General features: G+C 35.7%; 2 protein-coding genes and 1 long non-coding RNA gene across 7 annotated transcripts; all 3 read left to right on the forward strand.

The window, feature by feature from the left end:
• The first annotated feature begins 38,884 nt into the window (after nucleotides 1-38,884).
• Nucleotides 38,885-51,210, forward strand: LOC147487999 (thioredoxin-like protein AAED1, chloroplastic). Of its 3 annotated transcripts, none has more exons than XM_086570570.1 (9): nucleotides 38,885-39,118; nucleotides 39,201-39,342; nucleotides 39,422-39,467; nucleotides 41,892-41,951; nucleotides 43,757-43,793; nucleotides 49,389-49,468; nucleotides 49,938-50,029; nucleotides 50,636-50,696; nucleotides 50,997-51,210. In XM_086570570.1, the coding sequence occupies exons 1-9, from the start codon at nucleotides 38,938-38,940 to the stop codon at nucleotides 51,057-51,059; spliced, it is 762 nt and encodes a 253-aa protein (XP_086426696.1). In that variant the 5' UTR covers nucleotides 38,885-38,937; the 3' UTR covers nucleotides 51,060-51,210. The 3 variants fall into 3 exon arrangements, 2 of the variants coding, with proteins under 2 accessions (XP_086426696.1, XP_086426697.1); XM_086570571.1 differs by having other exon boundaries at nucleotides 39,228-39,342; XR_015201007.1 differs by having other exon boundaries at nucleotides 38,899-39,118; nucleotides 49,389-49,491; nucleotides 49,942-50,029.
• LOC147488000 (uncharacterized) lies at nucleotides 40,685-41,375 on the forward strand. The gene is made up of 2 exons (XR_015201008.1): nucleotides 40,685-40,803; nucleotides 41,157-41,375. It is a non-coding gene; the product is annotated as an uncharacterized LOC147488000 (long non-coding RNA).
• Nucleotides 51,211-52,008: 798 nt separating the features above from the next.
• Nucleotides 52,009-59,351, forward strand: RHL2 (Spo11/DNA topoisomerase VI, subunit A protein). 3 transcript variants are annotated; one of them, XR_015201176.1, is made up of 3 exons: nucleotides 52,009-53,333; nucleotides 58,030-58,271; nucleotides 59,004-59,351. XR_015201176.1 is itself a non-coding variant. In XM_086571023.1 (3 exons), exon 1 carries the CDS (start codon nucleotides 52,061-52,063, stop codon nucleotides 53,324-53,326), a length of 1,266 nt encoding a protein of 421 aa, XP_086427149.1. In that variant the 5' UTR covers nucleotides 52,009-52,060; the 3' UTR covers nucleotides 53,327-53,333; nucleotides 58,230-58,271; nucleotides 59,004-59,351. The 3 variants fall into 3 exon arrangements, 2 of the variants coding, with proteins under 2 accessions (XP_086427149.1, XP_086427148.1); XM_086571023.1 differs by having other exon boundaries at nucleotides 58,230-58,271; XM_086571022.1 differs by lacking the exon at nucleotides 58,030-58,271.
• The last annotated feature ends 1,597 nt before the right edge of the window (nucleotides 59,352-60,948 follow it).

Raw genomic sequence — 60,948 nt, forward strand, 5'->3', positions numbered from 1 at the left:
ATAGGAATGTCTCCTTTTAGACTTGTGTTTGGAAAACATTGTCACTTGCCCGTTAAATTGGAGCACCGTGCTATGTAGGCTATAAAAAGCCTAAACTTCAATATTGATGAGGCAAGTGTCAAGCGCAAATTGCAATTAAATGAGCTTGGAGAAATCCATAGCAATTCTTATAATCTCGCGAAAGATTATAAAGCTAGCATGAAACGTGTTCATGATAAACATATTTTGCGTAAAGAGTTTGTAGTTGGTTAAAATGTTCTACTTTACAACTCACGTTTGCATATTTTTCCAGGAAAATTAAAAACCCATTGATCTAGTCCTTTTCCCAAGCAATCACCTTGGTAAATCCCAAGGACAACAGTACTTTTCAAGTCAATGACCAATGTTTAAAACATTTTCACGAGTTAAGGTCCCCAGATGTGGAGAATGTCCTTTTACAGGACCCTGTCTATGAGGACTGACCTTTGATGTTTGGTGTGCTTCCTTTCATTTCCATATATATTGGCAAGTGCACCATTAAGGTAACCGGGCCCTCCCTTTGGAGTGTGTGGCTATAAGTACCGGATTTTCAGTCTACATGTAACGTAATTCACGCTTTCCACTCTTGCATGTTTTCTCATTTTTGAGTCGTGTTTCTCTATGGAGTGATTTACATCCTTTTTGCTTTACTGTTTTCTTTTATATTAAACCTTATTCATAAAATGTAAAAAAAAAATATTAAAACCCAATAAACAGTAGTCTAGTAAGTCTCGGGAATCTGACTTTAAAAGACCCACATTTTAAAACAAAATTTCTAAACTTTGTTTTCAAAAATTTGTTTGGGGGTGTGTTTGGTCTTTCCATTCTTGATCGCTCAACTTCTTATTCTTGTTGTTTATGCCGTTTAGTCGTGCTTTGATTCGGGTTAACACTATCTATGAATTTAGATTTCTTTCGATCACATAACTTATGTCGTTCATGCATTTCGACAAATTTTCCATCTCCTTATATGTCAACCACAGTTAGATTTGAGTTTTTATAAATTATTGAATTGCATTTTCTCTACTGATCATTTTCATAGCTCATTCGCAAAAATCATACCATTAACGAATCGGGAATTTTAGTTTTAAGTTATACGAAGTATAGGACAGGATGGGTATTGCGGATTTGTTTTGGGCTTGGGCCCGAAAATTAAAAACCCTACCAGGTCACGTGCCACGCACGTGACTCCCTATTTAAAAAACTCATGCGTTCTTTTTCCCTTCTCTTCCTCGCCTCCTGATAAGCACCCAAAACTGTATTATAAAACCCCGTAAAGACGTAACATTTTGGTTAATTTTGTGCTTAATAATCATAAAATAATCGTATTTTCATGCTTTTGTAGGTTGGAGCAACCAATATAAAAATGATGATAAAGCCAGTATTTAAGCACGGAATAGGGAGAATGCATAAAGCTTTCCGATTAAGCCATGTGAAGCCCAACAAATTCAGACTAAAGCCCAAAGACTCAAACATGACAGAATCAAGTCAGAAACGGGATTACGTGCACAGAAACAGCAAGCTTCCGGAGCTCATATCTCTTGAACTAGGACTCCGAATTCGGCAAGTGAGCTGCTCAGACGATCAATGTGACTAACTCTATGCAAAGGCGGGAAGTTGTAAAAATGTCAAAAGACCGGCCTGCCACTGGACACAACACGTGGACCCACTATGCGGGCCTGCAAGATTTTATGAGTCATCATGCAAGTCAAGACAAATGTGCAAATAATTGGCACAAAGTTGACACCTTGCATTCAATTAATGGAGTTAGATGGAATTAGGTGCTAATAATGAAAAAAAATGCAAGGTGTCAAAATGGTTTTAGTTTGGAGATAAGATGGAAGTTAATGAAAGGGGTTGTTTCACGTGGGATGAAGAGGAGAAAGCTCTCATATGTATGAGGGGGGCTGATTTTGAGCATTAACTCCTTTTTCCTTTTGAATTGTTTGTTTTGTCTTTAGTTTTAGTTTTGGTTTTATGTTAAAAGCTTGTAATAGTTTTAATGGGGAATATTCTTAGTTCTTGAATAAAACTTCATCATTTCCTTAGGTAAATTAGGTGTTTATTATTCTTTTCTTCTTCCTCTCTCTCATTACCATATATAACTTGAAGTTTTCAAATAATCCAAGGATCATGAGCTAAAACCCTCCAAGGTGGAGGGTTAATGATGCTCATGTGAGGATTCGTATCTGTTTCTTAGAAGTAGGATTCACTACTTATAACTAGGGACCCATGTAGCATCCTACCCCAAAATGGTAATGTCCGTCCAAACTTGAGGCCTGGAGGTTGAGAATGACTCGCGTGTGCCACCCTTTTCATGCCTGGGTTAGCCGCACGCACGGGTCCTATTTGACCTCTTATTTCTCTATTTGACAGGATTATGTTGTATGAGTTCAGGAGTTGAGATGGTATTTCAGAGATGAAATATGAGTTTAACTCCTCATACTGGGAAATGGACTTAGAGATGAGTTCATCTCGCTAGGAATCGACGCTCAATCCGTTTAAGGTTTGATAATGAACCCAAAATGGCTTAGAGATGGTAGTAATCTGATTCTAAAAGAATATAATGAGACCTTGCATGAGTAGCATAATCCTCTACCCTTTCTCTCTCTTTAAATACCTTGTTAAAAATCTTAGTTGTTTCGTTTTCGTATCTCGCATGTTAAGTGTCCGTTAAGATTTAAAACAAATCAATACTTAGCATAAAGAACTTACTCACTTGTTTCCTAAATAGCATAATAAAGTTGTATTGTTGTCCTAGACTTTAGGTTGGAACAAATCTCTACTCGAACTAAACAAACGAAAAACCGTGAGTAAGGACATTGAGTTAACACCGAATGGAGAAGAAGCATCCAATTCTTTAAACCGCAAAGTGTTAGCATCAAATGGCGTCGCTGCCATTCTAAAGACCCAAGGGACATTACTTACAAACTGGAATTGCTCCAAAGGGAAACCCCTCACTCTCATTCCTTTCCTTCCTTTCATTTTGTTGTGTTTTTCTTCATTTTTTTTTTTTTTTTTTTTTTTTAAATTTTCCCGCGTTTTGGTACTGATCCCAGATCAGATTTTTGGTGGCAGTTATAGGAAACAAAAGTTAGGACCTGGAGCCTAATCTACACACTGACCTAAGACTCCTGTAAAAATTTGAACCTACTGAAACGATTATTACGTATGCGCAATACCTGACTCACGTCCGCCAGCACTACCTCGCGCGCGTTGGTGTCTGTTCTCTGTTCTTGCTAGTTTTTCAACAGTAGCACCTACTGGTCTTTCCCATTCAGGGGAAGGGACTAAGTTTCTGCAACTATAACAGCTACTTCATAATTCATTTTGGTGTTCGGGACGTCAACGGGTTGAAACGACTGATTCATTTCTTAGACGGACTTGCGGGTTGCTACCAGATTCTAATATTAAATTATTATTGTATGATTCACATGTGTTCTCTATTATGTCGTCGGTAATGGACTATTAATTGCGTATTAGGTTAGAAATATGTATGAATCATGTGAATATGACTGTTAAGTGATTATGAATTACATATTAATGTATATATACATGCCCATGGTACTATGTTGAATGGTTATATTTATCTATATGTATAAGTGACTCTTGTTGTATGTTTAGTATCTATCTACGTATGAGTAAACTGTTTTGTTTAATAATTTGATTTTGTCACGAAAGAGGAGAACATTCCAACGAGGGTTAAAATCTGAGTTGGGTAAGTTGTTTCTAACCCTTTCGAGGTGAAGCTGCTCTCTATATGACACGCAATCTCACTGAGTATTGACGGAATCAAAATATTATGCAGAACACGTGTAGTATAAATTCGCCTGTTAGCATAGATATACGTATACATAATATATATTTGCCTCTTAGCCTACATATACGTATTACTGATGTGTATTTGTTTGTATGTATCGAAGTATTTATTGATGATACAACCTTGCCTATTAGTATTTCTATACGTATGAGTAGAGTATCTTCACATGCTACTATATCTAGTAATGTATGAGTAGGTTGTATTTGCATAATTGTATTTCATTTCTATACGTATGAGTTGTGTTTCCATGATTGCATGATTGTACTTTACCCCTTGCATAAATTTTAATTTAAAAAAAAATAAATAAAAAATCCCATAAATCTTAACCATATTCTAACGGTGTCTAGGACACTTGAAAGATTGAGGTCACTTAATTATACCTGTGCTTGCACGGAAATCCTCCCTCATCTTTCTTGTGACCTAGCTGTTGGTTTATGAACACGTATTCCTAGCTTTACTGCTACGTTAGCAGCAGCTTAGGCCTACGTTGTTCACTTCGAATGCTTCAGAAAATAATAAAATTCAAGTAATAATAAGTTCCTTGTGTGCATAAGATCTAATTTTATGTTTGCATGAGATTAAGGTCTGGTAATAATAAAGAATTTGAACATACTTATCGTAGGAGAAAATACGATAAGCAATTGCGTAAGTTCTCACCTCAACATAGTTCTTCTTCTATTAATAAAAATCATCAAGACCCCTTGCCGCCATTAACCTCATTCGTTATGGCTGACGAAACTCCACCAGTTGAGAAGCCCTTTTCGGACTTCTATACTGCATTATAAGAAAGACCTTCTTCCTGCATCAAACTCGACGATATTGCTGGCGATTTTTGAATCCCACCTAACATTTTTGGATTGTTACATATTTATCATGGTATGGATCATGAAAAACCGTACAATCACCTCCGTAGGATTCAGCAAATAGCCACAACATTTCACCATCCAGCCGTCTTTACCGAACAAATCTTGCTTCGGTTGTTTCCTTTCACTTTAGCTGATAAAGCGTCAGTTTGGCTAGCAGGACAACATCCACAATCTATAGAAACATGGAATAAACTTGTGCAAGCTTTCATGCTACAATTTTATACTCATAAGAAAACTACTGAAATGCTTCAGAAAATCCAATTCTTTAGTCAAAATCCTCATGAATCCTTTACGGAAGCATGGAGTCGATTCACTGATCTTCTTTTTTAGAATGTCCTCATCATCAGCTCGACACCACTATCCTTGTTCGTTCATTCTTTAACGGACTTTCTGATCATCAAAAAGAAATTCTTGATATAATGAACGGCGGTTGCTTCATGGACAAAGGAGCTACTGAAGCATATACTTTTCTTGAAAAACAAGCAACAAGAGGTACACTTTTAGGTAACACTGATTCTTCTAGATCATCTAAGGATACTGTTACAAAAGCTACATCTATTTTTGAGGTAAAATCCAATCCTGAATTAAAAAAATCTGATAAAATCCCTGACTAAAAAAGTAGATGCCCTCGCAGTTCAAGTAAATAATCAACTCCCAAAATAGGTCATGAATGTTAACACTTCCCCATGTATCCTTTGTCTTGTCCTGACCATCCTGATACTTATTATCACTTGTTATATACCTCCCCTGCCCAACCGCCAGAAGAGGCATGTGCATTCAATATTCCTAATGCACCTTGGAGACAACATCCGAATTTTGCTTGGCGCCCGAATGCACAACAGATGGCTCCTCTAAGTTTTGCCAATCCACCTGTTCGACCACCCAACAACTTTATTCCATACCGTCAAGGAAATAATCAACAGTACCAACAAAGTCAAAATTAATTTCAAAGTAATTCCAATGCTAACTACCAAAACAACCACAGCCTTGTTCCAACAAATCCCAATTCTGGCTATAATCAACAACTTCTCAGCAATAATCGTGAACTAGTCCCTGTTGCACAACCTATGCCACTCACTACTGATAGGACAAGCGAGACTTTCTTCGCTTACATGAACCAACAATCCCAAATCCTAATATATATCCAACAATCACTTTAACAATTAGCGCAAGAAAAGAGTCAGAAAGGCGTGTTTCCTAGGCAAGCAGTTCTGAACCCTAAGCCAGCGAACACTGCCTTTGAGCTCACCAATGCACCTGGTACAAATGCTCCAAACCAAGGTTAGGTGAATGCAATAACTACTCTTCGATCTGGCAAAACCGTTGACAATCAAATCCGTATGCCAGATGATCAAACAAAGGTAACCGAAGGTTCCAATGAATCTGCTTCCGATAATAAACTTAAGCTGGAAACACCAAGTTCAACAAAGTCACCAACTCAAAAATTGGGAAACGAGCAAGCGGATCCGTATGCCAAATTTCGCCCTAAGGCACCGTTTCCTGCCTTTTTGGCAAAGAATAAACCTGATGAAAATTTTGATGAAATTCGAGAAACTTTTAAGAATTTGACAATCAACTTACCTTTTCTCGATGCCTTCAAACAATTGCCAAAACATGCGAAATTTCTAAAAGATATGTGCACCACAAAAAGGAGAACAAATGTTCCTCAACAAGCATTCCTTACCAAACAGTTTCCATCCATCACCGAATACAATGGTATAATCAAATACAAGAACCTTGGTAGACCAACAGTTCTATGCACATTAGGTGACAAATATATGGCTACTTCTCTACTAGACCTAAAAGCTAGTGTGAACATACTTCCATATTACTTATTCAAATAACTAGGTCTTCATGAGCTTAAACCTACCACGATGACTCTACAGTTAGCCGATCGTTCCATTAAGTATCCAAAAGGCATTGTGGAAAACGTCCTTGTAAAAGTCCAAGACTTTTACTATCCCGTCAATTTTATCATTTTGGATACATAAGTTGCCTGTGACTCCATTCCTATCATATTAGGGCGTCTGTTCCTAGCAACTGCTAATGCTATCATTATATTAGTCCACAGGGCCCTTTTCAGCTGGCTTTGACTTCAATAGGATTTTTTTTCACTTTTGCTCCTCTAATTGGGTCAAGTTTTGGACCATTGGAAAGCTCTTTCCAAGACGGTCGTTTTGACATAAGATACGTCCAATTCCGAGGCTTGAGTCCAAAGATACGATCTTCAGAAGTTCTGCTGACTTTTGTGTGCTGTTTATGCCCGCGTTGACTCTGACTTCTTAGCTTCTGACTGGGATTTACAAAGGCTTTTTCTCCTTGAATCTTGGCCTTTAATCACATAATTTCTTAGCAACCAACCTTTGCTCCTTTATATCGCCAAAGTGGTACATTTCTGCACATAATTGACTTCAATGCTTGAAATACATAAAAGTACGTAATTAGCATTAACTCTTATTTATTACTCGCATAATTGGTCTAAAAGTATTATTGTTAAGGGGTTAAAACTACAGTTTTGGGCTCTTATCAATCACTTCCCACTTCCCTTCATCGACCAGATGCTTGAACGGTTAGCGGGTCATACATATTACTGTTTTCTTGATGGTTATTCAGGATATTTTCAAATAGTCATAGATCCTGGTGATCAAGAAAAAATAACGTTCACCTATCCTTTTGGTATATTTGCAAATAAATGAATGCATTTTGGCCTTTGTAATGCACCTAGTACATTCCAACGCTGTATGCTTCATATTTTCAGTGATATGGTTGAACGTTTTATGGAAGTTTTTATGGACAATTTCTCAATATATGGTAATTCTTTCGATAGCTGTCTATCAAATCTTGAAAAGGTTTTTGCACATTGTGAAGAGAAAAATCTCGTTCTTAAATGGGAAAAATGTCATTTTATGGTTACAAAAGGAATAGTTCTAGGACATATTGTTTCAAAGGACGGAATCAAAGTCGATAAAGCTAAGATTGAAAAAATTGTTTCCCTTCCTATACCAAAAATAGTTCGCGACATATGTGCATTTTTAGGACACGCAGGGTTCTATAGGAGATTTATTCAAGATTTCTCAAATGTTGCTTGACCTTTAACAAATCTCCTGCTTAAAGATGTAGTATTTGACTTCACTTTCAATTGCAAACAAGCTTTTGAGACCTTAAATTTGCCCTGACTACAAATCCTATAATTCAATCACCTGATTGGTCGAAACCTTTTGAATTAATGTGTGACGTGAGTGACTACGCTATTAGAGCTGTCCTAGGGCAATGCCGAGAGGACAAGCCAATTGTCATTTACTACGCTAGTCAAACTCTTAATGAAGCTCAACATAACTATACCACCACTAAGAAAGAGTTTCTCGTAGTTGTATATGCCCTGGATAGGTTTCGTCCTTACCTAGTTGGTTCTTCCACAATAGTTTACACGAACCATGCAGCGCTTCGTTACCTATTAGCGAAAAAAAAATGCAAAACAGAGGTTGATCCGTTGGATCCTCCTCTTGGAAGAGTTTACTCTAGAAATTAGAGATAAAAAAGGCTGCGAGAATGTGGTTGAAGACCATTTATCATGACTCGTCAGTGATGTCGATAATGATACCGAACCTATCCGTGATTCCTTTCCGGATGAACACTTGTATTCCGTTTTTTCATCTCCTTAGTACGTTGATATAGTAAACTACCTAGTTACCGAGGAGGTCCCTTCATCTTGGACTAGTACTAACCAAAAAAAATTCTTATCCACAGTGAAATTTTATTTCTGGGATGATCCCTACCTTTTCAAGTATTGTTCCGACCAACTGATACGCCGTTGCATTCCTGACTGGGAACACAATGATGTGTTATCCTTCTGCCATGAACAATCTTGTAGTGGTCATTTCGGTGGTAAGAAAACTACGGCCAAGGTTCTACAATGTGGATTTTATTGGCCAACACTATTTAAAGATGCACATAAGTATTGCAAAGCATGCAACCACTGCCAACAGCTAGGACACATTACTCAACGCAATATGAAGCCCTTAAATCCAATTCTAATTGTAAAAAAATTTGATGTGTGGGGCATCGACTTCATGGGCCCCTTTCCAAACTCTCACGGCTTTCTCTACATATTAGTAGTTGTTGACTATGTGTCAAAATGGATTGAGGCAATGGCATCTCGTGCGAATGATCATAAGACTGTTTTGTTGTTCATAGAAGAAAATATTTTCTCTCATTTTGGTGTTCCCAAAGCTATCATTAGTGATGGGGGAAAACATTTTTGTAATAAAATTTTTGAGTTGTTAGTAAAGAAATATGGAGTCACTCACAAGGTGGCGACTCCATATCATCCTCAGACCAATGGCCAAGTAGAAGTCTCGAATAAAGAGATTAAGTCCATTTTAGAAAAAAATAGTTAATCCATCTAAGAAAGACTGGTCTCTCCGATTATCTAATGCCTTGTGGGCATATCGAACAGCTTTTAAGACACATATAGGCATGTCTCCATACCACCTCGTTTTTGGAAAACCTTGTCATCTGCCGATTGAACTTGAGCATCGTGCTCTATGGGCCATCAAAAGCCTAAATTATAATACAAATACGGTAGGCGAGAAGCGAAAATTGTAACTAAATAAGCTTGAGGAAATTCGGAGTGATATGTATGATCTCTCGAAGTCCTATAAAGCCAACATGAAAAGAGTGCATGACAAGCACATATTGAGAAAAGATTTCAAGATTGGTCAAAAAGTTTTGTTGTACAACTCCAGATAACACATTTTTCCAGGAAAATTAAAAACTCGATGGTCTGATCCTTTCATTGTCTCTGTTGTCACCCCTTATGGGGCTATCTCTTTGAAAAATTTAAATGATAACAGTGAATTTCAAGTAAATGGTCAATGCCTTAAAAATTATCACGAGTTGCTCTCTCCAGATGTCAAAAAGACTCTTCTCTAAGATCTAGTCTATAGAGACTAATAGATTCGCTGGTGTACTTCCTTCCATGTGTTTAAAACAGGGGAAGTATGCCATTAGGGTAGTTGGGCCCTCTTCTAATTTCTTTTCTCAAATCTCCTATGTGCTTGCAAGCGCCGGAACCTTAGTCCACAAAAACTCTATTTCAGAACTGAGTATAAATGTCTTCTGATAATTGAGCAAACATGCCTTCTAATAAACAATGGGTACCAAAAATTTCCCCTCCTTCCTTCTCTTCCCTTTTCCATTCTCTTCCTCGCGAACTTCAGCTCATCATTTGGTGTAAATTTCACCCATCTCAAATAGGTAATGGTCGTAGTACTTTTGCTCGAAAGCGAAATGCGCGAAGGATGGGGTGGTGTACGCATTGTCAAACACCTTTCTATCCGGGTCTTAAATTACTATCCGATATGAGCCGGTATAAGGTATATTTTTGTCTGACTCTAGTTGAGCAGGATAAACTTCTTCGTCGCCCCGTTACTCCCACAGGTTGGGATTCATCTTGAGCATCTGACGTTAAAAGACTCACATTCGTCTTGAGAATCTAACGTTAAAAGACTCAACATGTATATACTCGTGTCTTTTAATTTTCCCTTTGCACTAAGCATTGTGCACAAAGGGAGTCGTGATGTGCAACATCGAATGTTCCCTAATTCGGATAGGCAATGGATTTCACCAGGCCAACCCCTAGCAATTGCTATTTGATTGCATTACGGGGTAGTTTGAGGCTATACCATATGTACTAAGGGTAATAACATTACTAGACCATTGCACAACGTTCAGGGGTGGTACCGTCCTGAACCCTAGGCCCCCAAAACATAAAGGTTAAGCCACAGTCTGGCTGGATTGGGTTCGCTCCAGAGCCGACATGACAGTTGCCTGATTTTACTGTTTGTGGTGATTCTTTTGGACTTCCGGTGTTGTTGACACGTTCATCTCCCCTTGTAAATTTGCCTAAAAAACAAACAAACAAACAAACAAACAAAAAAAGGGGGGTTGAGTTCTGTTTTTACAAGAATCGACCCAAAAAAAAAAGGTTGAGTTCTGTTTTTACAAGACTCAACCGCCTCCCCCCCCCCCCCAAAAAAAAGGGGGGGTTTGAATGTGCACTTGTCATATTCCATTGGATGGCATTTTTAATGCCGATTGTTTTGGCACCTCATTCGTTCCATGTGTAGTTGAAACGAATCGAGATTTCAATTTGGAAGTTTCGGACATTTCGGGACATAATGGGAATTTCCGGATTTCATATGGGCTTGGGCCAAAAATTAGAAACCGACCCAAGTCACGTGCCCAGCCAATAAAGCCTTCACGCGATACACACCCCGCGTCAGCCTCTTCCATTTATTTCCCCCTAAAAATCCGGATCTTATTCCCCTCTCAAACCCTCGTGCACACAGTACCCTAACCCTAAATTCAACTCGCGCACGCACTCGAAGCTTCACCAAATCCAAATCTTTTCACACAGCACCTTCTCCTCACTTCGTTCAACCCATATACACCCTCATAAAATCATTTTGATCTCTCTATAGCCGAAAATCCACGAATCGCTGTCGAGAGAAATTTCAAAAATCTCTATGATGCCGGCATGTTTCACCCATTTTTTTATACGGAAATTGCAAGTAGGGAGTGGGAGTATCTTTTGCACCGAATTCCGGCACACTACTCCAAAGATTTAGTGTTGAAGTTCTACAACAATGGCGGTTTCTGGGGAAATGAATTTTGGATTACGGCGAATGGGATGGAACGTGAACTCACGTTGGAGTTGTTGTCTATTATCATGAATATTTCGATCAACTCCAACACTCCAACCCTACTGATATATCCTAATACTATGGAATTGATGTTCGACACGCTACTCGAGGGAGAATACAACGATGACTCGAGATGCATGTACCAACACTCCCTCCGATGGAACCAACTGGCAGTCACTCAATGGCTGGCTGATAATATGTAAAACACTAGTTTGACCTACTCTTAATTATTTATGCTATGAATAAGTAAAACTAAATGCTTGTTTGTTGCTAAATTATCAAAGTTATCAACTCTCGTTTATCGTGAAATATATGGAATTGAGAATTCGTTCCACTCCTAGCTTGTTAAACGTAAGTTTCTGCTAGTTTAATCTATTCTACCAAAACCAAGTGAGAGTTAGGAGAGTGTGTTCAGAAAGATTGGAATGTGCCTGAAGTGTTGGCTGCTGAAATGGAGTCAGAGGAGGAGGACGATGCTGCCTGTTTTGATGCAGGAGCTTTAGAGTCGGCTACTACTGATATAGCCTATTTTTCCTTACTTCATCAAGGACTGGGAACTCTCCATACTCAGTATGAGATGATTCGAGCAGGCCAGCGTTCTCTTGATGACCTCTATGAGGCCATTCAGACTCAGCAAGGCACATTTATCAGTAACCACGCTAAACTTCAGGAGTCTATTCAGTTGCTCAGTGATAGTAACCAGGATATCCAGGATAATATGGAGTCTCTCTCTTTGTATAATAAAGAGTGTTGGGAAGCCATAGATGTGTTAATGGAGCACCAGCGCAAGTTTCAAGTCGAGGTTTTACATCACCTGCCACCGCACGAGTGTTTTTCTTCTGACAAATCTGGGAGGCATGAGCGTCGTCGGCGCAGGACGGATGACTCTGGCCCATCTTCGTCTCGTGGCTAGTGTTATTGTATTATTGTTATGTTAAGATTATTTTTCCTTGTTTTTAGTAGATTTTGATTCCGAATTGTTTAGTTATGTAGTTAATCTTGAATTCTGTATTTGTTATTTTAAATTTTAAGTTGTTTTAAATTCTGGCATATGCTATGTTTTGTATCATGAATCCCACCCTTCCAAATTATTTGGGGGTGGACTTATTTATTTTAGAAATGCCTCTAATCATATCCATGTATTTTTGTCGAATTATTATTGTCTGCTTGATAATAGTTGAATTATGTGAGAATGTTGCTAAATTGGTGTCGCTAGAATTAGTTTGTGTTGTTTGGTGCAACCTCAAGGAATAGTGATTAGATTATTATTATTTTAATTCCAGCCAAAAAGCTATTGGTTTGGTTTAAGAGTATGCATCTAGTCTGTTTCTATTTCAGATTTAGAAATTTTCTTTTTCCATCTTGTTGATGTAGGAACCGTTATGGTTGCACCGAATGATCTACGAACCGCGAAAACCCACGCGCAGCGAAATAAGGGGTGTCCACGGTTTTGGTTCGAAATTATACATTTAGATCGGCTAAGATAACTCTGAGAATCCAAGATCTACGAATCCAAATCAACTCTTGATCTTATGTTGTATTCCTATCAATGGAATAGACGTTGTGTGGGCAACGATCTACCACCCTCTTCTTTCTCTCTTGGCCTCTCTCACTTATAGAATTTGGAACCAATTTTAGATCTACTTTTCTTGAGCAAAACCTTGAGTAAAAATGACCAGAGAAAGAGGTTTCTATTTATATGCTACAACAAGGACCATGAGGAGAAATTAAGGTTAGGCCTCCTGACGGGCTTGGGCTTCCCATGTTCGCCCAGAACACACGGACCAAGTCCGTCAACAAATGGCTTCTTCCACTAAAGGCCATTGTTGCACTACCGCCCTAATCCCAAATTACGTGTTACGTTTATGAGCTCCATATTATATGCTTGTTGATCCCCCCGTGCTTAAGATATCGAATGCCCGTTGATTAAGTCAAGTTACTGACAACTACATTAATCAACTTCTTATGTCCTTGAGTAGTACCACTCAACCTTATTGTCATGTCAGATTAAATCCACCTGCAGGGTTTACATGACAATCCTTATGAGCTCCTCAAGGGGACATCATCAGCCCAACTTCCTGCGGGTCACGGATTCCTTCTATAATCAATAGCACACCTTACATACAATGTCATTACCCAATCCATTGAGTCTGTTGATTCACAAATGAATCTTACTCATTGATGATTTAAAGCAATGTACAATGCACGTAAGTGCCCGTTATTATATCCGAATTAAAAGGACAAGCATCTATAATAACAAAGGTGTTTGTTCTCTTACATAGTCAGTATAAAAAGAAACAACCTCACTTGGTCCCATTCAATACACACAAAGTGTACTAGTGTAATCCTGTAGTCAAGATAGACTAATACTATATTATACTACAACCATACCAATGGTTTGTCCAAATCCATCTAGGTTGTGAACGTTTACTTATACTTTATAAGGTACTGATGATATAATTTTCTGTGTGTCACCACACACCATATCATCTACGACATAAAGTATTAGACACATACATATAACTAATAACATATATAATATGCATAACATTTGCCCATATGATTCTCATTCAAAATATAAAGAATTAGAGTTAATACAAAAGTAATGCTTTTAGTATATAACCCTATCAGTTGCCTTAACTATTTGGGCAACTTGTGGAACTTAGAAACTAGTTCTCTATAAATACAGGGTTCACTCTAAACTTAAAACCACACCTCTCACTTTGCACATCTCACTTTTATCTTCACTTCAGAGCACTTCTGGTACACGGAGCACACCTGCACCCTTACACAAGTAATCTTAAGCGCGCCCGCCCTAAAATCACTGGAACTCTCAACAAGCAAGAGCGCACCTATGCCCTTCCATAGGAAAGTTTGAGCGCGCCTGCGCTAAAAACACTAGAATTCTTGTCAAGCAAGAGCGTGCCTGCGCCCTAACACAGGCAATCTTAAGCGCGCCCACGCCTTAACTTCCGCAGTCACTTCAGTTTTGATTTTTTGTGGGTTCTTCTGAGGTTGTTTCCAGCAATTCTAGAGTGTGTTTGTCTGATATGAAGTCTCCTAGAATCATTCCAAAGCAGTCCTTCAAAGATTTGTTAACGAGTGATACGTATGAATCTTGGTTTCGCGACTTGATCATAAAGGTGGGATGGCAACCTCTAATGGTAAGCTCTAATGAACTTTATTCTCCTACGCTTACTTCGTATTTCTATGACCATTGAATGTTTTTCTATAGCATAAATGGAGAACAAGTGTTCTCTGTCACCATTGGGGATGAAACAATGGATATAACCAAGTTCTTATTGGTGTTTGCTATTGGGATTTCTATGCCTGCTGAAGTTCAAGACTCATGGGGCTATTTGGTTGATAATTTCTATGCCTACAACTATGTGTTTTTCCATGAGACCTATGGGGCAGGAATTTTCCGTGTAGAGGACCAAGGGCAATATAACATAGCCCTTGGTAGCTTGTCCCTTAACGTGGGCACGGTGATTTTTTTTATCATGCTAAACATACTAGGGAAATGGTGTTTTTCTTCTGCGAATGACGCCACTTGTGACGTTTTCCTTGCTCTAGTTGAGGGACGTATGCTCTATGACCTTCCCCATACCTTAGTTTCTAGTTTAGCATGAGCCAATAGTATGAGGCATAAGTATATTCTTATGCCTGTTTTAGTTTGTCGTATCATGCTATGTTTCTTTCCGGAGTTTTGTGCCCGTTTCACGGATTGGGTTGGGGTTGCCATTGTAAGACCCACCAACTGCATTATATGCTCTTTCTGTGCAATGACTTGGCCAGGGTGGAGGCTACAACCTAATTGGGTTGTCCTTACACCCCATCCGACCACGTAGTGCTTAACAGGTTAGCGATTGTAGATGATAAAAGGTGTGAGGCCTGGCAAATAATCATGGCGTGGCTGTAGGAACCATTATGGTTGTATGTCATCGACTACAAACTGTGAAAACCTATGTGCAGCGGAATAAGGGTGTTCACGATTTGGTTAGGAATCATACCTTTGATCAGTTGTGATATCTCTGAGAATACGAATTAGCAACCTCTTGATCTTCTGTTGTATTCATATCCTTGGAATAGACATTGTGTGGGCAACGATCTACCAGCCCCTTCTTTCTCTCTTGGCCGAATTTTGGGACTAATTGCTCTTGAGCAATCACTCAGTCTTTGGCCAGGAAAGAAGGGTTTCTTTATATAGGCTACAACAGGGACCATGAGGAGAAATTAGGGTTAGGTCTTCAAACGGGCTTGGGCTTCCCATGTTCACCCAGAACACACGGCCCAAGTCCGTCAATAAATGGCTTATTCCACTAAAGGCCATTGTTGCACTACTGCCCTAATCCCAAATTACATGTATTATGTTTATGGGTTCCATATTATATGCTTGTTGATCTCCCCGTGTTAAAATATCAAATGCCCATTGATTAAGTCAAGTTACTGGCAAATACATTAATCAACTTCTTATGTCCTTGAGTAGTATCACTCAACCTCATTGTCATGTCAGATTAAATCCACCTGTAGGGTTTACATGACAATCCTTATGATCTCCTCAAGGGGACATCATCAACCCGACTTCTTGTGGATCACGAATTCCTCCAATAATCAACAGCACACCTTACATACAATGTCATTACCCAATCCATCGAGTTTGTTGATTCACAAATGAATCTCACTCATTGATGATTTAAAGCAATGTACAATGCACGTAAGTGCCCATTATTATATCCGGATTAAGAGGACAAGCATCCATAATAACAGAGGTGTTTGTTCTCTTATATAGTCAGTATAAAGAGAAACAACCTCACTTGGTCCTGTTCAATACACACAAAGTGTACTAGTATAATCCTGTAGTCAAGATAGACTAATACCATATTATACTATAACCATACCAATGGTTTGTCCAAATCCATCTAGGTTGTGAATGTTTACTTATATTTTATAAGGTACTGATGATATGATCTTTTGTGTGTCACCTGAAAAAGCAGGCAACACGTAATTATTTGTGTCATTGTTTGTGTTATGTATCTTTTGCAAATCTTACTTAGCCTATTAAATATTGATTAGTATAGTGGCTAGCAAGGTATCAATCCTACTCTAAATAACTAAGTGATGATAATAGAAATTCCTAATCTAAGTTACTCTAATGGTTGCAAGTAAAAGATGTGGCTAAGTAATGATGAATATATAATTGATTTGATTTGAGATGTAAATTATGCATAAACTAAACTAAATTAAATATATGAATATGAATCAAGAGAAAGAATATCTTGGGAGAGATGAATCCACCAAAATCATAGAATTAGTCTAATAGATCTATCTATCATGCTTAATATAAATCACCAATAGAAACTCACCATACCTACAAACCTTATGCTCATAACCATGATGATAATATGTGGCTTTCAACATGCTTTCTATCTTTCCATTAAATACTTCTTCAATCTCCAATGATATCTTCTATCTAACCAAATTGTGCTTTAAGTGGCATTCAATATACAACTAGGTGTCATAAAGAATCCAATCATCACACTAGAATACTAAAAACTAGAAGAAAAGAATCTAGGGTTTGTGGTATTTGGTATTTGGCTCTACACAATCATGAATTACCCTAAGACCTGCTAACCTCCACAGGAGCGTTAGATCAATAGATGACTAAGAAGAAACTTAATGAGGGATTTAAACTAAAACATGATAGAAGAAGAATTAAACTAAAACATACGAAAAATGCTTCATCTCCCCTCCCAAGAGAAGGGAGATTAGCCCCTCATACTATGCTATGAACACAATATGAAAAGGAATAATCTTTATAGCTATTAATGGTGAAAAGGTCTGAACTTTCTTCTCTCTTAATTCTAGATCTAATATGCAAACACTAAATTTCCTAGATGATGTAAACTGAGGTTTTTGTGCCTTATATATTGGCTTACATGCTCGTCTGGATAGAGATCTGAATCCTATGTTTATTTGGTATTAAACTCTCTGTAATCTTTCTAGAAGCAATCCTGGAAAAATTAAATTCGGTCGGACCAAAGTTGGACGTGGTTCACTTTGCCCTGCAGGCTATTTTCCAAGCTGCAGCTTCTGACTGCTTTCAGTTTCCTAATTCTTGTGAAACTCTGACTTCTTTTCCATGTTGATCTCATCTTCCTATGAAGTCGAAATTAAGGCTTTGAGATCAAATTGAAGACTCTTCTAACTCAATTATTATCCTCTTTTAGAGTCCCATTAGGATTGGCACTTATGGAGACAAATATGACATTTTTGCCTTAGGCCTTTAGCTGTAATTCCCAGTGACTCCTTTTTTACTTCTTTTCCCTCCATATTTCATATTTAGGTTCTTTGACCTACCAAAACTCAAATTGCATCATATTAGAATATTTAAATATAAAATAGAGACTAACATACACATAATTGGGGTTATAAATCATTACTTTTGAGCACTTATCACAACCCCCAACTAGCATTTTGCTAGTCTCTTAGCAAATATGTGGTATACTAGAGAAGTGTTCAAAGCTAACAATACTAATTAAATAATAAACTAACTCACTTTCGCAGGCATCACGGTTGTATTTACCATATGCAACAAGGCCTTAAACCTTTAAGTTGCCCTTAAAGGACGAGTTATAGCCTCGTGAGGGTTTTCAGTTGATATACCCACAAAATCAATTTTACATATGAACTATGGTGAAATCTAAAGAAAACAACTTTTTCAGTTAAAATGTCTAAATCAAAAGGTTATTACTTATCACACCCATGATCATAAAACATTAGGCTAAGGTTCTATTCATAAAGATAGAAAAGACTGACTAATCATCCTAACTAGAACTTATTCATTTTTAACCATTTTGATTCCTTTCTCTTTTCCAAGCAATGGAATTTCTACCTCACCTTTGGATTAGTATTTTGACTTCAAATCTCACCATTTCATACACTCACAAGGAAATCTCTCTCAGATAAGTTTTCTATTTTACCTCCATATGCAGGGAAATGAGTAAAAAGTAGAACATCCCACATATTTAGTCAGAAAGACGGAAATTTGCAAATATATAAATAAAGTCTCATGGAAAGAATGTCAATCACATTTGAAGTGTCGGGTCCTTCACTTTAGCATCCTCTCACCTATTCTAAACTTCATATCATACTTTAGTGATAAGTCTGGGTATTAAAACAGGGCTTAGGATAGGTTAACAAGAAAAAGGTAAAAAGGATTCAAAAATTTCTGAGAATATACTAAAGACTTTGTGCTTTTAACCTTCTTGGAAATTTTCTTCACTTGTAGACTGCAACACTTGAACTCTATCACTACTTTTTCTCAATTATTTATATTTCTTTTTTCTTTTCTTTTTTCTTTTTTCTTTTTTTTTCTTTTCTTTTTTTTATTATTTTTTTTCTTTGAGCAAAAGGAATGATTTTCTTCATTTGACTTTGGTAAAATTTCCTTCAAAATCTTCTTCGTTCTAGCTTTCTCTTTAGTTCTTTAGAAATCCTCAGAAATATGGTTAAGGCTAATAATATGGGATATACTCCTTATCTGGAGTTGGGTTTAAGATGATTGGTTTAAGAATAAAAGGTTTAATATATAAGGCTCAAAAGTGGTTAACATGATAATCCTACTAGGTGGGATAAAGGCTGATTCGTTCACTACTTGACTTATCAGTATGATATTCTGCTTTGAATAGACTACAAGACCTAATGGATATCTCCCCAGTTGATGCCACCTCGTGATTGACCAAATCAAGAATAAATGAGACTATACAACGAATTTAAGCACAAAAAAATGGTTGAGTCAACTTGGACTCAGATTTACGTAAAGACTCTCCAAGAAATTTAAAATTGAAAGGCTCAAGTCTCACAGTCAAGTCTCTGTACTAATCTTCTAGTTCGGTAGAAGTTTAAGTTGCTCTTTCATTTGAAATTCCTCTAGTGGTGTATTATATGGTTTTACTCTAGACTAAGACTTTTATCAGTGAGATCTATTTCTAGTAATAGAAACTTAGTCTAAAAGTCTTACTAATCCTGGTCATGACTTATAATTTCCTATTTCATTAGCCAGTTTAAACGATAAAAATATATTTTTCACCTAGAATCACCATAATTCACATATAAACTTTCCAAATATTGTAATTAAAATATTGCAAAATTTTAATTCTCACCCCCTAACTAAATTAGGCATTGTCCTCAATGACTAAATAAAATAACTGAAAGCTTACCATAATTGAAATAATCAGAGAAGGAGGGATATTACCTTAAATGCGTGCAAAATTACATCAACTAAAATCTGTAGAATTTATATCCTTAACAAAACAAATAAGAGTAATGATTCATAAGGATCAATAATTACTACAACGACTAAATATTTGTCATGTGCTCAATTCGTAGAGTTATACGTCTCCAAAAAGGTGGAGAAAAGGTGCTAGAGTGGAATAATGAGTCATATGTACAAATGACACGACTGAAAAATAAAAATTAAAATTAAACAATGAATAATAATAATAATAATAAGTTAAATCAATAGTTTCATTGCTTCATGGAATACAAGATTTGTCTCTGCCTAAAAATGAAAGAGATAAAACCATAATAGACAATCAAGTACATGAGTGATCAAAAATAGTTATTAAGAAAATGCAGAACTGTGAGCTGAGTCCAAATTTTTCTACCATAAAATCAATTATGATAATAAGCTCGGATTCATTATCCCAGTACAACTCCATTTTCTGAGGAAACACGCCTTCTCATAATCAATTCGACAATCATAAAAACATCAAACAATATATCTTCAGGACATTTGTCACCCTTAGAATACAAGAGACAGTCCCAACCCCGATTTTCGCATTCTTGTTTAAAAAATCCGTTCATGGTATTGTTATCAAACAATTCTCCATAACAGGGTTCTGCCTGAATTTTTCGTTCGGTCGTCATGTCCAACTGTTTGCCAACTTGTCCTTGAGCTGGCATATTATATATTGGCCAAACTTAAGAAAATAACCAATACAGCACACCGAATCAGTGAAGGACGGTGAATCAGTCATTAAAGTTCAAAACTGGATCACAAAAGAGCGAACAAGTCCTTAAGGTTCAGGAACTTCTTTCTCTCAAAATCCTCTCAAGCCTAAACAAATACCCATACTTCATCACATTATCGCCCTTTATTTCCTATAGTCTCCCTCCATACAACATTAAAAAGATAGAAACCCAAATTCAAATCGAGAATTTTGACAACCTGTAACCGAAGCTGAGCAGTGTATCTAGCAAAAATTTGAGCGGTTAATCGGGAAAGCAAGAAATGTCCAAAATACTGTTTGGAATTGTGGAATTCCAAAATATAGAATTAGAAACAATTGGGACTTGACCGGCGGTCAATCTTGCCAGTTAACAAGTGCTGATAACGATGACTAGAGGTTGCAGCGCCTATTAATGGGTGGGGTGAAGTGGTGATAATGATGAGGGAGTGGTGGATGCTATGTTATGAGGATAACTCATTGTGATAACGATGAGGGAGCTGTGAATATTGCTGGAAGAAGAAGGAGTGGTGGGTGCGGCTGGAAGAAGAAGAAGATCGGTCTCTCTTTTTTTTTTTTTTTTTTTTTTTTTGTTTTGTTTGATTGGGCTTTTTTATAGTATTCAAGCCCATTTAACTGGATCGATACTTAAAGTAGGATTTGGTTCCAAAACACAAAAGTATTCTACCTCACTTGACCGAAACAGAGAGGAATTTCACCTCACTAGTTCATGCAGTGATACAGATGTATCACATAACACTTCTAGGCTCATATAAATTAAATTCTTATTCATAAAAAAAAATCATATTCATAAACTATTGATAATATAAGAAAAAAAAACTAAGCCCATGACAGCAGGAAATAAACTTATTACTACTACTTCTACCCTCTTTCTAATACTATACCATAACGACTAAAAACTAATCAATTCTCCATACTCTTGATGTTTAAAGCTCCTCCCTGAACCTTTTGTGTTGATGGGATAAAGAATACAGAGATGTAGAAAGTGTTGATGTAGTGAACGCAGGAGACGCTACAAAATATAGCTTTATAGGAAAACTTTCAGAAGTGCTCCACGTCTCTACTAGTCATAATCGTGAAGCTACAGCTTCCGGACGTTGGGCAAATTCTAACTCCTATTTGAACTTGAATTCCAAAATCTATCGCACTCTCCCTCTTTTTTCCTTGCATGAATTGGGTTAGTTATCCTAGTTATATTGGGACTTCCCTAATCCTCTATCATTGTTTGAATTGGATTTAGAGAAAACTACTCACAGGTAGATATATAAAAAGCTAAAGAATCATCAACTCACCGAATTCTTTAGCTTTATATTTTCAGCACAGGTTCAGGTACGCATCTATTTTTTTTTTTTTTTTTTGTTCGATTTCCTTGTCATGAGCTACTATCTATTTAAACTACTTGGGTTGCCTCCCATAAGCGCTACGTTTAATGTCGCCAGCCGACACAGAGGGGGGAAACTTAAGGTTACCACCCTAACTAGCTTAGGTAATTAATTTTATAAATTTGTGGGTCTTTTATAGTCAGATTCCCTAGACTTAAAACTTGTTTGTAATCCAATTTTTGCTCTTTTTATCTTCCTTCTTTTCCATGCGTGGCCTATACATTTTAGTAGAGGGCGAGTCATCTTAATTAAATCTTTGATAAATCTACGATTAAAAGTAGGTTGACATAAAGATGCTCGAATGTCTTCTATTTTTTCATAAGGTTGACCAGTGTCTAGTGGATGGGTTGCATCTAGCAATGCATTAGTCTAGTGTATAACACTATGCTTGTTATAATTTGTGCCTAATTGTGATACACATGATAAAAATGGATCTTTGTGGTGAGTGTTTCTAAAACTTTTATTAGCTATTGTGTGTACTACACGTAGATCATCCATCCTTTCCGTATCATCGTCAGGGTTTCTAAATAGTGTAAATATGTTTACATCTACTCTCATATTCCTGAAAGTGATAGACATGTTCCCATTCCTACAATTAATTAAAGCTTCTGCTGTAGCTAAGAATGGTCTACCCAAGATGATAGGAATTTGGTTTCCATTTGTAGGTAAAGTGTCAAGAACTATAAAATCAACGGGGTAATAAAAATCAAAGACCTTGATAATCACATCCTCTATTACTCCGCGTGGAATCTTAATAGATCTATCAGCTAACTGTAGTCTAACATTTGTTGGTTTCAAGTCTTTTAACCCTAGCTGTTTATAAACTGAGTATGGTAATAAATTCACACTAGCACCTAAATCCAACAATGCTTAATCAGTGTAGTCCTCTCCTATTCTACACGTAACTGTAGGACTACCGGGGTCCTTATGTTTTACTACGGCTTTGTTCTGTAGAAAGGATGAACAACTTTGTGCAATAAAGCGTCCTTAGAAATATTTGTTTTCTTCTTTACTAGGTCTTTTATAAATTTAGCATATGAAGGTATTTGTTTAATTGCACTTAGAAAAGGAATATTGATATGTAGATTTTTAAAAATATTCATGATCTCATTATATTGTGCTTCTTTTTTGTTATCTTTTAACCTAGAGGGGAATGGTGCGGGTGGAATTTTTTCGGTTACTTGCTCTTTGGTTTTTTTAGTTTCAACTGGCTTTTCCTTATCTTTTGTTATAACAACTTCATCAGAATCAGGTCTGTCGACTTTGTTATCTACTTTCTTTCCTGACCTAAGGGTAGATATCGAGTTAACTCCCTCTGTGGCCGGATGCGGATGAAAGGGTGGTTTCAACTTGATAAACATTTCTACCTTTTGGATTTTGTTCAGGTTGGCTTGGTAAGGTTCCTTTGGGTCTCTCGGCTATACTAGCTAGTATCTAATTGAATTGTTGGCTCATCTGTTGAGTCATAACATCGAATTTTTGGTCAATTCTTTTGAATTCATTCTCGGTTTTGGTGGCTAAAGTTTTCATGGTTTCATCTATGGTGTTGGGTTGGGTTTGGTGATTAGCCATAGGATCAATAGCTAATTTTCTGTTCATGTTTGTTTGTTGTTGTTGATTTTGATATTGAGGAGAAGGTACTACTGCGCCTCTATTTACGTATTGTTGCCTATTATTCCCTTGATTACCTTGAAAACCATATTAGTTTTGCTGTGGAGACATATTTTATCTCCATGAATTATTTAAGTTATTTCTAAGATCAGGGTTATAATTGTTGTTGTTATTAAAATTATTTTGATAACCCTATCTTTTGAATGTATTAAAAGCACAAACATCATCAATACCTTGAGCAACATGCATAGAGCAAACTGAGGTGTCATGATCTGTAGTAAGGCAATTTTCACAAAATTGATTGACACTCATTGCTTGTTGAGGTTGATTATTCCTTGGAGGGTTTAAAGTGAATGAATCAAATTTCTTGTTTAAGTTTTCGATTCCTATGGTTAAACTAACTAGTGTAGCTTTTAATTCTTGATCACTATCGTTTCTAACCTCATACATACCTGGTTTATTAAAACTCATCCCCCCATCTACCCGTGCCATGTCCTCATGGTCACTACTATTGGCCCAATCCTTAGAACTCTCATAAAAGTTTTGCAAAAAAATGTATGCTTCATCAGGAGTAAGACTAGTAAATCTTCCTCCATTCATTGATTAAATTAATTGACGGTTCATAGGTGAAAGACGTTTTATAAAGTAATGTACGATATTAAGTATGTCAAAACCATGATGTGGACAACGGACAAGTAAATCATTAAATCTATCCCATGTTGTATGAAACTCTTCATTAGGTTTTCCTTTGAAGGTTGAAATAGCCAATTGCATGGCTTCAGTCTTACGTAAAGGGTAATATTGTTTCATAAACTTTTGTGATAGTTGCTCCCAAGTAGTTATAGAATTAGAGGGTAGGGATATATACCTACGTAGTGCGACATCCTCAAAAGTTAATGGAAACAATCTTAATCTAGTCTCTTCAGGGGAAAGATGAGGTGCTTTAAAAGTACTTAATATGCTCAAAACTTACTCAGATGATTATACGGTTCTTCATTTGTTTTTCCATAATATCTTGACAACATATTAAGAATGGTGTGCTTAATCTCATAGTTATTGTTATTGTCGGGCATCACTATGCAGTTCGGTGGTTGAACCGCGATAGGTTAAAACAAGGTGTTAAGAGTTCTTTGATCAGCCATGGCTGCTAATGGTACTCTCTCTGGTGTATCTTCTAAGTCTACTAGTGGTGTGTGTGTTTCAGATTTTAATCGATCCCCGAGTTCGATGGTGTGGTCTCCTCCAAAACCGATGGAAGATTGTTACAAAAATTAGCTCTTCCGATTAAACGTTATTTAGGTGAATCACTTAAACCAAGTTTTCATGTACTAGATAATAAAGCTATATAAAATAATCTAATATTCACTTAATTAACTAAATTATATTATCAAACTATATGATGCTAACTATTAATGCTAATTATGAAACCGCTAACAGGGGATTCACGGTGGAAGAGAAGCACTTACTGTTACAACAAGCAAAACAAGTCCAAAAATTTTGAAATTTTTATAGCAGCTACCTGATACGTCTAGAAAGTAGCCTGTAAAATTTTAGAGCAATCGGAGTTTGTTAATTCCCTCTTCTATACTATTTAATCCTGCATAGTCCAGTGAAGAAGTTTTCTGCACACACTGTAAACAGTCAATTGAATAAATAAGTAAAAGAGAACTAAAAATCACGAAAGTTTTACTGGAGTCTCCTGACGTGTCAGGGATGATCCTATAAAAAGGTTGGATTATTTGGAGTTTTACAGATCCTTCTTCTCGACTTTTCTTCCAGAGACCTTGGTCCTGAAAAGCTGCAGAAACCCACTGAAAACAAGCAACTAGTTAAGTGGTCAAAACAGGTCAAACAATACTCAACTTTTTACTGAAAGCTCCTGACAAATCGAGATTTCTTTTGTAAAAACTTTAGAATTTTTGCTCGACTGTTTTTTCAGATGCTTGCGTCCTGAAAACTGAAAACGGGGTACTGCAAAGACGATGTTATTTACCCAGGTAAGACAAGTACTAAAAATTCAAAAAAAAAAAAAAATCAAAAAATTACCAATACTGTACAGATCAACTCTGTAAAATTTCAGAATTTTTTGAAATTTATAAATAAGTTTTCTGTACTATTCTTTTCTGTTAAATAAACATTAAACTTTGTGAAAATACTTTCTACTATGCAAATCTAATTGAATTATGCTAAATTAATTTAATTAATCTAAATATGCAATTTATACTATATGAATTCCTAAATTAAAGTAATCTAAATTAAATATTATATCACCTAATCAATTTAGAGCGGGCAGCGGCGCCATTGAAAAAGCACGCAACAAGTAATTATTTGTGTCGTTGTTTGTGTTACATATCTTTTGCAAATCTTACTTAGCCCATTAAATATTAATTAGTATAGTGGCTAGCAAGGTATCAATCCTACTCTAAATAACTAAGTGATGATAATAGAAATTCCTAACCTAAGTTACTCTAATGGATGCAAGTAAAAGATGTGGCTAAGTAATGATGAATATATAATTGATTTGATTTGAGATGTAAATTATGCATAAACTAAACTAAATTAAATATATGAATATGAATCAAGAGAAAGAATATCTTGGGAGAGATGAATCTACCAAAATCATAGAATTAGTCTAATAAATCTATCTATCATGCTTAATATAAATCATCAATAGAAACTCACCATACCTACAAACCTTATGCTCATAACCATGATGATAATATGTGTCTTTCAACATGCTTTCTATCTTTCCATCAAATACTTCTTCAATCTCCAATGATATCTTCTATCTAACCAAATTGTGCTTTAAGTGGCATTCAATATACAACTCTAGGTGTCATGGAAAATCCACATGTGGCATTAACCATACAACTAATTGAGGTGCCATAAAAAAATCCAATCATCACACTAGAACACTAAAAACTAGAAGAAAAGAATCTAGAGTTTGTGGTATTTGGCTTTACACAATCATGAATTACCCTAAGACCTCCTAACCTCCACAGGAGTGTTAGATCAATAGACGACTAAGAAGAAACTCAATGAGGGATTTAAACTTAAACATGATAGAAGAAGAATTAAACTAAAACATACGAAAAAGGCTTCATCTCCCCTCCCAAGAGAAGGGAGATTAGCCCATCATACTATGCTATGAACACAATATGAAAAGGAATAATCGTTATAGCTATTAATGGTGAAAAGGTCTGAACTTTCTTCTCTCTTAATTCTAGATCTAAGATGCAAACACTAAATTTCCTAGATGATGTAAACTGAGGTTTTTGTGCCTTATATATTGGCTTACATACTCGTCTGGATAGATATCCGAATCCTATGTTTATTTGGTATCAAACTCTCTGTAATCTTTCTAGAAGTAATCCTGGAAAAGTTAACTTCGGTTGGACCAAAATTGGACGTGGCCCACTTTGCCCTGCAGGCTATTTCTCAAGCTGCAGCTTCTGACTGCTTTCAGTTTCCTAATTCTTGTGAAACTCTGACTTCTTTTCCATGTTGATCTCATCTTCCTATGAAGTCGAAATTAAGGCTTTGAGATCAGATTGAAGACTCTTCTAACTCAATTATTATCCTCTTTTAGAGTCCCATTAGGATTGGCACTTATGGAGACAAATATGACGTTTTTTCCCTAGGCCTTTAGCTGTAATTCCCAGTGACTCCTTTTTTACTTCTTTTCCCTCCATATTTCATATTTAGGTTCTTTGACCTACAAAAACTCAAATTGCATCATATTAGAATATTTAAATATAAAATGGAGACTAACATACACATAATTGGGGTGGTTATAAATCATTACTTTTGAGCACTTATCATCACCACACACCATATCATCTACAACATAAAATATTAGACGCATGCATATAACTAATAACATATATAATATGCATAACATTTGCCCATATGATTCTCATTCAAAAAATTAAGAATTAGAGTTAATACAAAAGTAATGTTTTTAGTGTATAACCCTATCAGTGGCAGGATGCAAAAGAGCCTCACTTCTTTATAGAAGAGGAGGACAACACGTAAATGCTGGATATGAGGTAAGTTTTTATTTTTGCTAGCGTCTGCTTATGTCCCAAGCAATTTACTTCTTGTTATCCCCATAACGGGTGGAACTCATATAGAGTTGCGTCTGTTTTGTTTATCTATATTAGTATGTTCTAAATTTGTTTTTCAGGTGTTCTTCAATTTTCACGCGTTTCCATGGTATTTCCTATCTTTCTTATTTTAATACTTTGAGGACAAAGCATGTTCTTGTTTGGGGGTGGCATAGAAACACGCGTAAATTAAGGCACCTATTAGGATAAGACATGTATAATATGCACTTATTTTTTAGTAAAAAAATTCAAAAATATAAATTAAAATGTTATGCTATACACTTAGGAATACTGGTATTGTTTCTTTCTCTATGATGATAATTGTCTTGATATTTCACAATAGCTCTTATATTAGAATAGTTTTTAGAAATTTAGGTTAATATGTAGGTAATAATCATTGCATATTTCTATAAATATATTGCATGAGTATCTATGATTGTTTGGCAATAAGTTTCTAAAATCTAGGCTAGAGTACTTATTCTACAAATCCAGTGAGAATATATCCTAAAGCCTTATATGAGTGAAATATTGAGAAATGACACAACGGATAAGTAAATTCCGAATTGAGAAATCACACGTCCACTTGTATATGGATATTGTTAAAAGTTGCTCCGAAATGTGTGCCTTTTCCAGAGGGAAAGTAATAGAACGTTAATTATGTAATAAAAATAGGAAAAATAATATCAACCTTTAATGGAAATGCAACATCACTTCTTGTTTTTTATCCTGTGTTGTTCATTGCATGTTGATAGGTAATATTGATAGAAAAATATGATGGCGATATAATGGGGGAATGTAGACACCCCCAATATAAAATCAGTGTAAGTCTCGCCCCCATTGTTGTCATTGACAAAACTAAAGCAAAGGGGCCACGGTGGTCCTTAATGACCTTAGCTATTCAGGTGTAACAACACATATACCAAACGTGAGGCAAGGTTTGGAATTTTCCGCAGGTGCAAGGTTGTCATTCTTGCACTTTGACCAAACTAAAACACACCGTCATTGCCTTAGTAGTGGAATTCACACGGATATTAAAATTTGATAGCATTCCAATAACCGTACCGAGCAAGAATAACCATCTTATTGACTCGGATTTTCTTCAAGCGGGCATGAATGCGACATACTTGGACCGAAGAAGGCATAATATGGATGACCTCTTTGGAATTAATGCTAATGATGAATGACAATATTGTTGAAAGGAAGAGTACAGAAGAATAGAGTAATGTAATAAAGGACAACCAAACATATGAGAATGGGAATTGAATGTCTTTATTGATGGATAACATGTAAAAATATAAAAGAACTTCGTAACGATACGATAAAAATGTCATTTGAGTCTGTTTCAACAGCAACCATCGAGATGTACTGGAAATCAGCTTTGTGGAAGAAACTGATTCAGCGCCATATTTAAGGTTGAAAGGTGATAACGCAGTTGAATACTTCGGCGTTGTACTATAAGCCTGGAAAGTTACAGGTAACTCTTTTACCCAATTCCCCTTGAGAAACGACAAAACTCTCCATGCCCGTGACCATTATTTGTGAAAGTTACATCAAAGGGACTTTGTGTTAAGCGGGGTGAAATCCATTTCATCCAGAAGATTTAAACAGACAGACTCCCCCGGTCGAGCCTATGTGGAGGATGACACCTACCATTATCTCTTACAAGAGTTGGAGATTTTAGGCGGTACACACGTTTGGGTCCGACTGGAGATTGTCTTTTTCTTTGCGTGTAACCAGCCTATCTAGGCCGGTAGCTTGTCTGGGATCGTGGTCTTCCCTCTAGTTTCTTCTGTGACACCTTCCTTTCCTATCGGATCAGACCTGTCTAGGATTGTGATTTTCCTCAGATCAACGAGGTCGCCCTTCCCTGTCAGGTTGGTCTCGTTTAGGATATTGGTCTTCCTTATATTTTCTTTTGTGATGCCTTCTTTCCCTGTCTGGGATGACAATTTTTCTCAAATCTGCAAGGTCGGCCCTCCCTGTCAGATCGGTCCGGTATGGGATGATGGTCTTCCTTATACTTTCTTCTGTGATGCTTTCTTTCCCTGTCTGGTCGGACCTGTCTAGGATGGCGATTTTCCTCAAATCTGTGAGGTCGGTCCAGTCTAGGATAATGGTCTTCTTTATAGTATTTTTTGTGATGCTATTTTTTTTTGTTAGGTCGGACCTGTTTGGGATGACGATTTTCCTCAAATCAGCGGGTCGGCCTTCCCTGTCAGGTCGAACTTGTCTGGGATGTCGATCTTCCACGTCAGGTTTGAAGGTCAAACCTGTCTGGGATGACGTTTTTTCATAACTTATCAAGAACCCTTCTTTGACTGTCAAATTTTAAATGCTGACATCCCTTGACTCTCTATCGTTAAGTTCTTTTACAATCAACTATTTCAACTGTTGTTCTGTCAGAGTTAAAGTATTTGCTCGAACAGCTAGACACCCTCGGTCGTGCCCATATGGAGAAAGATACTTTCCATTGTCTCTTATTGGAGCTAGAGATCTTTGGCGGTACGCACAATTAGCTCCGACCAGTGATTGTCTTTCTCTATTCCTGTAATCAGCCTATCTAGGCCAGTAGTCACCCTTGGCAGGGTGGTCGATATAATTATACCGATCCTCCATGTTTTGTTGCTCTTGTCTGCGACGCCCGCCTTCCCAGTCATGTCGGACATATCTCAGATGGCGGTCTTCCCTGAAATTGCTTCTCAAAGGTAAATCTTCCCTTTGAGTTCAGACATGTCTAGGGTAGTAGTTATCCCTGCCAATCCGATTCTCCCATAAGTTCGGGTAATAGGGTCATTACTTTTAGTGCGTGCACTGTTGATTGTGCTTGAGAAGTAGTACGTTGCTGAGGACTAGAAGTGGATCTTCAAGATGGTCCCATACACTGGAATGGCCTGCATCCCTGCGTGGTTACCTTGATGTAGTTGAATTGACAACATCGTCCACCGGCCTTTGTCTCTTTGCCAGCTTCCTTCTCAAGTTCCTATTCAAAATATTGACTCGTCATAACTCACGCTCAACCGTATTAGGGGTGTATTGGCTGTTACCATCACCTGTTCCATTAGTTGGTGTGAGAGTAATGTCCACGTCCATATCCATGTCAACTGAAGGATCAACATAGACCAACAGCAGACCACATAGAGGATTACCTATTTGTAGGTTTCTTATTGCAAGACTGTTAGGGGTGGTGGCGGCGGCAGTGCTACTGCAGTTGGATGTTGAAAATTAATCCTACCACTAGGAGCAACTCAATTGTTCAACGGTTCTTGCATTGGCCGAGTTGAATTTCGAGGGTTGCGATTCCTATCGGCAGAAGGAATATGTTGATAGTTCGGTCTGCTTCTTGTTCTTACCATCTTGATTGCTTCATGTGATAATGGATTCTAAAAAACCCACAGACGGCGCCAATTATGTTTTGGCAATAACCTGCTTCAACACAACGAAAGCAAATGATAAAGAATGCACTAAGAAACAGAGGAAATTGATGTTGGGGGAGATGAAACTGAACCAAGATAATGGCTGCCTACGTACCCAAGATCTATTCTCTAGGGATCAAGTTTTAACGTAGTTTCTTATTGTGAGAGAGAATATTTTTTATGAATTGGTAGAGATTGAGTCCTAAGAGGACTGTGTTTGTTTGTCAAAAGAATTGTTATTTCTTTGAACTTCTATCCTTATATTCTACAATGATGAACCTGAACATATTCATAAATAGACCAATAATTGGATGGGCTAGGGTTAAAAACGTTGGACTAGGCCTAGTATTGGGTTGGATTTGTGGGCTTAATGAGCCACAAAGTGGGTCTATACACAAGTCACCCATCATTAACCTCTTAGCAGTGACTAGGGCTTGAACCTCAATTTCCTACGTGTCTAGGGATTGTTGAGATAGTAGGTTTCAATTTAGCCTTCTGCTCTAAAGTTAAACTTTAGGTAATTAGGATCAAGGACCAAAATATCGAATTCGATGAATATCTTGATGTATCAAAAAGCCGAGATATATCGGATATATCGAAAATATCTATTTTTTTGTTGACCAGTCAAAATTTTGTTTTGTATGTCGATATATCGGAAATATCGTCGATTATATCAGAAATATCGTCAATATATCGGTCAAAGTCAACAATATTCAGTCAAAGTCAACAATTTATATCGGGTCGATATATATCATTATGTCGGCAATTGCGAAAAAAAAAAAAAAAAAAAAAAAAAAAAAAAAGATTCAATATTCGGTTGAGATATATCGGATATTTCCATCTTGGTGTACCTAAAAAACGAGATATATCGGTGATATCTCGGATATCTCAACGATATTTTGGGCCTTAATTTTGGATACTTTTGCATCAGAAAGGACCTCTCTTATGAATGTCAACCCAAACCGAGTCTTTTTCTATGTACCTCCAAGAGATTGAATTTGTGGACATACAAGAAAAAACTGTCCACAACATATGATTGGTCCAGCAAAGCAATCCTTAGATATATATTATAGCTATACCCTTTTGGCTCTATTTTTCAAGGCTTTACAAAGTCTCCAACTTTTTGTAAACTCTAATACTAATTACGAAAAAAAATGAATTCCAAATCTTTAGATATTTATTATAGTTATACCCTTACCAATCTATTTTTTGGAGCATTCACAAAGACTCCAGTTTTTTCTAAACTCTATTACTAATTATGAAAAAGTATGATATAAATAAAGAAACAATCCTATCTAGAGTCTCATAGAGTCTCCAACTTTTCCTAAAAAATATAGCTAATTATGAAAAGAAAATGCAAAAAACAATATTTTCAACCAAAAACAATTTTCTTACAACCCTTACGCCACAAAAAATAGTTTCCACACTAATCTCAGGTGAAGTTTAACATAACAAAGTTTCTTTCTAGAAAATGATAATAAAACTATGAAAGAACAAAGGAAAAAATGAATTGAGGTGCTTGAACATTTACTTTATCTATTTGTTATCTACACATATGACTGGGCAAAAAAGGAAAAGAGTTTATAACTATTTAGTACCACGAACATTCGTTTTTTTTCTTAAATGGTACCCGAACTTTGTTTCTCGCCTATTTGTACCACGAAGTTTCAATTTAGTACATCAGTTAATTTTCCATCCAATTCCGTTCAATTTCACTAACGGCGTTAGCACTATTCACACAGCACTATCCACGTTAGTACTATTTACACAACACTATTCACGTGAACAGCGTTTTCACTATTCACATGAATAGTGTTTTCTTAAAAATTTAGATTTTGATAAACAAAAATACTATTCATATGAACAGTGTTTCCACTATTCACGTGAACAGTTTTTTTTGTAATCAATCTTAAAAATTAATTCTTAATGAAAAATCACTTTTAAAAACACTATTCACGTGAACAGTGTTGTTACTATTCACTTGAACAGTGTGTGTGTGTGTGTGTGTTTTTTTTTTTTTTAATAATCTTAAAAATTAGATTATTACACCATTATTACCAAAAAATAAAAATAAACACTGTTCGCGTGAATAGTAAAAACACTATTCACATGAATATTATTTTTCATTAAAGAATTAATTTTTAAGATTCTTTAAAAAAACATTGTTCATGTGAATAGTGTTTTCACTGTTTAAGTGAATAGTGATGTATGAATAGTGCTAACGCCGTTAGTGAAATTGGACGGAATTGGATGAAAAATTAACTGAGGTTAAACAAATTGAAACTTCGTGGTACGAATAGGCAAAAAACAAAGTTCGGGTACCATTTAGAAAAAAATGTGAAAGTTCGGGGTACTAAATAATCATTAACTCAAAGGAAAAAAAAATTAATCGTAAAATAAGTAATAGTGTCCCAAAACAAATAAAATTGTATTGTATGCACTATATATATGAGCATAATAAATAAAGTTGGATCAATTTAAGGTGTCATCCACTGTGGGATTTAGACATTTAGTCATAGTTAAAGATTTCAAAAACCACAGGCCACAATAATTACGACATATTCTAATTAAATTTCTGAATTTTATAATTTCCAATTTTAGCTGAATAACAAGATTCAGTTAAAACGGACGTTGGCTTAAATAAATTATATAACTATTGATTTAGTTAAAGTGGACGTTGGGCTTAAATAAATTATATATCAAACCAAACCAAAACAAATTACATGTGGAAAATTAAATTATACAAAAAAATAACATCACAAAATATATAATAGCAAATAGAAGAAAAAAAACAACAACCAATAATGACAAATATTTTAATATATATATATATATATACTGCATGAAACTATCGTCAAATAACAATTAATGAGAAACATAAAACTAGATGCAAATGCATCGAACGAACTAACCTCAAATAATATTTATCGGGAAATCGGAAATTGAATGCACTTGCAAGCATTAAACCAATCTTAAAAATTAATGAACAATCGGAATATTGATAAAACTACATTAAACTAAACTCAAATAATAATTAACGGAAAATCAAAACTTGGATGCAAATACATCGAATTAATACCAAAAAATAATTGTCGGAAAATCAAAAACTGGATGCAAATGCATTAAACTAACCTTCAGAGATTAAATTAACGGGAAATCGGAAACTGGATGCAACTGTATTGAATTAACCAAAAAAATTAACTATAAATTGAAAACAAAATGCAAATTCGTTAAACTAATCTTTAAAAATAATTAACGGGAAATCGAAAACCGGATGCAACTACACTGAACTAATTTCAAAAAATAAATTAGATGCAAATGTATTGAACTAACCTTAAAAAATAATTAACGAAAAATCAGAAACTAGATCCAAATTCATTGAACTAACCTCAAACAATAATTAACGATAAATTAGAAACTAGATGCAAATGCAACCTTATCGAATAATAAATGAGAAGTCAGAAATTGGATGCAAATGTATTAAACTAATCTCAAAAAATGATTAACGAAAAATTGGAAACTAGATGCAAATGCATTGAACTGAGCTCGAAGAACAATTAGTAGGAAATTGGAAATTGGATGCAAATGCATTAAACTAACTGCAAAGAATAATTAATAAGAAATCGGAAACTGCATGCAACTGCATTGAACTAACCTCCAAAAATAAATAACATAAAATCAGGAACTGGATGCAAATGCATTAAACTAACCTTAAAATATAGTTATGTTATATGTTGTGGGAATGTCTCGATAAGTATAGTTTTGCATTTAAAACAGTGTTTATCTTATCTTTTTTCGTATAATTGGGACACTTTACTATTCAAGTAGCTTCAATATGAACTTAGTCTTATTAGACAATCTCACAAAACTTTTATTATTAAACAACAAATGAAGTTGAAGGGTTTTATCAATGGTGAGTTTTTTTTTATTAGAGAGTACGTGGAGTTTTCATATTCTAAATAATTTGGATGAGCGATCAATATAATATTTGTATATAATAGCTATGCATATATAGTTGCATATATTTTTCAAAATAATTAATATGACAGGACCCGTTAGTAGATAATCTTTGAAGATCTCATATAGTGAGTAAAGTATAATTTAAAGAATAATTAACGAGAAATCGGGAACTAGATAATCTTTGATGATCCCATATAGTAAATCAAGCATAATTTATTTTTATGTCATGTTTGCAAGGACACTACAGATGGATAAGTATAAAGATGGTATTACACACCACATTGTATAATTAAAAGGAAATCAAAAATTGGATTCAAATACATTGAACTGGGCTCAAAGAGTAATTAACGGGAAATCGGAAACTTTATGCAAATGCAATAAACTAAACTTAAAAATTAATTAACTAAAAATCAAAAACTGGATACAACTGCATTAAACTAACGTCAGAGAATAACTAACAGGAAATTAGAAATTTGATGCAAATCTTTGAAAAATATTTAACGGGAAATAAAAAACAGTATGCAAAAATGCATCAAACAAACCTCAAATAATAATTAACGGTGAATCATAAACTGGATGCAAATGCATTCAACTAATCTCAAAATATAATTAACATGAAATCAAAAACCAAATGCATTTGCATTGAACTAACCTCATTGAATAATTGACGAGAAATCATAAACTAGATGCAAATGCATTGAAATAACCTCAAAGAATAGTTAACGGGAAATCAGAAACCGGATGAAATTGCATCGAACTAACCTCAAAGCATAAATAATCAAAAATCATAAACTAGATGCAAATGTATTGAACTAACCTCAAAGAGTTATTAATAAGAAATCGAAAACTGGATGCAAATGCAATGAACTAATCTAAAGACTAATTAATGAATATAGAAACATCAAAAAATAGATGCAACTGCACTGAACTAACATCAATGAATAATTAACAGGAAATCATAAATTTGATGCAACTGCATTGAACAAACCTCAAAAAATAATTAACGGGAAATCGAAAACTTGCTGCAAATGCATTAAACTAACCTCAAAACATAATTAATGGAAAATTGGAAATTGGATGCAACTGCATTGAACTAACCTCAAATAATAATTAACGGAAAATTGGAAACTTGATGCAACTGCATTAAACTAAAATTATAGATTAACTAACAGGCCGAGAAATCAAAAATTGGATGCAACATTGATGAATATTTAACGAAAAATCGAAAACTTGATGCAAATGCATTGAAATAACCTCAAATAATAGTTAACTGGAAATCGAAAACCGGGTGTAACTACATCAAATTACCCTCAAAGCATAAATAACTGGAAATTGGAAGCTAGATGCGAACTAACCTCGAAAAATAATTAACGAAAAATCAGAAACTAGATGCAAATGTATTAAACTAACCTCAATGAGTAATTAACAGGAAATTGGAACCTTGATGCAAATGCAATTAACTAATCTCAAAGAGTAATTAACAAAATATTGAAAACTAGATGGAACTGGACTGAATTAACCTTAATGAATAACTAACGAGAAATCGTAAACTTGGTGCAACTGCACTGAACTAACCTCAAAGAATAATTAACGAGAAATAAAAAACTTGATACAATTACATTGAATTAACCTCAAAGAATAATTAATGTGAAATCGAAACTAAATCCGACTACATTGAACTAGCCTCAAATAATAATTAACGTAAAATCGGAAATTTGACGCAAATGCATTGAACTAACCTCAAAACATAGTTGTATTATATATAGAGAGAATATAATATCTCGACAAGTATAGTTTTGCATTTTAAGTAGTGTTTATTATAATTATTTTATTATGATTGGGAATGTCTTGCTATTTAAGTTGCTTCAATATCATCTTCGCCACATTAGGCATTCTCACAAAATTTCAATCAAACTTATATTATTAAACATAACCACAAAAATAAATCGATGGGTTTTACCAAGGTTTGGTGTTTTCTTTTTATAGAGAGTGGTGCAAGAAATTTGAACAAGTGATTAATATAATTTTCATATCTCATAGCTATGAATAGTTGCTAATATTTTTTAGAATAATTTAATATAACGACCCCTGTTCATAGGACAGGTTCGAAAGCTAGTGCAAAAGATGAATAGATGAATAGATGAAAAGAATTAAAATGAGAAGAACTAATTGGTAACTTGGAGAAAAAACCAATTGACAACAAATGAAAAACTTTATGCCAACAAAATTTTAGTAACGAAATGCCAACAATATATTGGTCAGGTCTTTGCTGGAATGCTGATTACGTGTGCTTATTTGTGGCTTCCCAGTTCCCAGCTTAAAAAAATCAAGAAATTGGGCCGAAATTCAAAACAACTGTAGATGACAGTATTTTGTGATAATGACTCACAAAACCATTTTCATCAATGAAATAACTCATGGACCCAATTTCTTGATTTTAATAACCCTCAAGGACAAAATAAGTTGGCTCGATTTATTTTATATTTCTTAAATACCACTTTTACCATTTTTTGTTAATAAACAAAATTACGAGTGAGAAAACCCAAAACCCCTTTCTTCTCCAACTGACCTGACTTTTTGATTCATGACGCACCTCATCAAACTACAAATCGAATCCCTTCCCTGTTTTAATCAAACGAAATTACAAGAGAGAAAACCCAAAACCCCTTCCCTGTTTTAATCAAACGAAATTACAAGAGAAAAAAACCTAAAACCAAAGTCGAGAAATAGACGAAGTTATGCGAAGCTTCAGTTATTTTAAAGAAGTTGAACAAAGATAGCAACCATTATCCAACAAATCAAAGACATTGAAGATGAAGTATCACACCATTATCATTTTTTTTTTTTTTTTTTAAATTAAACCTTGGTGGATCTTTAGCTCAAATGGGCGAGCACTTTGGAGATATCCAAAGGTGATGGTGGTTCGATTCCACCAAGATCCTCTAAAATTTTAATGTTAATCGAACAATGATTGTTCATTTTGTACTGTTGAACACGTATTGTTCATACCTACCTTAAGTATGAACACGTATTGTTCTATGAACACGTATTGTTCATATCTGTTTGGGGTATAAACATTTATTGTTCATATCTGCTTTGGGTTCATGTGTTTTTGTTGGTATGAACACGTATTTTTCATATCTGTTTTAGGTATGAACAATCAATGTTCATATATATTTTGGATATGAACAATCAATGTTCATATCTATTTTTGGTTCATGTTTTTTTAAGTAGATATGAACAATCAATGTTCATATATGTTTTGGGTATGAACAATCAATGTTCATGTCTGTTTTGGGTATGAATATTTATTGTTCATATATGTTTTGGGTATGAACAATCAATATTTATATCTGTTTTGGGTTTATGTTTTTTTGGGTATGAACACAGATTGTTCATACCTACTTTAGGTATGAACAATCTGTGTTCATATCTGTTTTGGGTGTGAACATTTATTGTTCATATCTGTTTTGTTCATACCTATTGTTCATAACTAAGGATATAAACAATTATTATTTATATCTGTTTTGGGTTTATGTTTTTATAGCCGCAATCAATGTTCATAGCTGATGTTCAACATGGGTAGATATGAACAATCAACGTTCATACCTATTGTGGGTATAAACAAGCATTGTTCATACATATGAACAATGCTTGTTCATAGCTCAAATAGGTATGAACACTCATTGTTCATAGCTAATATTCATAATTGGAGGTATGAACAATCAATGTTCATAATTATTGTTCATACATGAATAGGTATGAACAATGAACAATGAGTGTTCATACATATTGTGGGTATAAACAATCAATGTTCATAATCGGATTGTTTCTATTGGGTCGGGCCATTTATTTTTTTTCTTCAGGAGTATATTTGACATTTCATCTACCCGAGCCATTCTTATTTCGCGTCAAAAGTAAACTTGAACTTTCATTAATTACAAAAATAAAGTGTACTCTATAGTTCCTCTTACTGCCGATTTGTCCTCTATAGTCGCTCCCCGTAAAAAAATCAAAACATAACCATGGCCACTCCGCTCATTACACCTCCCTCCTTGATAAATACAACTAAGTACACCTACGCTAAAAATTCCCTAAAATCTCCATTTACTCCTCCACGCTCCATAATCAGTCTCAAACATAGCTACGCCCCGTTCGCAAAGCGAAACCGAATCACTGTACTCACTGCATCATCCAATCCACCTGGCAAGTTTCCCACGTTTTGTTTTGTTTTGTGTTTTTTACACGTAAAGTTTTTGTCCAGTCTCAAAAGCTTTTTAATAAATAGGAAATGCTTCTACTCTGATAAGTGAAGATACACAAAGCTTGTTGAATAAAGTGAATGTATTTGACTTAAATGGAAATGCAACTGTAATATCTGATCTTTGGAAAGATAGAAAAGCTTTGGTTGCTTTCGCTCGTCATTTCGGGTATACATTTTCTTTCAATACACATCTTTTTTTTCTGTTCAAATTGATTATCTCATTGTCACTTTTATGTTTACTGCAGATGTGTTCTTTGTCGAAAACGGGCTGATTATCTTGCTTCTGTCAAAGTAAGTGATCCTGTTGCTTTATTGTTTTTTCTTTGCTCAACGGGTGCAAAAACATATTTAAAAGATCCCTGCGGTGTCATCGTTGACATAATTTGGAAACTGATGCTTATAAATAGACAAAAGGAAATAAGAAATATCCCTGTGCTTCTAGTCATGGGATTTAAATGGCTTTAAAATGAAAACAGTAACTAATAGCTAGTAGCTATATTATTTGAAAGTGAAGTTATGGGCTCTATGGAAGGAAAGGGAGAAGAAGGTGTTTCATTATGAAGCTAGAGATTCACATCACATCATTGAATAGACAAGAGGGAATCCATCATTTAGCCAGCTGAGCTGTAAGAACTTTGCGTACTATTGGAACTTTGCTACAATGCAAATCTTGTTGTAATTTGTTTGGTTATATTGCTCATCTCAGTGCCTTCCTTTGGGAGCATAGAGGCAGGATGGCAAATGACGAAGGGGCAAAGTGATACCGAACTAGTTGGGATGTCTCTTATATGTACCCACACTGCCCGGCAACCACAAGAAACTGCCCCACCTCGTCACAGACACATATATACAGTTCCTTCAGTGTTGGAAAGTTGTGAAGACTTTCTGCTCTTTTGAAATCCCGGATGTTCAATGAAAATTGTCAACTGGAAAGAAAGTTAAGAGGATTCCGAGAGAGATTGTTGATTACATGTAGCACTGACATATTCTATTGCATGATAAGAATAGCCTCTAAGTTGGACTACCCTTTTTTTGTGCTAAAATAAAGGGTTCCGATTCTTTGTGTGACGCAGATGAAGAAACCTCTAAACTCTTACTCTATGAGAAGCAAGTATGGCCTGGGGCCAAGGCTGCCATGGGAATCTCAAGACTAGTTAGAGATTCAAGAAATACCACAAAGTAATACTCTGTCTTCGGACTTTTCAGAAGCAATACAACAAAGTCTGAAATATTAAGAGCTATGGTTTGTGCTACAGTCCCTGAATGACCGAGAGGAATAAAAGAAGACTCAAGAAATGGTCCAGTAATCAACAAATATCAGAACTAAACTGATTACCAAGATGAAAACCTACTTTGAGAGATCTTTGGAAGATGTCCAAGATACTATTGAGATTGGCTGATAGAATGGGCATAGATATCAAATTTGATTGATGTAAATGGGATAGACCTCAGCAAGATGACTGGCGCTCAACAGTAATAGTTTTGTGAGTGACTCTTTAGCTGGCTATGGAGGACTGTTGAGGGATGTCCATGGGACAGTTTTACTAGCTTTCCATGGCAAATCTAGGAAAATATCTGTGATATATCAAGAACTGCCTGCCATTTCCCATTTCAGGAGGACGTAAAGGTGATAAATCTAGGAAACCTAACAAAGTTAAATGTTCTCATTAGATCAAAAGTTATATGCCCTCATAGAGGAGGATAAAAAAGACAAGCTGTACTTGAGAATTTCAAATTAATACAGGTCGAGTTCTAAAATGTTTTATGTCGTATAATTCTTCCATTTGTTAGGTAGCTGAAATCTTCAAGATTTCGTGTGCTATTAGGATTCCGTTGTGCGCTCTGATGTAACTCCTTGTTACCATTTGCTTCTTATATATAACAGAAGGTTATATAGGTTCTGTCCAACTGGGGAATCTACCATTTTATAACCCCCAGAGAAAGGTGCAACCATTCCTAATCCTTTCATGATTTCTGCAGCTTCAAATCCAAATGAATTCTTGAACTTTGGTTTCTTGAACTCACCCACTTGAACATCGAGCATGCAGTGATGATCTAAGAACCCAGGCTGAGAGCCTATCTTCTCTACCAATGCTTGCGGTCACATCAGTTAGAATGAAATACATGGTGAAGTGCCTCTTATTTTCACTATGTCTTTATGGGAATCTGAGGAGTTTGAAACCATCATATGCACTGAGGTACTGTTTCTTAGTGCTCGTCCCTACTTGCAGAAAATTCATTGTCATCAGATTGGGATGAGATTTCCCCTTGCTCTCTTCAAAGCTGGAAGTTCTATTAAATTTCCAATTGGATAAAAATTAAGAGAATTGGGAGAGAGTGACTTTAAGGGAATCCTTTCTGAATGGCAAATCTTACCCTCCTAAAAACAAGTTCATTAGCACCAGCAGTCATCAGTAATATTTGTTTATTTTTGTTACATCAAAAAATCTGGCATATTCTAGTGCATGAGAAGATTATATTCTGAGCTAGAGTATTTTTTCTTTGTGCTTAAAGGTTACTCTACTCTTTTTCGTTGTTTTCCATTTCAGTGTGCCCAAATGTTGCTTCTTTATATCAGAATTTTACTTTACAGATAGGATTTACGTGCTAGAAATCTTTTATATGATCATCTATAGTTATCCTTTTGTATCATTAGCACAATATCGTCTCCTACTATAATCAATAATAGGCATTTTATTTTGATTCTATGTGCAGGATAAAATGGATGCAGCTGGAGTGACACTCATATTAATTGGACCTGGAAGCATTGATCAGGTATGGCATGTTTGTCTTGTTGGATGCACTGTGTTGAATTCTAATGTATTGGTGACTTGGATTGGGAAGCCTGTTTTAATTCTGGGATCATCACCCAAAGGTTTTACCAACTAAGCTAGTTGGCACCTGCTATCGGTTGCTTTTTATTATTTCATACAGATCAATAGTAGTTCCTTGATGTAGAATTGATTGGAATTCAGAATTATAAAAAGAAACCAATGGAATTTAGAAAAAAAAAAAATCGTTGTGGCTGTGGTTTTTTCAATTTCGCTTTCTTCACTTGTTTTTTACACTGGAAATCATTCGGCATGTGTCACTGATTTTGATAATCTACACTCAAAATCATTCATGCGTATTGTCTAGCCGTTTTGATATTTTGTAGACTTTAGTTCAGCATTAATCCTTCAAATATAATTATATAAAGCATTCAGACCTAGTCAACATTCATGCGTATTGCTGCATCGCTTGAGGAATGAGTTGACTAGGTCCATAGGTTTTTAGCTATTAGTACTCTAGTGTGTTTTTTTATTCGGAGCCACTTTATGTTATTGGCTATGTAAACCTTTTACATGGATTGATGGATGTTAGAGTTCTAAGAGGACATCTCCTGAGGGGATATAAGGACTCAGGAGTTGTCCCACAATACTACTCTTATACTACTCTTTTTCGTAGTTTTCCTTTTCAATGTGCTCAAATGTTGCTTCTTTGTATCAGAATTTTACTTTACAGATAGGATTTACGTGCTAGAACTTTTTTATATGATCATCTACAATCATCTTTTTGTATCACCAACCAGATATTTTAGGAAGTTTCTATTATTGTAAACTCTTTTTTGTTTTTTGATCGATTAAACTCTTATTTTTCATGTATATATATATAGATATTGAAGTGATACAAGGCCGAAACTAATAAGGCCGAATTCTTTCCTCTCCACTAACAACAATACAATTTTTACTACTATGGAATCATGGAAATGAATGCGAATGAACCATAACTATGTAGCCCTATGTATCCGTAACTATCATGGAATCATGAAACCATAACTATATTTTTGGGGCCACTCCAGTCATTGCCAATTAGTTTTGAGTCGGATATTCCAAATTCAAGATGGTATAAGAGCATGCTATTGTTTCTGGCCAAGTGCTCATTTTCACCCACTAAAATCAAAGTCCAGGTGGTAGGTCAACTCACCTCATACGTGAGGGGGTGTGTTGCAATTATTATTCTCACATTGGGAGTTTAAAGCCTTCTGTAACAGTAAATAAGTTCCTAGGACTGCTCCACTTGTTGCCAACTGCTTTGATATGGATGTTCCCAAGAAGTCTTTAACTCTCCATCAGTGCTTGGGCCAAAAACTTCTTTAAATTCAATCCAACGCGAGACATTTTAATGTGGTTTTTGTGAATGGTGCTCTCGGGGGGTGTGATGTCGTGCATCTATAGGTCATAGGTTCTTTGTTTTATCTTTGGTTAATCTTTAATTTTCAATAATTAATTAATTGGGCAATGAAGTGGTTTTAGAAAAGTCCAAATTATGATTAGTTCTTATGAGGTTTCTTAGTTGAGATCTGTTTAAGGATTTTATGTAATAGGAATAAATAATCTTGAGTTTCTTCATTAAAAAAATTTGGATTCGTTATGGATTTTGGGTCTTAGACCACAAAACTGAATTACTTCTTCTTCAATTTTTTATATATTTCGATCTTTCTGTGCATTTACCGTCAATTGTTTCTTACATCTTAATCAATTTCTATTTTAATAAATTGCCTGAACTTTGTCAGGACTGACACAATTATTCTGGTTCAGGCAAAAGCTTTTGCCGAGCAAACAAAATTCAAAGGAGGTATGTTTCACCATTTTGCTATTTTTTGAACTACAGCATGATTTCCCTCATCTGTATTGGACAATAGTCTTGATTTCAACCAATGACGTCACTGGTTTTCTTCCAGCTAATTATACCAATCTGCTCCAAGATGCAGACCTTTTATCAAAAGCTTGTTTGTTTAATTTATTCTTATTATTACTTTCTTTGTTTGTGTGTTTCGCTAACCGCATTTTCAATCATTTTATCACTGTTATACTAACTATTTGTATTGCAGTAATGTAATGTTTTAAAAACACCTTTAAGCCTCGAGGCGGAATGCTTCCTTGAGGCTCAAGGCGAGCTTTATAGGCTTATGAAGTGCAAGCCTCAATTAAAAATAAATGGCTTCAAATATTTTAGAAGATATTATAGATATCTCGAGACAACTATAAATAAGTGCTTGTCATTTGAAGAAATCTACGTAGACAAGCATAATGTTATTGAGGCTTGTGAACTGTCGAGTTGCATAGAAGAATGCTTGAAAACTGCAAGAGGCATAGCCTAGTAAGGAACAATAAAAACTTCTGAGGTCTAAGATGCTCAACAAGTAATATCACAACGCCAAAATACTAATTAGTAGGCAATAATTACATTGCTATATAGATACAAATAAAACGCGTATTAGCAAGCACCAAAAGTGGCCCATCCCAGATTAGCATTTTATCATAACGGAGAGCAAGAGCGACTTTGATGGCCAATTTTTTCTTAGGGAAGACGTGTCTTTTCTCATTCAATCTTTTCCTTTGGAGGGAAGGTGAGGAAGATTACCGCTTATAGTATCTTTGACTTCAGTTTTTTGGTGGCTTTCCGCCGTTGACAGGCCGTAGGTGGCTTTGTGACTAGTCAGGAGATGATGAATCCCCCACGCATCAAGCAGGTTGCCCAACCTGCTGCAGATCAGCTGTGTGCTGCTTCTACTCCAACAGTGAATGTCGAAAATTCTTAGAGTATGACTTCTTTACACGGAGTAAGCCCTTTTCTTTTTCTCCTATTCTAGAGCATTATCAGCCTGAGATCATTAATGGTGTTGCGGAAGTTTGTTCCTTTATTCTGGAGGAAGGCAGTGTGTTCTGGAATAACTACTTGGTGGGTTATTTTGTTGAACAAAGACTCCTTCACTCTATGGTCTAAAACATTTTTGAGAACAATGAAACATTAAGGGGAGTTTTGAGATGCTAACTGATAAGACATTTTTTATTTCAAATTTGGTTGCGATGAGGAAAAAAAAATGGTTATTGAGAGGGGGCCTGTGTTTGTTGCTGGTAGAGTGCGTCATCAGACCTTGCTCGGAGGAAATTGAACAACAAAGGGAAGGTATCAAGACAGTTCCTATATGGGTGACGATGGATTTACCAAAACAAACGTGAACTAAATCGGGTATTAGCTTTGCAGATGGTATGATTGGTAATCCTATCTGTGTTGGCGTGGTCACACAAAATAAAACCAGACTCCATTTTGCTAGGATGTGTTGAGGTCGACACAGATTGTACTTTCCTCAGTTCTGTAAGTTTCAATCTTAATAAAGGCATCATTGCTGATGTGGGGCTGGACTCCCTTGAACCTTCGGTTTGTAGGAAATGCAACGCCTTTGGACATGCAGATGCTAAATGTAATAAGAACAAAAAAAAAGTATGGAAATCTAAGGGACCAGCTTCAAAGACAGCAGCAGTACCTTGTGCTAATGTTGAGAAGACTAATGCAGATAGAGGCCAAACTAGTACAAGAATAAACATTAATGGTTTGGAGATTGGGGAATACACAGAAGCAGTTCCTAGTGATAACAGGGAGAAGACTATCCTCGCTAATGCAATTGAAATGGATATTGAGGTCTACAAAGCAGCTTAACCACAATCCAATAAGTACAGAGAATTATCCAGCTCTTGTTCCTATGTGGAAGACACAACAGTTGAAGTAATGCCAATAGTTGATGATCAAGTTCGAACTGGTATTGGTGTAGGGATTATAGGTGAGTTCCACACTATTTCAACTCCAATTCTTATTACAGATGGAAATGAACCACTTGAAGACATGCATTATATTCAAGATAAGGATAATCATTGTTTTATTGATGAGGACGTTGACACAGCGGATGAGTCTGTTTCTCTAAGTGAAACTGATCCCTTTTCAGATGCCCATGCATTGAGGATGAATTGGTGGTGCGTACAGGCATTAGTACACCTAAAAGGGGTAATGAAGATTAAGACCAGATCACACCAAGACATCCTTGATCAAGATGCAGGTTTGACTAGGCCATCCAGAGGATAAAGAGGGAGACCCAAGGGGTCTACAAGCGAATTTAATTGAGTCTACTATGTGTATGGAATGTGAGAGATATTAATGACCCCCACAAAGCTGAAGAGGTAAACAAAGCTAGAATTGGTGAACATTACGTAATTTTGCTTTATTAGAAACTAAAGTGAAGGTGGATAACTTTGATAAAATAAAGAATATATGATAATTGTAACAAGATAAGCAGTGGTGGAATTTGGATCTGCCGGAATCCATCTCTTGTTACAATCTGGAAGCTGAAGGTTAGTGTTCATTTTATTTTCTGTAAGTTATGTTTTCTGCCTACTTCTGCAGGTTAATTGATGACTGTTGTGTATACTAGTAATGCAAGTTTTGATATACTCACTTTATGGAATAATCTACTGTGACTCCCTAATACTAACAGAGTAACAGTGCCGCATGGTTGGTAATTAGGGATTTTAACAATGTTCTTCACTCATAGAGGATGGGGTAGGAGCTGGTACATCCAAGAGAAACAATTGACTTTGCCATGTTTTGGAAGCTGCAGGGTTGTCAGATTTGAAGGCTGCAGGTTTCTTTTACACTTGGTAATTCAGATGGTAATAAGAGGATTTTATCTAAGATTGATAGATGTCTAGCTAATAGTGTTTCAGTGAGGTCTCTCACTACCACAGAGACTGAGTTCTTGCCTCGTGGCATCTAGACCACTGTCCTATAATAGCGATATGGACGGATTTCACCCAAAGAGCTATAATGGTTGGGTGTATCATCTGAGAAGAGAAGGATTGATTTGAAACAAAACTTGTTTGTTCTGATTTCTTCTCTTACCTTCCAGAGTTTAGAGATGAGAACCAAACATTAGAACCCTAGTAGGTAAAGAGAGAGAGAGAGGAGGGAAACTAGCGTCCAGACTCGTGAGACTTGCCCCACCCTTTTGTGGCTATGACTTGCAAATCTCAGGTAAAAGCAGCTATCCTCAATGAATATATTAATAAACAAAAATATAAAAATAAAAATAAAAATACACATATTGATGTGAACTTTAGAAGGCTTACAATTTAGAAACTAATGGAGAAAGAAAGTAACAAGAATACTTAAATGCATAACTCGAAATAACCTAAAAACAAAGAAGCCTAATTAGTAATTATTAACCCTAAATCACATCATATATCAAGGAGATTAGCAGTGAAGTTTACCAGAGAGAGAGAATAGCTAACGGTAAAGACATTTTTGTGGCATGATCCATGGTGTAAAGATGGTGCACTGATACAGAACCAATCAGCACTACAGGCTTGGAATTTCCCATAGATGCAACAGTTGAGGCACTTATAACTAAAGGAAGATGGAATCGGTTTGTAGTTTGTTGTCAACCTTAATGATGCAGAGTTAAGGAAGACTATTCTTATTTTCCAACCAATGAACATATTATATGTGCAGGATACAGTTATTTGGACTGCTTCACAATCTGATTAGTTCACTTCTAGCACATCTTACTTGGCCTTGAAGAAGATTGTAGTATAGGTGTACTGGTGTAAATTAGCTTAGGGTAAATAAGTGATACCTAGACACCCATTTTCATACTGGCAACTGTTTTTTTAAAGTCTCCCAACACAGACACCCATTTTCATGCTGCCAACTGTTTTCTTGAAGTCTCCCAACACAGGATAGACTGATAAAGAAGAAGGTTCTAAATAATTTATTATGTTGTCTGTGTAACCGTGATTCCATGAGAGAGAGAACAACAAACACTTATTCTTTCAGTCTCCATATTGACATATTCTAAAGAGGTTTGGAGGGGCATCAAGTCTGCTATTGGTATCGTAACTGATGATAGGAACTCTAACAGAGAGTGGTCAACCATTCTCAAGTTCTCTAGGAGAGAAATTATGCAGCTGAGACATACAAAGTCTATGTATGTGCAGTGGTCAATTGCATTTGGGTGGAGAGGAACAACAGGAGAGTCAATAACTCAAGGTGTCCAGCTAATGTTGTGAAGGACAGGTGAATCAGGGACACGAAACTCTACTTGCAAGCTCAATTGACTGTAGTAACTGACACAGATCAGACCGGATTACTAATTCAGATATTGGGTTTAAACCTTATGTCAAGAAGCGAGGAGAACATTAACTGTTCATAGATTAAACCTATTCCAGGTAAAGTTAATTGCACACAGATGGTTCTTTAACCAGCAACTCTGGGATAGGTCGTCAGAGAACATGAGGGAGAGGATCTGTTGCCATTTAGTGGAAGCAGCACAAGAAGGTGTATACATACTCTAGAACTAATGGTAATCAAGACTGGAATAGTGGGTTGTTTACAGAAGGACTTTATGAAAGTGGTGGTGGCATCAGATTCATTACATGCAATTAACTGCATCATCAAGATTGAAGCGCCCCCCTTGGAATTGCTTGAATTTGGTCCCGAGTATCCAGAGTTTATGTCCTGTGTTTGAGGTCATTTCTTGTATTGATGTTTTGTAGGGAGACTAATAGATTAACAAATTAAAAGAACAACAAAAAAAATATGGAAAATAGATTGGTACCGTAGATCCACTAACATCTCTAGGTAAGCCTTTGGAAGATAATATTTTGTATTTTGTGCCTCCTCTTGATTTAGAAAGTGAAATAATTGTAAAAGAGGAGGTAGCTAATAGGCTGCACACAAGGTTGGTTAAGTAATACAGGTGAGGTACCCCATTCTAATTTCTAACCGAAAAGTTGATAACAGCAAGACAAGTTTAAACATTGCCTACTTATAGATTGGGACTTGTAGGTGATTTCTAAATTTAAAAGGAAGAAATAAAAAAGATCTGAAAGAAGCGCTTCATTGAGGCTTAAGCCTCTCAAAACCTCGAGGCGTACCCCTCATTAGTGTGATGTGGAAGCCTCTTCAACTAGTGGAGAGGCTATAGCCTCAATGCATTTTTTCTCCAAGAGGATTGAAGCGTAAGCCTCGATCTACTTTTTAAACATTGCCAATAATGACTGTGTTGCCATTACACCTTATTTGAGGACATGTTTACTACTTATATCTTCATCCTCTTTAGTCTTCTCATCTTTCTACAAGCAACAATCTTTAGTTAGCACATTCCTTTGGAGCTGTTGTTGGTCAGATGCACATGAAAGTTATCTTAATCTACTAACCATTGCTACCACCTTTCTGGAGCTGCTCCAAAATTATTTAGTGGACTCACTTCAATTTGTGTTTTCTAGTCTTTATCGTCATCTATTTCAGTACCAGATGCCTGGATAGTCTAGTGCAGTACTCTTACTTTCTGACATTAAATTTTTTTAAACACAATCCTAATCCTTATTTTTCGATCAGAAATTTATGCAGATCCTAGTCACTCATCATACGACGCGTTTAGATTTGTTTCCGGAGTTGCAACTACATTTACTCCAAAGGTATCAAAGCCACAGAAGAATAGGTGGATAATGCCTTGATCGAAGTTATATTTATTTCAATTGGTTGTGAACATAATGGATGTAAATATGTATACATTTCATAATTACATCTCTTTTTATCTATGTTACATGGACACGCCATATTTTGAAAACAATTCGTATTGGTCTATCGGATTCACGGACACATTATATGTAACATACCTCAATTTTTGATATTTCTGTGTCAGACACTTGGTATCCATGTCGGATACTGACACGCCTTCCTGGTCAATGTAACTTAGTTTTTTATTGAATTTGGGCATCCAACTTAAAACCAATTGGTAATAATGGGAGAGGCCCCAGGATTTATATATTTGATTGCGAGGCTTTAGACACCCAATATGGGATTATAATCTCAATACTTTTTTTTGTGGTAATTCATTTCGTTATTACTTCAAAGCTTTTCTGTTGGATAATCCTGAAATTTTAGGCAGGTTTAAAGATAATAGAGTCATACATGGAAGGATACAGACAAGACTGGGGGCTATCCTTTGATAAAGACACCAGGACCAGAGGTGGTTGGTATGTAAACTACTTCTGAACTATTCTTGTATGAACTCCAGCAACCATATGAAAGCTTAGTTTAGAACAATTTATGAAATGATCACCGTCATATGAATAATTTATCATGTTCTCAAACGACCCCCTGTACTACGTTTTCATGGCGATATGGTGAAAATTTCTTTAAATTAGCAAATAGATCTGGATGAAACTTTGAATGACTTAAGCAGGGACTTTAAAGAATTCAAATGTACCTCTGTAATATGTTTTCTTGGTTTTGTTGTCATGTTTTCATTACATAAAAAGATAGATGGGAGTTGGAACCTTAAAATTTTCTTGAAGTCACTATTCTTGTTAAGGAAGAGTAACCAATGGTGTATTTGATTGATTGGAAATTTCTCATGAAGAAGAAATATAATAGCAAAGAAAGCTTTCATATATATTCTTTTGGATGGAGTATAATATTTGTTTATAGAAAAAGTTGAGGCCTGGTCAAGCAAGGATATATGAAGAGTCAATGTCCGCTTTGTATTTGTTTCAGACAAACATCTGTCTGTAGATGAAAGAAAATATGATATCATCTTCTTAAATATTGTATCTTAATAAGGTTCTATACTTATTTTTCAGGCAGCAAGGAGGAATTGTTGTTGCAGGTCCTGGCAAAGATAATATCTCATACATCCACAAGGCAAGTATTTTGGCATTTGTGTTCTTTTCCTTGTTAATTAGTGTATTTACATTTTCCGGACGAACACCTTATGCGTGCTTGCAATAGTTTATAAGTTGGTTATTTATGGAGATTTAATTTCATTTAGAGCAATAGGTCACTCTTGCGTGCAGCATCAAGTGCTCTTGTTGCAATGAAAGAGTTCATTATAGTTGACATGCTCGCAAGAGCAGTTTGAGTGTGGAACTATAAGTTGACCTTTGTATTCTTTTCCTCGTTAATTAGTATTATTGTCAATTATTCGTGACTTAATTTTTTCAGGACAAAGAAGCTGGGGATGATCCTGACATCAATGATGTATTGGAAGCATGTTGCTCTTCGTGAAATGGACTTGGGATATCTAATCTTCGCTTTAGTAGATGAAAACTGTCCCTGGTTTATATGTAATTATGAACTATGATATCTGTGTGCATGAAGCCTATTACATATATATCTCATACTCATTTTGCAGCTATTCGAACTGCATTCAAGAGCTTGTTCACCTGTGTTTTATTGCAACTAGTTAAAGTTTTCAAATATTTGATTATCGAACTTATTCAAACATAAGTACTTTTGTCGGATGTACCGCTGTAACAAATCTCACGGATATGCAGTTGATGGATGGATTAGTGAGTGTGTCGTCGTTCCATAAGCTTCAGTAGTGGCCCTTGTGAAACTTAAGTTGGAGTAAGTCGTATATACATTATAACGCCTGAAGCAGCCTGGTTCGGGTTCTCTTTCCCATTCAAAACTTGGAGCTACGTGGGAACCTGATGATACCAAGGCCCAAAATATCGATATCGATGAATATATCGGTATACCCAAAAACCGATATATATCAAATATATCGGATATTTCAGATATATTTATTTTTTTGGTAACCAGTCCAAACTATTTAAAATATCAGAAATATCGGATATATTGGAAATATAATATCGGAAATATCAAATTTATATTTTAAAATGGTCAAAAAATCAACTGATATATATCGATTATATCGGTGATATAAAATTTCATATCAGAAATTCCAATATATATCGGAAAAAAAAAAATTCTATATTCGGTGGATATATATCAAAAATATCAATATTAGTGTACCAAAATACCAATATATATCGGCGATATTTTGATCCATAGATGATACAACCTTACCTCTACTCTGATTTATACACTTATTAGATTCTTTGAGACTGACCACTTTTACTTATGCTCTGTCGATATTTAAAATTTCGGTTTCTAAGTTCCAACAGGAAATATCGAAATTTGAGAGCTATATATAACACAACCGCGATTAATACTGACATCTAGAATCAGCCAAGACCTAATAAACTCTCACTCTCGGTAAAATGGAGGACAAGAAGAAAAAGCGTCCCAGAATATCAGACGACGAAGAAACCCAATCCATAATCCCATTCAAAAAACGTCTAAAACCAGATCCAGAAATCCTCTCAATCCTCAAAACCCTCTCTCAATCCCTCCAATCCACATCCACTTCCAAACCTTTAACTCTATCAGACCTCGGTCTATCCTCCACGTGTCGCGAAGTAACAGACCTAGATCTCTCATCCGTACAACAAGAAATAGAAAAAATAGTTTTCCAGATTACAAAACAAATCCTCTCCGGTTCTGGCTTTTCCTTCGAAGTCCCTACACGTGGCAGTGCTAACCAACTCTACGTACCCGAACTCGACCGTATAGTTTTAAAATCCAAAAACTCCACTCGACCTTACGCTAACGTTTCTACTGTCCGTAAAACCGCAGTTACCACACGCATTTTACAATTGGTCCACCAACTTTGTACTAAGAGTATCCACGTCACCAAACGTGACTTGTTTTACACTGATGTGAAACTATTTCAAGATCAGTCTCAATCTGATGCTGTACTTGATGACGTGTCGTGTATGTTAGGGTGTACTAGATCGAGTCTTAATGTGATTGCTTCTGAAAAAGGTGTTGTTGTGGGGAGACTTATTTTTAGTGATAATGGTGATATAATTGATTGTACTAAAATGGGTATGGGTGGGAAAGCTATACCGCCTAATATTGACCGTGTTGGTGACATGCAGAGTGATGCATTGTTTATTTTGTTGGTGGAAAAGGACGCGGCTTATATGAGGTTAGCTGAGGATAGGTTTTATAATCGGTTTCCGTGTATTATTATTACAGCTAAGGGTCAGCCGGATGTGGCCACCCGTTTGTTTTTAAGGAAAATGAAGTTGGAGCTGAAGTTACCTGTACTTGCTTTAGTGGATAGTGATCCCTATGGGTTGAAAATATTGTCTGTTTATGGATGTGGGTCGAAGAATATGTCATATGATAGTGGGAATTTGACGACACCTGATATTAAGTGGTTGGGTGTGAGGCCGAGTGATTTGAATAAGTATAAGATACCGGAACAATGTAGGTTGCCGATGTCGGAGCAAGATATTAAAACGGGGAAAGATATGTTGGAAGAGGATTTTGTGAAGAAGAATCCTGGGTGGGTGGAGGAGTTGAGTCTGATGGTTAAGACGAAGCAAAAGGCTGAGATTCAGGCGTTGAGTACGTTTGGGTTTCAGTATTTGTCCGAGGTTTATTTGCCGCTTAAGTTGCAGCAGCAGGACTGGTTGTGATTTTCAGGTAATATTTTGATTGAGAATTCTGCCAATGTTGATTCATGTTTTAGTTTTTTGCGTCTGCAAGAATTTTGTTATTCAGAGTAATGCTTGAATGTTCATGTACTCTTTTAGTTCAATTAGAACTAATGGTGTACAATACTTTATCATTGTTGCATATGGCAGTTTTTGTTTTTGCGTATTGGATGTATGAAGAAAGATAGGCGAGGAGTGATTTTGTTTTGTTAGTTCATCCTATATTCCTATAAGATTTTAAATAGTGTAGTAGGGGTAGTTAAATTCATTTTCTTCCCACAGAAATCAAAGACTAAGGTCCTGACATAGAAAAACAATCTTTAGTTGGATAGAATGAATATCTGTTCTAACTTAGGGGGCGTTTGGCAACACCTCTAAAAGCCACTTTCTAGGAGGATATATGCCAAAAACTTATTTGGCATTCTCCTCAAGTCAAGAAATCATAAAGTTATAAAGACAAAAAAATAACTTTTTGAGAAGACTAAATGGCTTTTTATGTAGCCTATTTTTCTTGCTTTTTCTTTTGGGCTTTTGTATTTCTATTGTGCAAATTGGATCCACACTAAAGTGTTGTTGTCCACCCGGACCAAACCAACCATTCTGCCGCCACATTCAGGTCGCGGGTTCGATTTCATCTCCCAACATTATTTATTTTATTTTTTCCACACTAATGTTCAGTACATAAAAAATTAATTGTGCCTGCAGAGAGATTCGAACCCAGGTTCCGACGAATTAGTTGTTAGCTCCTTAACCGTAGCGCTCCAACAACTTAACTGTTAGTAGTTAGAGACTATAATTTTTATAATGTATAGTTTTAAAAGTGCTAATTAAGAAGCACTTTTGAACTGTATATGCAAGCTAAGGGGTCGTTTGTTTTTCTGAGCCTATGAATCTTTGAATCTTTGAATCTTTGAATGGCTCATCCTCGAATGCTAAATGCCGATTCTTTGAATTCTAAAAGCATGTTTGTTTTTTTGTTAGAATAACTTGGCTCTGAAGAAATTTGAATATAAATCATTCGGACAATTTTACTCATGCTATATATTTTAAACACTAACTTGATTTCTTGTTAAACAAAATATATATTATATTTGAGGAGAAGAGATGGATTATCGAAAAAAATAAATGATAAATAAATTTATTTAAAATATGTTTTCACAAATATATTTTAACGGTTTATTTTCATATTTTGTTTATTTTTAGAATATATATATGTAATTCTATTTTTAACAAAATGGATATCATTCACCCAAAAAAATGAAAAAAACTATGATGCCAACATCAAATTTTGAAAAACCTATTTTGAAGCCATAAAAGTGAAGGTAGGAAAGTAGATGGGTTCTTGAGATTGGGTTCTTAAGAAAGGGCAAGAAGGGACTTTTTTGTTTCAAATATTAGAATTCAAAGATTGAAAAGAATTTTTGGTCTTTGAATCTTTGAATGCTAAAAGTACCACTGAATGCTTAAACTACTTAAAAAAAACAAACAACTTTTGAGCCTCTGAATGCTTAAAACTTAAGTTTAAGAGGCTCTGAATGCTAAATTCAAAAAAAACAAACAACCCCTAAGTTTTAACTTATTGGATTTTCAGTTTCGCTTTTTGGGTTTAGAAATTGTGATTTGCCAAACGTGCTTATGGTTTACATTAAGGGGGCGTTTAGCAACTAAGCATAAACCAAAAGCTATCAAGCTACAAAGTCCTCTTTTGATTTTTCACTTAACGTAAAACATAATCACGTTTGGCAAATCACAATTTCTAAATCCAAAAATCTGAAATTAAAAACCCAATAAGTAAAAAGTTAGTTTGCATATATACTTCAAAAATGCTTCCTAATTAGCTCTTCTAAAACTATACGTTATAAAAAAAGTATAGTTTCTAACTACTAACAGTTAAATTGTTTGGGCGTAGTGATTGAGGAGTTAATAAGTTATTCACTGGGATTTGGGTTCGATTCCCTCTGCAGGCACTATGGGAAAAAAAGAAAACAAATAATGTCGGGGGATGGAATCGAACCAGTGACCTGAATGTAGCGGAGCGGGCTGGTTTGGTCCGGGTAGACAACAACACTTGAGCGTAGATCCATAAACACATAATTAATAATTGAACAGGAGAAATACAAAGCCCAAATGAAAAAAGCTAGAAATATGGACTACATGAAAAGCCATTTATAGTCTTCTCAAAAAGTTATTTTTTTGTCTTTATAGCTTTATGGTTTCTTTAGTTTAGGAGAATGCCAAACGAGCTTTTAGCTTACATCCTCCTAGAAAGACACAAAGTGGCTTTTGGAGGTGTTGCCAAACGCCCCCTTAATGTTATGTGTAGTTATAACCTGTAGTTATTGAACAATCCAACCTGTGAAGTTGGACATTTAAGTGTCACTTCAGTGCAGTACTGAATGTATTTTTGCAGACTTACCATTTCAGTTCTCATAACCTCGTTTCTTTTTATTATAAAAACAGCTCTAATCTAATTTAACGAGAAGTATTAAACCCATTCGGCATTCACGATACAAATTGTATTTTTTGTACTTAAATAAAAGTAGCAGTCTTTAATTAGTTTATATGGAATTGAACTCTTACAATGTTAAGGTCTTGAGGAAGTTACTAGATTTAGATTTTTAGGAGGATAGGCGGTTAGAGGAGAACCCTATGTTCTTGATGTTCCTGAGACTCAATGCCATCTATGTCTCTAAGAACCACCTGCTTGTGACATTTTGGTTGGAATTTGGTCATTGTCGTTGCCATGGCAAATGGGGATATCACCAGTGTTGTAGGGCAGGCTATTCCTTCTGTGTGCCCAAGTGAAGATGGTCGGATGTGGCTATTAGTAAGAATGGGGCAAGTAATGCTTTGATGTGCATGTTCTCTTTTACTTCAATTAGGATGAAAGTTTTACGATACTTTATCAGTGTTGCATATGGTAGTTTTCGTTTTTGTGGTTTGCATGTAGGAAGAAAGAAAGGCGAGGAGGGATTTTTGTTTTGTAGGGTCATTGTATGAAACACTAATAGTGTAGTGGTAGTTAAACTTGTTTACTTGGGATATGCTAAGAAAAGACATAGTAGAACTCCGCACAAAAAAAAATTCTCTTTAGCTCAATGGATTTGTTACGTGTTCTATCTAGAGGTTAGGTATAGTTATTGCCTGTAGTTTTTAATCACTCCAAAGTCTGAAGTTGGACATTATATGTAATGGTGAAGTTTTTACACTTCAGAAGGAATTGACGTTTGATATTTGATTGTTGGTGGTAATCAAAACTTCTCATGATATGGTTCTGGTGAAACCATTAGGTGTCACCCTCAGTGAAGTTTTATTTACGCATAACTTCCTTTTTAATTATTAAACCTCGCTTTTTTTTTTCTTATATCTAGAAGTATTGAAACTCATGCGGGCTAGGGTTTACTCCTTGGGGCTAGGTTTAATTTTCTCCATGGGCTACGTTTTTAACATGTAGGTCTGTACTCTGTAAGATAAAGTATGTTTCGTTGTCTCATTACTCATACATCGTTAGGATTGTATCTCTTATTAATATCTCTCACAAAAGAGTAATATTAAATTGACATCTGAACTGAATTCTTTCTTTGGTTATGCTGGTAGTATTATATTAGGAGTTTGAAAACTCGTCTTCTCCAGTTTTTTTCTTTTTTTTTTTTGTTATTATTACATTTACTGGTTAGGTATTACTAAAAACGGCTGTACTTTGTTTTATTGCATCCTTGTCACAATTTTTAGTAGCGCAAACTCAAGAGGTGCAAGGAAATACAATTTTTGGCATCTCTTGTTAGTGAGATAAATCTAGTGAATATGGGTTCATGAGGTAAGTCTTTGAGCACCTGTGGTTTGGAGTAGTATTTCCATATTTGATTGTTTGCTTGCTTGCTGAAGTTTCATCCATGGATGTCTTTGGTCATTGTTGGTACACGGGGATGGATTTAAATGTGGTGCTAGTGGTGATTGTATCTTTGTGTTGATGTTAGAGGTTTGATGTTCTGGTGGCAGCATTATATGTTTGATAAAACACTGCATAGAGGAAGAAAAGCACATCCAGAGGGGGATAACTCTTACAAAGTTAATCTGAACTCTTGTAGGCGTGTCATACTTACGGCGGTGGTGTGTGTGTGTGGGGGGGAAGGGGTGGTTTGTATGTCACTTACTTTTTCTCTAAGTTACATTGACACAGACACGTGTGTCTGTATCTGACAGGGCGAATATAAAAAAAATGAGGTATGTGTCCGACACAAACACGAGGATACGTTTCCGACACTGATTATTTTTGAAATATGGCGTGTCCATGTAACAACTTTTTCTCCATCGGGCAGTTTTTTGATATGGTAGGGGTGCAATTTTATTTCATTGTCTGACACTGTACTTGTGATGTTCTCCTCAGTATCCGTACTTAATGTGTTTTCCACTTTTTCTAATAAAGTCTACGTATCTAAAAGGAAAAAGGTCTGTAAGATACAGTACGTCATTAGGATTGTATATCTCGCAAAAGAATAATTGTATTTAAATATTAAATTACTAATTTAAATGAGTTCAATTTGCTATGCCGGTAGTATTGTATGTTAGGAGCTTGAAAACTTGTCTCTTCCATTTTTTTTTTTTCCGGGAACATATATTTGTTTGGTATTACTTAAAACGATTTTACATTGTTCCTTTGCATCCTTGTTTACAATTTGTTGTAGCTTAACATCAAGAGGTGCAAGGAAGTATATAAGAAAAACATTGTTACACATGGGTTCTGCAAGGAAATCTTCTGCTCTGTTTCACAGTGCCTGAAGCTACCTGATTGTTACAATACCATGGTGGGGGTTCTCTGTCCCATTTAAAACTTGGACAGCTCTGTATGAGTCTGCTGCAATTTTACCTCTCCTCCGATTTACAGGCATAACTTCTTTCAGACCAGACTCATGGCCTTAAGCTCCTGGTACAGCACTGACTTGGAATTATAGTTAGACTTGCATGCCTATTTTACTTGTAAATACTGATCATACTTCCATACTCATCTTGGCCAACTGATATGTCTGTATTTAATGTGATCTCACCTTCGTTTAGCCTGGACCAAGTGCGTTGGTGTGAAATGTTTGTACTGCACATACCAGCTTTGTCAATTTCACCCTTGTTGCTATGCGTCCTTTAAATATTTTAGTTTAGTTTGTAGTTATATATATATATATATATATATATAGTCAGTTAGTTAGTTAGTTTAGTGATCATTCTTTACTTGACTATAACTGCATTTCGTTGTTTATGCTTGAATTTCGTAGAGTTTCTATCCCCTCATATCACGTTTATTGTAACACACATGAAGACTTTGAGACCTTCAGCAACATTGGAAGGTTTCTTGCGACTTCTTAGTATGCTATACCATTCTTGTATTATATTTGGTGACATTTGCATCTCTATCAGTTGAATCCCCCAAACAGGAATGACTGTATGATGAGGCTTGTCCAGCCTAACTTGCAAACTGTTCTCACTTGTGCATATGAGAACTGGGTTCATTGGGAGGGGGATGGTGATGAGCTCACCATCGACTCTTCTTTACCTGCTCTCTTAGAAGAAGAATGGATCCCACCACCTCCTGGCTGGGAAAAAGTTAATTTTGCTGCTATTATTGTGAAACGAAAAAAAAATATGCTTATTTGGTTGTGGTTCTCAGGGAATTCGATGGCATGGTGATGATAGCACAACGCTGATGGTTCCGGTGCAGAGCCCAATGGCAGCAAACATTTTAGGACCAGAATTAGCTTTTCAGGTGGCTAAACGGCAGTAGCATAGAAGTATCATTGTAGCAGGGTATGCAAGGGGTAATCAACAGTTTTAAGATTAAAAAATAGTGCAGTAGAATGGAGGATCAGATCAGTATTGGACAATAACTTTGTCAGCGTTTACTATTTTAAATGTTAATGAATGTACTTTCACTAATAGTAAGAAACTAAGAACTACAATTTATGAAGGGTGTAATGACCCTGAATTTCATGTAAGGTCAATCGGATCACTTTACAAATTGGTTCAGCGCTACTACAAAGAAAGGGAGGGGGTTCTAGGGACATATCTTATAAAAACACATTTTATAAAAACACGATAACAAACTCAAAATCGTTGGGGAATTTATAAGGTTATTAGACTTTTTTTTTTATAGATATGATATCCTAACTATTCTAAACATTAATAAAAAAAATTAAAAATTTCTAAACTAGCTAAATATTTATAATATAAAAAATGGTGAAAACGAGGGAGATTATATCTATAAGAAATTAGCCTAATCTAAAACTCATAAATACTCTCTTGTGTGTGTTTTTGTGTTTTTATAAGATGTCCCTAGAACCCTTCCCATAAAGAAAATTATGTGTTGGCTGTTGGTAGGATTGGTGAATAATTGTGTTGTAATTGTTATTTTTGTTTTTGGTTAATATTTTGTTTTGGGATGCGGTATACCTTACAATGGACATACCTGGCTTGATGCAAGTTAATTATTATAAACTTGGGAGCTCCTTTATTATCGCTCTATCGTTTGTTTCTTGTACCTTAGCAATTGCAGGTATAGTAGATGAGCTTGGTTGGTACTTGCCACCTCCTGCTTGCATCCAAAGGAGGAGCTTCCATACTCCATACAGTGAATGGTTTACACGAGTATTGAGGTATAAACAAGAGAGAATGAAGAATAGTTCGGCTCCTGGAGAGGGTGCAGTCTCACAAAGCATACAATTCAATTTCCATTCAAAAACTTTCATTCCTTTCACAAGAACGTTTCATTCAAAAACCTTAACCCATACAACTAATCATAATTTATTTAAAAGAAACTTGAAATATACTTGATATATAAAGTCTCAGCCGGTTCAATTCTTAAAGTGCGCATAATGATATTTCTCAGTTAACATTTTACTACGTAAAGAACAGGTGCTATGGTGCTGTGAGAATGTCTTGCAGGCCATATGATGTCTCATAATTGAGTTTCAGGCAGTGGAGGTGCAGCACATCTACAGAGAGGGTAACAGAGCAACTGATATATAGCTCGAATGTGTAACATGAGTGATCAACGTTTAATGTATAGCATGCCTCTACTAGATGAAAAATTGACTGTAATAGTTAGTGAGGATGCAAGAGGAGATCGAAATGTATCAAAGAATTAAGATCAATGCAGGTTGGGTCTGCCTAATTCCTTAAAAAAAAAAAAAAAAAAAAACAGGTGCTAACTAGCAAAGTTGCTAAAATCTTTGGGTGATGATACCAGAAGTCTGGGGCTCGAACCCCGCCAACATCAAAGAGTTACTGATCTCATTTAAAATAGGCTTGGCAATAAAAAAAAAACCACTTGCTGTGGGATCAGCCCCTTCTGGTGAAGCTTAATTCTGTTGTCTTAAGTAAAAGGTACTGCACAGGTGAACTACTTCTGGTATGTTAAGTGATTATTTCTAGTATGTTAAGTGATGAGGCATGTATTTCTTGTAACACTTAATTACATCAATCATTTACATTGCTTTAACTTTATATTAAATTTGGACAAGTCATGATAAAACACGAATTACCGAATTATTTAAAAATTCATTTAAAAAAACTTTTATATAAAAATTTTTTTAAAAAAATCTTGTAATGATGAGTAG

The sequence above is a fragment of the Coptis chinensis genome, chromosome 7 (genome assembly GCF_015680905.1).
Source record: "Coptis chinensis isolate HL-2020 chromosome 7, ASM1568090v1, whole genome shotgun sequence".
NCBI classification, from domain to species: Eukaryota; Viridiplantae; Streptophyta; class Magnoliopsida; order Ranunculales; family Ranunculaceae; genus Coptis; species Coptis chinensis.

Bases quoted from the DNA above. Each gene is read 5' to 3' on its own strand.
- LOC147487999 (XM_086570570.1), top strand. From the start codon at position 38,938: ATGGCCACTCCGCTCATTACACCTCCCTCCTTGATAAATACAACTAAG. The intron at 41,952-43,756 runs GTATGGCATGTT...ATTCTGGTTCAG, and splicing joins GACCTGGAAGCATTGATCAG to GCAAAAGCTTTTGCCGAGCA. The intron at 49,469-49,937 runs GTATCAAAGCCA...CTGAAATTTTAG, and splicing joins CAACTACATTTACTCCAAAG to GCAGGTTTAAAGATAATAGA.
- RHL2 (XM_086571023.1), top strand. From the start codon at position 52,061: ATGGAGGACAAGAAGAAAAAGCGTCCCAGAATATCAGACGACGAAGAA.